We start from the raw sequence: 71293 nt of genomic DNA, 5'->3' as shown, positions 1-71293 counted from the left end.
GGAAAGAAGAAGGAGAAGAAGAAAAAAAGAGAGGATGGGTCTGGTACACGCACGGCATGGAGAGAATGAAAAGGAAATTGAACAAGAAATGAATAAATAGTAATGGATATAAGCCAAAATTATTAAAGAGCTAATGAACAAAGAAAGTGCACTAATTCTTTAGAGAAATTACCTGCAGAGTTTTCTCTGATAAGAGCTTCTTAGCTGAACTAAAGTATGATGTTCAGAAAAAAATAACTCAACCCTTATAAACTGATGACCGGTAGAAATTGATTGGTGAAGAAGAAACCACTTACGTGAAGAATACGCAGTTCAACCCCATCCATAAAAAAAAAGAAGCTACAAACTTGCCACGTAGCCCTTTAATCAGCTAGAATTTTAATATTTTAATATTTCTTTTAGTTATTATTACTGATTCGATTTTATCACTTTTTTTTTTTTTTTGCAACTAATTATCAAATCTTAAAATATTTTAATAATTATTATTATTATTAGGGTGTAGAAATTTCAATTTATTAAAAAAAAAAAATCCTTATAATTTAATACAATAGAGAATATAAAATAGGAAAATATTTGGTAATTGGGTTACTATAACCTTTTAGTATAATTTTCTTACAAAATGCCCATAAAAGTGGTACATTTTGAAAAATTAAGCAATAAAGTTTGATATATGTTAATTGTTTAGTGGGTGACGATGTTAGTGTGTGACATGAATTATCGCATAAGTTTATAAAGAATTTAGGGTTAAATATTCCGTTGATTTTTGAATTTTAAGCGTTTTTAAATTTAATGCTTGAATTTTCATTTGTATCATAGGTAGTACCTGATTTATGGGTAAAAACCCATTTGATACCTCTGTTAAATTTTTTGTCTAAAATTTAACGGCTTGTCACGTGTCAACCGCTGAGGTTGACATATGGCATTATATATATATATATATATATATATATATATATAATCTTTAAAAAATAATAAAAATAATATTGAAAACGAAAAAAACAAAATGTATATATATATATATGTGAGTTTTGGCCCTAGGGGGTGGTTCGGCTACTCCCAAGGGCCAAAACCCATAAAATAAATTTGAAGGTTTGTCCATAGGGGTGGTTCGGCCACCCCCAAGGGCTAAAATCCATCAAAAAAAATTTGAGGGTTTGCCTATGAGGTGGCCGAACCACCCCCAAGGGACAAAACACATCAATTTTTTATTTTTATTTTTTTTCAATATTTTTTTTTTATTATTTTTATATAGTGTCACATGTCAACCTCAACGGTTAACACGTGATGAACCGTTAAAATTTGGACAAAATATCTAACAGAGGTACCAAATGAGTTTTTACCCCTAACTCATGTACCACCTATGATACAAATGAAAACTCAAATACTAAATTTAAAAATGCTTAAAACTCAGGTACTAATGGAATATTTAACCCAATAATTTATAGTAAAAGTTGCAATACACCATAATAATACTCTAATAAAAATGAGAAAAAAAATTAAAAAATAGTTTTATAGGATTTGTGGTATTAAGACTGACAATTTTTGACACGACTCACGATCTCGACACAAAATTAGTGGGTTAGGGTTGATGAGTCTGACCCGTATAATTAAATGAGTTGGGTTATGATTGACCTATATAGTTTTTGACACAAATTTCCAACAAACTGGTTTGTTGAAAATTCATACAAATCAGCATCTAAAAGCAACATGTGTTCTTTAAGTTATTAAAAAAACATGTGAGAAGCACATTTAATTAAAAAAAAAAAATGTATGAAATTGTAGAAAACCAATTAATAGGAAATTTCTGTCGGTTTGTTTTAAACTCATACATTAACACGACCTGAACACGACGTACAACATAAGGGCTAGCAATTTTAGATAGAACTCGTAAACCCAATACAAAATTAGCAGGTTATAATTGATTGCTCTGTCCTGTTTATTTAAAATGAATCAAATTAAAGTTAATCTATATAATCTTATATCTATGTCTTGATATAATCAAAACTCAACTCAAGAACACAAATTACGCCTACGTGACACTACCATCACAAGAATGACACGTTTGTTATGTCCCCACCTCTCTTAGTAATGGAACATAAATTTTAAAAATAAAAAAAAAAGTAATGGAACAGAAAATATTTATTATTGAATTACTATTTAGGAGAAATTGTACAATTGGTCTTAGTAATTGGCATAAATTACAAATTGCTCCATATGGTATCAAAGTTAATTTAAAGATTCATATGGTTAGCTTAATTTACAAATCACTTCCTAGAGTCAAATTCTATTAAATTTTTGACAGATTCCGTTAAACATCTCGTCAGCACCAATAGGATAACAAAACGTGTCAATCTTAATAATATATATATATATATATATATATATATATATATATATATATATATATATATATATATATATATATATATATATATATATATATATATATATAAAACTTATTTATTTATATTTTTTTAAAGTTTTATATTGTTGGGAAAATTATCATTCCAGAGCCCAAGTGGGCTCAGCTAGTTAGATTGACCCAGCCAAGTCAGCTCGGTCATTATCAACTTGGGTACTTATTATAGTGTCATGTGGCAAAAGGACCTCAGATTAAAGTCGTCTCGGAGTACAAGTGTCTCGGGCTTAAAACTCTTTAGAGTGCAAAACACTTCGGGTTCTCCACACCTCGGAGGAAAACCATCTTGCCACCCTCCCTTGGACATACTGTCAAAACATATTAAATCGACTCAGAGATATATCCTCGTACTCTACAGGAAGATGTTTGAAGGCATTCAGGAGACCACGTTCGGGATTCATGGGCTAAATTCTCAATCCATGACTCTCAATTATCATCAAAAGACTCCTATTCCAAATATTTCGTGATAAACTCTTATCTCATAAATCATGGGATGAGACGCCTATTAGCGTGAAATCAGTTGAAGAGTTGGTGTTCTACCTAAAATGTACTCTATGAAGACAAGTCTAAAGCTTGTGCAATTTAGGACTCCGACTCCTAATCTAACTGCACTTAATCACTTCAGTAATCTCAGAATTGTGTGCCTATAAATAAGTTGATATCCCAGGTATAAATTTACACTATAATATTTGAGTTTAGGTTGCTCTCGATACTCTAAAAATTGTCCATCAAAACTGATTTAGCCATCAGAGTGGGGATGGTTTGCACCCCCGATGAGCTGCAGATCTTGAAGCAGGATACGAGTAACAAGGCAACAACGAGAGAACTGTACCAACATATATATGTTTTTATTAAGATCAACACATATCACCATTTTATTAGCACTGACGTGAGATTTAACAGAATCTGTCATATTTTTTAATAGAATTTAACTTAAGAGAATGATTTGTAAATTAAGACAATTACAAGAATATTTGAATTAATTTTGACATCATATAAAATAATTTGTAATTTAAGCTAATCATTATAACTAATGATGCAATTATTCTCACTATTTAACAATAAACTATTAGCAGAGAGAGAGAGAACCATTTGACAGCCATAAAAATTTGTCCGTTAATATTTTGGGGGCTTTTTTTTTGTTCCCTCAGAACGCCAGGGTTTAGCCTCTTCATCTCTCAGACTCCCTCCGTCTCTCTCTGTCTCATGGCGACACTCTGCTCTGCTTCACTCACGGACCCACCAGTCCCATACCCAAAATAGAGAGCCCTCAAGCCCTCGGCGTATTCACAGGTTTACCACCAAGGGCACCAAGACGGCACCTTGTTGTATAAGCAGCTGCGGAAGCAAGCTGGGCAGAGTTGGGAGAGTGATGTCTCTGGGTTTGTCTACCCAAACCGGTCCCCTGAGACCGTCTCGCCCCTCCTATCCCTTCTTTTCCCGGTCTTGTTCCCGCCCTTCTTCTTGGTCCCTCTTGGCTTCCTCTAAAGCCCTGGACAGGTACAGTTTCAATCTCGCTCATAGTGTGCTTTTCCTATCATGTTATCTGACGTTTGTTGTTTTCGCTTTGTGGGTTTTTAGTTTCTGTCACCCATTTATTTATTTTTGATTGTTTTTGTTGTTTCTTAGTTGTATGTTTGTGAGAGGTTCTTGGGTTTTGGTTAAAACTTAAAACCCCCGAGTTATTTTTTGGATAGGCAGGATGTTGGATTCTTGGGTTGTATGGGGTTCATTTTTTTCCTGCTTGTTTATTTCTTTTTGTTACATTGTGATGTTTCCTGGGTTATGTTCTTCTTGATGCCTCGGGGAATTTTCAGTTGCTTTGGTCATAAGAACCCCGGGATGTTGGTTTTGAATATGTAAGTTCAATAGACATTTTTCAATATTTGCAAGAGAGACGGAAGGAGGGAGTAAAAGCTAGGACTAGGAATGAGGCCTTGGCTTTATGTTGGTGAGAGAGAGTCTCGCATTTCTATTTCTATTTTTATTTTTATCAATACTTGTGATAGATAAATTTGTGTGAGTCTGGGTATGGCTTAGGTTCTTCATGACGGTCACCCATGTGGGTCACTGATAAATGGTTAAAAAGAAAAGAAAAAATAAAAAACAAAGATTTGTGTGTTTCTTAAAATGTAAATGACATAAAATAAGCTGTTGAATACTTGGTTTTGTCGTTTTGGAAATTAAAGTTCCGATGAGTTCTCAAATTGCAGCTCGTGGTTGGATTTAGTGCTAATAGGTAATCAGATTAGAATTGTTATAGCAATATAAGTACAGGCTGGAGTGTCTTTATTAATACTTCATTTGCTCCAAAACAGGCATATAATTTGAAATTATATTCAAGAATAACGTCAAAAGTTTTCCACAAATTATAAAGAAGCCCTCTCTGGGTCCTTTAGGCTTTGTGATTGTTATTGAAGTTCAGATATTTGCAAGCCTCCTTATTGCTGTTGCTGTACTTTACTTATAAAAAAATGCTCTATCTATTTGATAGAACCTTTGAGCTGACACATCACTAGAAATAAAGAACTTGGCAGATCAGGGGGGATTCCAATTGCATTTTATGACATTCAAGCTGATTTATTTTATTTAACGTACTGTTAGCCAGTTGGTTGTTTTGGCCATGCATGATATGCTATGATCTTGACTCTGTTCTAGGTGTATGTATCAATTCTGCTCATACTTAACAAGCCATAATATTTAGAGTATTTCAGTTTATTATTGTTCCAATATCCTTGATATTGTAGCATTCAATAATTGCAGTCGAGGAGGGTGGACAATCCAGAATAACAAGAATTACCGGACGATGTCTCATTGTTGGAGGCTTATGTGTCTTACAAATTCAGCTAAGATGGTATCTTACCCCAGAGATCAGGATTATTCTAATGGAAGTATCTTAGAACAACCAATTATTTACTCTCGAAGTGTAGATAAAGAAGGGGCAAAGGTTTCAAGAAATTTTAGTGTACCACAAGTTCAGGAGTTTGGGGGTAGTAATCCTAAAGGACCTAGTGCTTTTGTTTCATCTTGTGAATGTACAGAGCCTAGTGGCATTGGGGAATGGAAAGAAGCAATGAAAATTATCAGGGAAGCTGTGAAAAAAGGTAGTAATCCACCACGTAGAACTAGTAGTCGAGCAAGTTCTACAGATGTTGGATGGCAGTCTACTGATCATGCTGCACCTGTTTCAGCTTCAAAACCAGCTTCTGCTACACCTTATGGCCCAGCTTCCACTGAACTAAACTGTAGAGGAGACAGAAATATAGCTGTGAAAGATGTAAATGGTAGGCAAGGTATATATTCAACAGACAATGTAAGAATAGTTTCCCAGCCCAGTGTGTCCACATCAAGGAAATTGGAGGAAATAAAAGAAACAAGTTTTGAAGTTAATGTGAATGGTCTCAACCTTGATCAGTCAAGGCCAGGTCTATGTTCAACAGACAATTCACAAAAGGTTGCCCAGCCCAGTGTGTCGACCGATGGTTTAGTCAAAACCTCCACTAGTAATGAGGCATCTTGCCAGCCAGATCTTCATGAGAGGCTTAATAGCATCTATGACAGTGTTCTTGTTGTTGATAATGTCACCATAGCAAAGGAGGTTGTCCAGATGCTTACAAATAAGTACAGACATCTTGTCCATGCATGCGACACTGAGGTATTATTCTAGTGAAGTTGTCTTTATCATATTATTTACTAGTTATTATGTGGTTGTTTATGCAATTGAGAAGTACATATTCTGTGGTAGTTTCATATCTATGTCTATGTATTTTAATGACGTGGATTGATTAACTATTTGAAAATCTTACTTCTGCACGCTACATTTTTCTTTGTGACTATTACATATTTACAGGTTGCAAAGATAGATGTGAAGCAAGAAACGCCTGTTGATCATGGGGAAATTATATGCTTCAGTATATATTCTGGACCAGAAGCAGATCTTGGAAATGGGAAGTCCTGTGTGTGGGTTGATGTTCTTGATGGTGGTGGCAGGGATCTTTTGGATGAATTTGCTCCATTCTTTGAAGACCCATCCATCAAAAAGGTAATTTTTTTTTTTCTTCTTCTTCAGTTTCTTTTTTAAATATCTCTGTGGTCCTCTTGATTTGCAGCACCTTTTGGTAAGTATGATTGCTAATTAAGTAATAATTGAAGCACAAGTATTGAGAAATAGCCCATCACCCCTGCCTTTTTTATTTTTATTTTTTATTTTTCTAATACAAAAGAAATTATTTTGGGTAAAGTCCATATAACCCCCTCAAACTACCATTCAATTGACAATGTCCCCCCCAAACTACCAAAAATTGTCAATGCTTCCCCTAATGACGAAAATACCCTTAATAAAATAAAATAAAAAATACTAAATATTTTAAAAAAAAACTAAAACTAAAAAATAAAAAAGAAATACATAAAAATCAGGGGTGACCAAATTTAAAAATTAAAAGAAAAATTAAAAAGCTTTTTTTTTTTTTTAAATTAAAATTTTGGTTTGTTTTTTCAAAGAAATTAAAATTTTTTGTTTTTTATTTTTGGTTGCAAAGAAATTAAAAATTTTCGTTTTTCAAAAAATAAAAAATTTTCGTTTTTTTTTTTTTTTTGAATTTTTTGAATTCATAGAGGTATTTTTGTCTTATTGAAAAAATTGTAGGGTCATTTTTGTCTCTTTGGGGGGGGGGGGGAAGAGTGGACATTGATAACTTTTTGATAGTTTTGGGGGGGGGGGGGGGGGGGAGGATTGTCAATTGGGTGGTAGTTTGATGGAAGTATGCCGACTTTTCCCAGTTATTTTAATCTGACATGGCATTGACTGACGTTACTAAATTGGACGAAAACACATCGAAGGACCCAGATTAAAATCGCAAAAAACTTATGGCATGTTTGGGTGTTCGATTTTTTGAAATCTAAATTTAACTGTAATTTACTACACGAATTTCGAGGCAAAATAAAGTTGAAAAAGATGTTTGGACAGTTTGACTTCCTGAGACAAAATTAGAAAAAGTTGGATAAAATCTGATTTGTTTTTGAAAAATTACGAATACCAATAGAATTTGTTTTTGAAAAACAATGCACCCAAACATCCCATTAAGGTTTTAAAAAGAGGAAAAAAAACCCAGGGAGTTATTGGTTAAGGTGCGTTTACTCAAGGATTTATTTTATATTTACCCTTTAATCTTAGAAGAGTTTCCTGTTCTGTGCGTGTTGTTGTGGTACTTTGACTGTTCTCTGTTCTCTTATCATTTGTCCCCCCACCTGCGCGCCTGTTTGTAAATTTTTGGGTGGATTAGTTTGTATGGAACATATGTCATGTCTAAAAAAGTACTAGTTATATCAGCGCAATATCCCAAAAGGATTTGTCATTATATAGCTTAGATGGACCTAGTACATGCCTGATGTGGAACTCAGCACGAGCTCACACTTTAAATTCACAATCGACAGATATCCAACAATTGTGTACTTGAGGTTTTTCTCTTTTTAATAAAATCTTTATGCTTAGCAAATACACACAGACACGCATCCACACACTGCCCACACACACATTGTTTTTCTCTTAAGAATCTAACAAAGTGCAAGATTGCTGAGACACCCAAGATCACCATAGCCTTCTGCACTAATGAGCTGAAGAGACGTTTCCTTTCGTAGTCTTAAGAAGAATTCAAATATTGACCCTTCTTCTCCCTGATAAGATCTCCTGTTTTTCTAACTGAACCAAGCTCATAGTAATAACATTGACATTTATCACTTCTTATTTTTTAAGTTTTTAGAAGAATGGTCCTATCGATTGTATTGAACAATTTCTGACTATCCCACTCTTTAACATTTTATTTTTACTGTGAGAAGCTAGTGCATGCCCATAATTTTGAAGCAGATGTGAAAATGACATTTCGCTTGTCCTTTCTGTAGGTTTGGCACAACTATAGCTTTGATAACCATGTTATTGAGAACTATGGGCTTAGGCTTTCCGGTTTTCATGCTGACACAATGCATATGGCACGGTTGTGGGATTCATCGAGAAGAACCGAGGGTGGGTATTCTCTTGAAGCACTTACTGGCAATAAAAGGGTTATGGATTGCCCTGAAGCAGAGTTGTTTGGTAAAGTCTCAATGAAAACCATCTTTGGTAGGAGAAAAATTAAAAAAGATGGATCTGCAGGCAAAATGATCACCATTTCTCCGGTTGAAGAGCTACAAAGAGAAGAGCGGAAATCATGGATTTGTTATTCTGTCTTAGATGCAAAAAGCACACTAAAGCTTTATGAGAGCTTGAAATGCAAACTATTGAATATGCCATGGGTACTTGATAGGAAACAAGTTTCTGGAAAATCCATGTTTGATTTCTACGAGGAGTACTGGCGACCATTTGGTGAGCTTTTGGTTAAAATGGAAACTGAGGGAATGCTAGTTGATCGGGCATATCTCGCTGAGGTGGAGAAGGTAGCCAAAGCAGAGCAAGTGGTTGCTGCCAATAGATTTCGCAACTGGGCGTCTAGCTATTGCCCTGGTGCCAAGGACATGAATGTGGGAAGTGATACACAACTACGCCAGCTCTTTTTTGGTGGCATAGCGAACAGGTAGACTTTATTTATAATTTATGTAGGTGTATTTGTTTTTATGTTTCTTTGTTTGTGGCGGGGGCCGGTGGGGAAGTGCAGTTGCCATCGATGAACTCATACGGCTTTATGTTAGAGATGCTCAGCATCTTTAAGAACTCCAAGATTTAGTTTACTCTAGAATATTATAAAGATAGTTAAGATATCAGTTTCCATTGCAATGTGTGCAACAATTTTAAAATTTTCCTAAATTTTGGGATCTCTGAAAATAAAATGCATTGTGTTGTACTCTGTTGAGTACTAAAAGTTTTGCCTCAGCTTTGATGGGTATCATACTTATTCATATGGTGCAGCTGGAAAATTAAAATTTCCATGTGCACCATGGAAATTATGATCATGGTATCTTAATTTTTGATATCATTAAATATCCTTGAGAATTCTATTAGTAGCTTGACTGTTGGGTGGGTGTGTTGCAGGGTTCTGCATGCAAATGGGTTCCCAAGAAATCTCTGTGCCCTTTAACCATTTAAACCATTTGATTTTCTGTTACAGAAAGGATCCCAATGAGTTTCTTCCAGATGAGCGGATTTTCAAAGTTCCTAATGTTGATAAAGTGATTGAAGATGGCAAGAAGACTCCCACCAAATTTCGCGATATTAAGCTGCATAGGATCCCTGATGCTCCCCTGCCAATTGACACGTTCACAGCAACTGGTTGGCCTTCAGTTAGTGGTGATGCTTTGAAGACGCTGGCTGGAAAGGTTTCTGCAGAATATGATTTTATGGATGGCGCTTCTGACCAGCAATTAGATGACAATGTTGAAAATGCTTCTGAAAATGAAGTTTCAGAAAAACAAAAATCAACTGGTGATGTCGACAAATCTGTTTATGGAACAGCTTTTCAGGCTTTTAAAGAAGAAGAGAAGGGGAGGGAGGCTTGTCATGCCATTGCTGCTTTATGTGAAGTTTGCTCCATCGACTCCTTGATATCCAACTTCATTCTCCCCTTGCAGGTGATCGCTTCTAACATGTCTTTCTGGTATGGGCAATCATTGATAAATTTCGTAGCCAGTGTAGTAATTGCCTACTGCATTATGGAAGTAGTCAAGGATATAATGGTCCAAATTTCTACCAAACTATGAGAGTTGTGTGGATTATGTCTTGTTATGATCCTTATAATGTTAAATAATGTTAATGGGGATTGCGATGAGAATTGGCTCCATGTTTAATTATTAGATTCAACGAATGCACATGCACAGATATGAGTTTGTTTATGTTTTTTAAATTCATTTCTTGGAACCTGATGGTGCTACAACTAGTATGATTGGCGAAGGCCAAAGTTATGCTCCTTTTGAATCTTTTGACAGCGCCAGTTTGATACAGGAGTTATTCTCCCATGGCATCTGCATTGTGAGGGTGTGTGTATTTTAACAGATGTAGCTACACCCTCTATTTAACTATACTCAGTTGATCGCAGGGGTGTCTTTCACATTACACTTTGCGAGGGGGTGGTGAGCACCTTGATGTTTTCTTGATATAGATATTTTTTGTTCTAAAAGACTCATCCTAATTGAATTATGGGATAAACCCTGATGTGGCGGTTGTAGATACTGTTTTAGAGTCAAGACAATACCGAAGAGTACCTGATTTCAGACAAACACGTGCGGTGGCAGTTTCCAAACACCCTGTAAGAGGTTACAAAAAAGTGGCTTAGATACCATTTAGAAATTTATATAAAATAAAGTAAGACAGCGGAAGCAAGAGAGAGACAAGATTTAGGGTGGTTCAGTCTCAGAGGCACCATTAGGAAGTGTTCGATAAGGCTACATCTTTATTGAATGACTTGTTTATTGTAATTGTGTTGCGGGGTCTTTTAATAGGGAAAATATGATAGGTAAGGTAAGCTAGGAAAGGTAAGGATTTGATTACAGACCGGAAACTATGGTAAACACTAACAAGGAAAAATGCTAATATAGAAAATATCGTGTATATTTTTAATAGATGCTATGTAGTTTCTCCATCTTTTCCCTTTTGTTTGTGCAGTTTGCACTCTAGGTTTATTTTGTAGATATTTATCATGAATTACAGAGCTTCCATATGTGCACATTATGGTTTTACTGAAAGCAATACCCTACTAATAATAGAGTTTTACATGTGGTATTGGGTAAAGATAAATCCCCAGAATTTACCAGTCGGCACAGACAACTGTTTTAAAGCTAGCATTTCTCCTTCTTGCTTCAGTTTTTAAGCTTACAATGTGTGAACTAGCTGAAGATATTGGTTTCTTTCTACCTCAGGGAAGTAATATATCGGGCAGTAATGGGCGTATTCATTGTTCATTAAATATCAACACAGAAACTGGGCGCTTATCAGCTAGGAGACCAAATTTACAGGTTCTTTTATATTTTGTCAATGTTATTATAATTGATTTACAAATAAAAGGGCTCATGTTTTGACCATAGTGTGTTATACTATCCCATGTTTCTTGGAATGTGACAACTAAAATAAAAATACAAATTGGCAAGAGATGGATTTTGTGTAGTCATGTTATTGAACAAATAATAACTTTAATGGCTAACCACATACTTGCAACTAAGCTCTGATAATTCTTGAATACCTGAGTGCTGAATCTCATGTGTGAACCATCCCAGTTTCAACCCACATTATGTTTTCTTCTCGGATTTTATTCTTTGATGTACCATATTTCTAATATGCCACAAACCTTAGCATGGGATTAGATTGCAATCTAAATTGTCTCTTATTGGTATTTGGTCGGTATTTTTTGGCATTTGGCACTGTCCTTTGCAGGCAGACAATACGATAAAAAAGAAAGATATCTTGTGACTTCATATTTTCAAAATGTTTAGAGACTTTTTTTTTTTCCCCTTGAGCACATGTAATAGACTTACAAGTACAATGCTGTTACTTTCTGTAAATCAGAATCAACCTGCCTTAGAGAAGGACCGGTATAAGATCCGTCAGGCATTCATAGCTGCACCTGGGAATTCCCTTATTGTTGCAGATTACGGGCAAGTAAGTGGTTGTATTACCTACCTACCTACCTAAAGCGGTTGAACTGAATTGCTTGTGTTGATTGAGTTGTGTATTCATATTACAGCTGGAACTTCGGATTCTTGCGCATCTTGCGAGTTGTAAGAGCATGCTAGATGCCTTTAGAGCTGGTGGAGATTTCCATTCAAGGACTGCAATGAACATGTACCCATACATTCGTGAAGCAATTGACAAAAAGGAAGTGCTTCTTGAGTGGTATCCTCAACCTGGTGAAGAGAAACCCCCAGTTCCGCTATTAAAGGTAAGCTGTAAAGTTCCACAGTAACAGATGAATCATTTCTCCTATTCCCAGTTCTGAAATAAAACATTTACTACCAGAGAAGATGGGACATATGCTTGATGCCTTCCTTAAATGAAATAAAACAAACATTTAAAGCATGTAATAGCAGATATAAAAGTAACATCGAAACATAAAACCAGTTTAGTGTGAGAAGGGACTAAGGAGAGAGAGTTCTTTGCATGTCTTCTCTCACTTAAAGTGGAGAGGGAGGGGGAGGGTGGGGTCTTTATCTTCCTTAGATTACATTATAAAAAATAATAAAGCAAGTTGAAGTGCACTTGAACTGCAACATATGGTTGACACATAAATTTAAGGACAAGTGAGTTGCTGGTGTTTGTTTTATTACGTCCCAAAGAATTTGGACTTCTTATAGGTGGGACCTACCTACAACATATGATAGGCAAGGGTCAGAATGATTTTGAGGTTGTCACAAGCAATTTAGGGTTGAAGGGGTTTTAATTTAAGTTGACGGTTTAATTCATCGAAAAAGAAAAAAATTTAAGTCATTGTTTTAAGAGTTATAGGTTCTTTAGTGCAGAATGGTAGAACTGGGGATTCTTACAACTCATGCCGACTATTGAAGGCGACTATATATCTGGGGTATTTGCATAAATAGGTTTGGTCTTGAGTTTAGTAGTTTCTAAGGTTCCGAGGAGTGTGTTCTTATGCTGGCCTATCTGGTGTTTATTGAGTACTTTTAATAATGTTCAAAATTAAGTCCTATATCTGGTTACCATGCGCATAAGTCTTCTTTTCAGAAAGATTTTTTTAGTGATAAGGTTAACTCCATCTCAAAGACTCAAGACTCAACAACTAAAGATAAACATCCAAGGGAACACGGCAGCTTAACTAATGATAAAGATACAGTTTGTAAATCTAATACTCTAGACTTACACTTGAACTCAATCACTTGAGATAAATCTAATGCACTTGAGATAAGTCCTATTGAAGTCGACTATCTCTTGTTAGCTATATAAGTCTAAATTATAGTCTATCATCACCGACTATCTTCTGCTACATGATGCAGAAGTTGTATTTCATTATGTATGTAACTCTTCTCCTATATATACGAACAAGCCTATGCTCTATTCTAGCAAGGCAAACAAACTGTAAATTCAGATCTTCTATAGATTTTAACCATCTCACATAAAGTGGGAGAAAGAGTGTGAATATTCTGATTATCTGCAGACTTTTGAGTATCTATGTTTTTATACACGCATGCATACTGCATAGTTTTTTGGTAAAAGGATATAAACTGCAGTTGTTACATAAGTGTGCTCTCCATTGGTTTGAATAATGTTCAGATAAGTGGCCATATTCATGTAACATTATAATGTCAACCGAATACGTCATGAGTCAAGATCATAATGGAGAGTAAAATTTTATTTTAATGATAAATATACTCGTAACTACAAATAAAAGTTCCCAAGTTAAGACTTGAGGAAAATTTTTGAAAGAGGAATGATAGTTATTTAAGTGAGTGCTGTTTAGTGAAGTATTTTCGTCGTCTTCTTTGGGCTGGGGTGGGTTCTTCTGGATCCAAATGGTGGCCTAGGTTCTTGGTTGGGTTGGTCGACTTGTCTATTGGTTTTTGGGAAGCTTGCGTCACTTTGGATAGCGGCCATGTGAGCGGCACATGGCTGTTGCGATCCCTTTCTGGGGTTGTCGACTTGTCATGTGCGGCTGGGGATGGAGAGCCGATTCTTTGTGGAGGCTAAATCTTTCCTCTTCTTGGTAGTGAAAGGGTCTGTTGAGTTGAGGGTGGTGGAAAAGGGCCGCTTCTCAGGGGTGGTTTTGCTGGGCTCACGATGCGTTGCTTGGTTGCTGTTGGTGGTGGTAGAGGTGTTGCGAAATCTTGGATCTGAGGATTTTGTTAACTCCTTCAGGGATGGCTCGAAGGTGACCATCATACAGAGAGGTGGGAATAGTTCTAGCCAGTTCTTGTAGGTGGCAGTTTATGCTGTGGGTGGCCAAAGAGGGATGATTTTGTTTCCTGAAGGCCGTGACGGGCGGGGTTGGGGCCATGTTTTTGGGGAGCTGAGCAAAGCTTAGGCCTCTTTTGAAGCCACAATGGTGTCTTCGTCTTCTGGTGGTGCTCAAGTGGGGAAGAGATTGGGAAAGGTAGCGGGTTTTCGTGAAGGTGGTGCGCTCGCCGGCTACTATCAAAGATGGTGGGCCTCTGGTTCAGATGACGATGGTGATCTAGTGCGAGGTGTAGAAGATCATTCTGTTGGGTCGGGAGCATGAGACGGTCCAACAGGCGGTGGATTGCTTCGCAATGTAGAGGTCTTCTTCTGGTCCTCTGGGTAAAGACCTTCATGCTGATGGCTCCAGGCTTTGAGATTTCAGAGGGTGATCCAAGAAAAGGGTTGCAAAGGGTGACATCGAGCTTGAAGTGCATGAAGAGTTTGGGGTATACATGAAGCTTCTTGATATTTTTGACGCGTGGCTAGTTTGGGCTTGCGGGTGTAGGGCGAGATTGGTCTTGTATTCCTCTTTTGGGCTAAAGCAAATATTGGGCAATAATGGGTTGGGTTGGGTGATAAAGAGTTGTTGTGGTTGGGTTGGGTGATAAAGAGTTGTTGTGGTTGGGTCGGCAGCCCAGTAGGGTGGGCTTTAGGCCCTATTTGAAGAAGACCAAAAAGTCGGCTCTTGATCCGATTCATGGATTCGATGCATTTTCAATGGGTTTGGGCTTAGGTCCGAGTGCAACTTCAGTCTCGGTGTCTTCGGCAGACACCATTGGTTTTTCTCCAGTGTCGGAAGCTTTGGGCTGTTTGTCAGTTGATATTCCAGTGTCTTCTGTGCACGCCTCTTCTTCTCCACTAGAGGTTTCATCTCCGACAGCCATCTTGGAGCAGCGTTATAGTAGGAAGCTGTGGGTTGCTTTGATGTCTTCTGTGCATTATTTTGATGCTCCGACGTTTTCTGCAGTTTAGCTCCTCTCTCTGTTGCCGGTAGACTTGAGTTTCTCAATATGGCGCTCATCAGGTGTTGGTTCGGTGCCTTTTGTGCGCTGGAACTCCTTCCACTCCCTGGAGGAGTTGTCTTTGACGTCCTTGGCTGCTTCTCTTAGGTCTTAGGGGTTTTCTCCGGAGCCAGTAGGCACAATTGGTGGGTTTGATTCTTTTAGAGCCACTTTTTCAAGGGCGACTGCTTTAAGTGAAAGCTTCACTTGTTTTCTTTGGTGATGTAGGAGTGCGGGGCACCCATCTACCTGTCGGATTCCAAGCAGATGCAAAGATATTACCAGAAAACGAAGAAATGAAGAGTAGCACAAGTGGACGTTTCTTTGATTGCTGAGGCTGTGGCGGCGATTAGTGTTCTGATGACGTAGTCTTTGGGTGTTCCTTCTCAGCCCTCAGTCGGGGCCGTGGTCCAACCCACGAAGGCACCAAGTGGGGGAGGGGTTTCGGTTGCCCAGCCATCATCTGGTGGTGTTGGGCCTTCTTTTTCATATCAGTGGGTTTTGTTACCGCCTAGGCCGTTCTCCTCGATGAATGGGTGTTCACCTTAGTTTTCACTTGTCTTGGAGGGACCAGTGGTCTTCTTGGGTCTTCGAGGTGGGCGAATCTTTGAAGAGGGATGATCATGGGGGAGGGGTTATTGGATACCCTAGGGCTATGCAAGTTGCTAGGTCATGTTATCACACGATGGGGGTTTCTTTCGGGGGGGATTGAGAAGGGTTTTTTGGATTTCTTGACTTTAGTTGATGACTGATGAGGGGCAGCGCTCTGTCTCTGCTCCTAAGCAAAAAGTAAAAAGAGAGCTCAAGAATCTAGAATGCTCGTTCCATTTCTAGGCTAAGGGAGTAAGGGTGTTGGTTCTAGCCGAGTTAAAGGCAAGAGGGCCCTTGGTGTTGCGTAAAGTAGCCCAGGTTTCTTTTTGTGCTCTTGGTTTATGTGGTAGGGTTGGGGGTTTCTTCTGTCTTTTGGGTTTTTTTGGGTGTTCTTCCTTTATTTTGGTGTCTCCCTTGTATGCTTATGGGCGCCTGACGCTTTTTTAGTGTTATTTCTTTGCTTACCTATAAAAAGAAAAAGTTATTTAAGTGAACACTTTCCTTATTTTGTGAAGACAAGGGATTTATTTTTTATTTTTTCAGTTAGTGTTGCCGTAAGTTTGGCTTGGCTAAACCTACAAGTTGCCTTGTCTATTCTTTTTTCCAATTGGTGTGTAACTTATTTAATTTTCTTTTTAATTTGCTATATATTCTTTGTGTTGAAATTGGGATAAAAGCTAATCTCTTATCCCTTTCAAACATTGCATGTTCCAAGACAGAATCGTAGGCTTCATAAAGAATCAGTAGGTCCCCTCCCCTTACCTTTGCCTCTACTAGACTAACCTCCCTCTAGGTTGTAATTAATAGAACAAGCTAACCTCTTTAATTCACGGTGCCTTCTGTTCGTTGATTTGGAAAGAGACATGTTTTTTCTCTCTTTTGATTGGAAGTTCAGTTTCCTGATGTTTCTCAGAGGAGTTTCTTAGACTTTTCTCAAATCATTTTCTGTTTTTGCTTGATTTTGGTGTTGCTGTAAGAAGCAGAGGGTATTTTAAGTTTGGGAATGTGTTTAAAATTAAGGGTTTTGTGGAAAAGATGAAATAGTGGTGGATTACTATATGATAGATCCTTATATGATGTTGAAAAGGTGAGAAAGTCTGAAATTTCTAATGTTCTGGAGAGGACGTCTCTTTTGGAAGAAGTGTGTTAGAGACAGAAATCGAGGGCACTTTGGTTGGGAGAGGGAGACAAGAATACAAATTTTTTTTTTCCCCACTAAGTGTTTAATTCGAACAAAAGAAATATCACTTTTGAATTCGTAGTTGTCAATCATGCTGCTTCTTTGGACTGTACTGAAATAAAGGAACATATTCTGCAGTTTTGCACGTCTTTATTATGAATTGGCGGCCTAAGTTGGATTGTCTTCATTTTGGCTCTATCGGTGATGAGGAGGCTTTGTGGACGGAAAGCGATTTCTAGGAGAGTGAGGCATATGAGTTGGTGAAGGCTATGGATGGTTATAAGACCCTGGATCCATAGAGTTTTTCTTTGGCCTTTCAGTCTTGTTGGGAGGTTCTAAAAGAAGATCTCATGAATGTTTTGATGAGTTTCATGCTCGAGGTAAGTTTGAGAAAAGCCTCAATGTCACTTTATTGCCCTTATTCCGAAGAAAGCCGGGGCGATATATTAAGGAGTTTCACCCTATTAGCTTGGTGTGTGGTGTCTATAAAATTATTTCTGAAGTTTTAGCTAACAAACTGAAATTGGTGTTGGAGAAGATCATCTCTAGGTCTCAAAATGCTTTTATCAAGGGGAGATGGATTGTAGACTCAATCCTTATTATCTCAGCATTGAAAGTTAACGTGGCCAAATCAGAGTTAGTCCCAGTTGGTGCCATTGAAGATGTTGGAGGTTTGGCTAGTATTCTTGGTTGCAGGGTGTTCTCTTTGCCTGTGAGTACCTGTGTCTTCTGTTGGGAGCTTCGTATAAGGCAAGATCAATATGAGATGGCACTATTGATAAGATGGAATGTCGTTTGGCGGATTGGAAGAGGCTTTATTTATCTAAGGGCGGTAGGATCACTTTGATTGAAAGTACTCTACCCAACTTACCTACTTATTTTTTGTCCCTCTTCCCCATCCTGGTTGGAGTTGCTAACTGTATCGAGAAAGTTCAGTGGGATTTTTGGTGGGGTGGAGTCGAAGATGAGTTCAAATGCCTTCTTGTCAACTGGTTGAAGATTTGTACTTCGATCCTCTCCGGCGGCTTGGGGGTTAGAAACTTGCTTTTATCTAATTGAGCTCTCTTGGGAAATTGGTTATGACACGATGCCACAGAGAGGCATGGTGTAGTGATCAGACCTTGAAGGCAGCTTTCCTGGTGTTGTTTAGTATTGCTCGCTTGAAGGAAGCCTTGTTGGCAGATCATTTCAAACGACACATTACAGTGGAGTATAATTTTTATTAGATCAGTGCATGATTGGTAGGTGGAGGTGGTTTCGTTATTCTTTAATTTATTAGTTTCTCTTAAGTTGCGACAATGTGGCGGGGATAAGATTTGTTGGATCCACTCCAAAAGGTGGACCTTTGAAGTTAGATCATTTTATCATGCGATGAGCCCTAACGTGGGCCCTCCCTTTCCTTTGAAGAGCATTTGGAGAAATAAGGCTCCCTCGAGGGTGGTATTTTTTGTTTAGATAGTAGCTTATGCAGAAATTGATGGAGTTAGAGTACATCACCAATTAATGGCTAGCTTAACTACCAGCTGTTAGGTAAGTTAACAAGCCTAGTCAGCATGATCGAATTTCTCATTGTTGAAGTTGGAGTTCTTTTGTTATGAGAAGTCTGATGTTTTCCTATGACACATCTGTTGCTAATAGGAGTGTTACGTATCATTTTTTTGTTGTTGTTTTATTAAGTATTCCAAGTCTGTATCCTATTTCTATTTTTTATCTTTACTTAATTGCTTGTTGTTGGTCACGACTCCTCTGCTCGTGATTACGGTTAAGTTTAGATTATGCTTATGTTTATCTAATAAAGTTGGTAGATTATATAAGGTGGTGTATTGTAACAAAAGGAATGAATGAAGTATTTTTATTAAAGCTCTAAGCTATTGAGATGAGATTTCTCTTTTTGAGGTGTGACTGTTCTTCCTACTTATCAAAAAAAAAAAAAAGGTGTGACTGTTCTTCCCTTTCCGTGGTGAGACTACCAAATAACCAAACCCCTCTCTGTAAAACATGGATTTATTTTTATTTTATGTTCTTTATTTTGTTTTGCATCAATTTAGTATCAGAGACATTGTGATTGTTTTCTACAACAATTGCAAGATCCTTCTTTCCGCCCATAGAACAACCCGCCCGCAATAGCGAGACTCTGTTGTGGTCACAGTAAGAAGATTGTGAGACTCAATCTGTCTATTGTGTTTTATGAGTTTTGTTTGGTTTGAAAAAAAGAATGTTCTTCAGCTCATGCATTTTTCACATTCCAAATCTCGAGGCCGAGTTTCTTCGAAGGAGGGAATGATGTAGAAATTGACGGAGTTAGAGTACATCTCCTTTAATGGCTAGCTCAACTACCAACTGTTGAATAAGTTAACAAGCATAGTCAGCATGATTGAATTTCTCAATGTTGAAGTTGGAGTTCTTGTGCTATGAGAAGTCTGCTGTTGAAGTTGGAGTTCTTTTGCTATGAAAAGTTTGATGTCTTACTATGAGACTGTCTGTTGCCAATAGGAGTGCTACGTATCAAGTGTTTTCCTTTATTTAGTATTCCAAGTCTGTTTCCTATTTCTAATTCTTATTTTTACCTAATTGCTCTGTTGTTGGTGATGACTCCTCTGCTCGTGATTATGGTTAAGTTTAGATTAGGTTTATGTTTATCTAATAAAGTTGGTAGATTGTATAAGGTGGTGTATTGTAAATGAAAGGAATGAATGAAGTATATTTATTAAAGCTCTAAGCTATTTAGATGAGATTTCTCTTTTTGAGGTGCGACTCCTCTTCTCTTCAGTGGTGAGACTCTACCAAACTCATTTAATGGTCAATGAGACTCTGTACAGTATGGTTGTATCTTTATTTTATGTTCTTTCTTTTGTCCTGCACCAGTAGCGTGCATTAGGGAAGATTTTGACATTGGATAACTTGAGAAAGAGGCACGCCACAGTGGTGGATTGGTGTTGAATATGCGAGAAGAGTGAAAAATCCATTGATCATCTTCAGTTCTACTGCGAAGTGGCTAGAGATAATAGATATGTGGGTTTTGGTCTTTCTTCTTCTTGGGATAGAGTGGGTTATGCCCCAACAGGTGGAGCTGTTGACTAGTTAGAGAGATCAGTTTGGTAGCCATCACAATATAGAAGTTTGGAGGGCGGTCCCCCTGTGCTTAATGTGGTGTAGTCGGAGAGAATGCAATGTCTGAAATTTTGAAGATTGCGAGAGAACGATGATAGAATTGAAGGCTATCATGTTCAAGTGTGTTTATGTTTTGATGGCTACCCACAATCATTCTGTCTTTTCTAATTTTCTAGATTTTTTAGATTTGTGTTCTTTTACCTATTGAGTGCCTCTATTGTATACTCTGTATGTTCTCTTGGATTGCGCCCATCTGCGCTTCTAATAAAAATTGAATTACCTATAAAAAAGAGTGAATTATATTTTACCCCCTCAACTACCACTTAAGTACACATTGCCCTCACGAATTACCACTTGTCACACTCAACAACCTTAAACTATTATTTCTCGGTAAAAAAAGCCCTTCCGTTAGGCCAACTTGTTAAATCAGACGGAATTTCAGTACCGTGCCAAACACATGCATTTTTTAGACCTGATCTGCCTCTTTTGCCCTCGTTCTTATGCCCCAGCTCATCCACCTGAAGGGACATATTTCATACCAAACTCCTAAATTTGAATCAGACCAGATCCGATCATTAACACCCTTGGAAGCAGTGAACCTAGACAACTGAAAGTGGAAGTCCATCATGTAAACAAATAGGTGCCGACTTTCATAAGCTCACTCATTGTTGGGTCACTGATGGTTGAGTGTGACAGATGGTAGTTCATGGGGGCAATGTGTAAATTAGTGATAGTTGAGGGAGGTTAAGTGTAATTAACCCAAATTTTTTTATCCTACCTTGGTAATCATATACGTGTAAACCTGCTAAAGAACATGAAATTTGTGAAACCAGATCTTAGCAGAAACATTATCATCTGTTCCAAAAATGGTCAGAAAAATATGTATTCTTCCAACCTCAATTTCTTTTCTTTTTCACTTTTAAATGGTTTCAGGATGCCTTTGCTTCTGAAAGAAGGAAAGCTAAAATGCTCAACTTTTCCATTGCATATGGAAAAACTCCAATGGGGCTTGCCCGGGATTGGAAGGTACATTGAGTATGAACCTACAATTATGAGGAGGTGCTTGCATTCTTAATGATTTGATTGCCTAGGCATGATTATTCATCTTCTTTCTCAGGTTTCTGTTGAGGAAGCAAAGGAAACAGTTGATCTGTGGTACAGTGATAGGAAAGAGGTGCTGACCTGGCAAAAAAGGCGTAAAAAAGAGGCCCGTGAAAAACAGTTTGTGCGCACATTGCTAGGGCGTGCCCGCCGGTTCCCTTCGGTGGCCAATGTTTCCACCTATCAGAAAGGTCACATTGAGCGAGCTGCTATCAACACCCCAGTGCAGGTTCTTCCCGTCTTCCTCACAAAGTTTCATGCTCTCTCTCTCTCTCTCTCTCTCTCTCTCTCTCTCTCTCTCTCTTCATTTGCAGTTTAATAAGCTCCCCTCCCCTTCCCTGTAGTCCACCCAAAAGAAAAGAAGGCAAGGAAAAAGATTTTGACTAGTCCTTTGTAGTACCTATACACCATTTCTTCATTTAGAACTCAAACGATACCAACACAAACTCCTGATCCGGAAATATATATATATATGAGAGACCCATGCTTTTAGCAGATGCTTATAGCTATAATTTCACTGTTTAACAATTCAGAAATAACATGAACTCTTGTCCTCTAACTATTTACCACATTGCTTAAAAACATCAGTTTAGGGATTTGGTGATGTATATTTATAACATATTATTGCTAATAGATAGTCAGATATGAGATCTCCCTTTCCTTTCCCCGTTCCCCACACACACCTCGAAATCCTGATCGGCCGCCTCCTTAGTGGTTTCTAATTTAGGTGATTGGAACAGGGTAGCGCTGCTGATGTTGCCATGTGTGCCATGTTAGAAATATCAAAAAATGTACGGTTGAAGGAGCTTGGGTGGAAGCTACTTTTACAGGTTAATATATCATGCCTTGGATCTTTACCTCCAGTTTTTTCTCCCTGCTTTGCTTCCTTGAAGAATTCATTACAAGAGCTTCATGTCCATATTGATTGAGGCTTTCCAAAGTTAGCTTCGACTTATGTTGCATTTGACCCCATCTCTTAATTTTCCTATCTCTTAATACAATGATGTTTTGCTGAAAACATATGGATACGACACTGGAAAACAGGTTCATGATGAAGTAATCTTGGAAGGACCAACAGAGACAGCTGAAGTTGCGAAGGCCATAGTTGTCGACTGTATGGCTAAACCCTTCAATGGCAAGAACTTCCTTCAAGTTGACCTGTCAGTTGATGCCAAGTGTGCTCAAAACTGGTATTCTGCCAAGTAGCCTATTGCAACGATGATGGTGGATTTTGGTTCAAAATTCTGTAGTGACAGTACTTTTGCCCATCGAGGATGGAGTTCTGTGCTAGCAACGTGAACATTATCTTTGCCAGTGATACATTTGCAACCAGCTTGAAAGGTTTTTATTTATTTATTTATTTTTATTTTCCCTTGGAAGTCAGGCTTCATCATATTGGGCAGATGCAAAATTTTCTGACATCTTTGATGTTGCGGTGTTCCTGGTTCAGCCGGGGGTTGAGGATGTAAGGAAGACGTAACTTCGGCCGCCCCGTGATTCTTGTGAGGTAGGGCACTAGTGAGAAATGTGCTCTGTCGCTGTATATAGGAATTCTTACTTTTTTTAGTCGGTCGTTTCCTTGTAACTGTTTAGGTGTTGGCAGATTCAATGTTTCTGCACAGAAATCAAAGCCTAACTCCATGTTCCAAGCTTTTTTGTTTTTATTTATTTATTTTGTTTTTGTTTTAAGAGCTCTAATTGTTCTCCATTATCAGCTTGGATGCCCCAATTGAACTCCTTTGACTCCCATTTTCTGAAAGCGCTGCATATATTGTACTCACTGATTCATCAACCCAACATGTAAGATCTATAAAAAATGATAAAGAGACCCGAAGAGGCAGCAAACCACTCAGCCAGTGATCTTTCACAAGGCCATACTACAAAGAAGAACCATAATAATTCCAGCTTCATTTACTTACTCTATTGATGCATATGTCTCATTTGTTCATTCACAATTTCATTCAACTTTGTATAAAATACATGATATCAACTGAATCACCCAATGAAAAGATGTGTGCATATGGAGTACAGAATCCCATTACCAATAGGCTATTAGCTGGGAACTACTTCTCATGCTGTCGCATATCAATTCCCCACGCTGATGCCAACTGCAACAAGAGTTGGTCAGGCATCACGCCTTCCCAGTCCTCAGGAGGATCCAATGTTGAAGAAGCTTCATGTAAATTCAACAAAACCAACTTCTTCACTTCCATGGGAATGCTCAAAACATGAGGTCCATTTTCCAACACTACTTCAACCAACTGAGCATAATGAAATGAAATCAAATGGTAAGATACCGAACAACTTTAGGCATTTTTAGCCACACAAGGATAGAAATAAACAATTTTTTTTTTTTTTTTAAATTTTATTTTAAGTAATAAGTTGGTCTTATTAAAAGCGTAAGGCGCCACTAAGTACAACATAAATATACAAGAGAAAACACTTAACTAGAAAGCAAAAAACGAATAAGAAAATCGCTAAAACTAAGCAACAAAGGAGACACAAAAGCCACCGTCCAAAGATACAAAGCTAGTAAGGCATTTCAATGCTGGGAAAGAAACAGTTAACAAGAAGTATTAAGCAGCTGCACTATACAACTAGACGACCTGTACAGTTGAAGTTCCATGGTGAGGATGGTGCTCGAGAGACTTAAGGATTGAAAATTGGCATTTTTTAACATAAGAACTATATCATACTATTAGAGCAACTTTTTTTTGTATTTTATGTAGGAACAAAACTTATACTAGAACTCAAAAACAAGATGTATTCACTTTTCTCTCAAAGGGTTCTTAATTACAATGCTATAATTTGCACTTCAAACTAGGTCTTAAAAGCTAGTTAACCATGGGGCAAATTTTTCTTGGCCAGATGTTAACATTTGCTGGAGCAAGGTGGAGGGTAAGCTTGTGGGTTCAAGTCCCACCGGGATCGTGTAACTTACAAATAAAAAAAAAAAACAATTTTTTCAAATTAATCTTTTCAGAATATTTTGTTTCTTAAGCCTAAAGTAGCAAAATGTTAGCATCGATTATATGGTGCATGACTAAAATTACAGTAACGGAAACCAGGCAAGTCAAGATATACAAATCATAAAGAGAAATTGCTTGCATTGGCAGCTTGAAGAAAATGTGAAAATCACAAAAAAGTAAAAAAAGAAAAAAAAAAAAAGCCATACCTGTTGAATCCAAGACAAACACAAGTCAAAAAGGTTACGCTCTACTAGAAATTGTCCAACAGCATGCAAGAGCTCACTTGCTACATCATTTGAGAGTTGGTCAACCACAGGGCCTGATCTGTCCATTAGCTTTACAAGCAAGTGATCATCCCCTGTAGACAAAACCTCAGCATAGGCGGAATCCATATCACCCACTTGAAGGGCATCCATAGCGTTGCTCCAAGAAGTCCACACTGGGTCCCGGTCATGGCCAACATAATCATCTCCCAAAGCTTCTGCAGTCAATTCAGGAATAGCTACTGTGGCTGTGTGAGAAGTTCCACTGTCCTCCCCAGCCACCCGAATTGCTTCCAAAGTAGCTTCATCCTTTGAAGCTTGCCAGACACTTCTTGCAGAAGGCCCCTCACCAAGCCTAACAGGTCCGGCTCCTTTATTCCAAGCTCTCCTGCTGCCTCCTTGATCACTCTCATTTTCTGATCTCGGCGACCTACCATCCATACTACCACCACCTAGAGCTCTCCTTGAGCCAATCTGTCCATTTCTGGAAGCACCAGATACTGGAAAATCCCAAGCTTCAGACATGTCAGATCTCCAAGAAGGGCCCCTTCCTCTCATGCCCAAAGCAATTCCATCAGACTGGGCAATTCTTTCTCCGAAAGGAATCCGCCCATCACCACCCCTTCCAAATTTGGCATTCGAGTAATCAGGGAAACCATTATACTTGCCTAAAGGCCTATTGGAAGATCCCTCAAACCCCATCGCAAAACTACCACCTCTCCTGCCTGAGGATATAGACAAGTCTCGTGCCATGTCTTCAACAACTCTCTCAAGACCCCTTACTCTATTCTCTAAAGTTACCATGCTATCATGAGAGCCACCCATGAAATCCTACAACATAAGAAGTCACCACTAAGAAAAGCATATATAAGAACTGTTTAATTGATTGATGCCTATATTGAGTATACCTGCAGCATGTTCATCAGATGAGCTTGTTGTCTCTCCAGCTGCAACAACTGCCTCTGAATTGCCAACCAATTTCCTTTGTTATTGATGAACGATCCTTCAGATTGACCATCAGTTTTGGAGGACCCAACACGATTACTGGATGACTCCCTCTGGTTTATATCAATCCTATCATCACCATCAAATGCTCTCATTCTTGAGTCTTTTCCATTAATCCTCTCTTCAGGCCATTTATCCCGTGCAAGGTCATCGTGATCTCGCTGTTTAGAATATACAGCAGCAGCTCCTCTCTCCACATTATGATATTTACTGTTGAGAGATCCATGAGAATCATCAGACTGGATATTTCCAATGCGATTTGACCTTCCCCTTGATTCTGTGTCATTTGGCTCCGATTCTTCCACATTGTTTGAGTTTGAAGAACCGAGACACCTACGAGGAACAACTACTTCCACTGGCAAATCATCAGAACCCCTTGTTTCAAGATTATGGAAGAATTCTGGGTTTAGCTCTTTGTCAGTAAAGGCAGGAGCTTTCTTCTTCAACATTACAACTGCTTTTTCGAAAATGCCACCACTTTTGGCTTTGGAAGCAGGATCTGAAGTAGGGGAAGAACCATTAGATGAAGTCTTAGCTGGTTGCTCTGACGTGCTATCACTGGGATTTGTATTTTTCTGACCATTTTTTTCAGATGAATCAGCTAGCACAGGAGCTTCCCCATCTGAAAACATTAAGTACAACAAAAACAATCTAGTGAGAGAAACAAATATATAACCTAAGGATATTTTGAAGAACAAAACATTAGTGACATGCTTACCATGAGTGGGTTTATTATCATCTGGAGACCCATCTCCTTTGCCTGCAATATTTTTCCATAATTGCAACGCCTCCGTGATGCTATCTCTAACGGGCTTTATCTGTAAAACCAATTAATCATGATTACCTTTACTAACTAATCATGATTATGTTTATTTTCAAACCAATGTAAGTTTTGGTTTCAGAACTTCAGCATTCCTTCCATATGGACAAACATTGACTGCGAATTTCCAAGAAGATAGTTATCTTCTAACAAACAAAGAATTAAGGAGAGGAATGACAATATGAAAATATGTCCTTAACTTTATAATATTTGAAACATGTGTTGCATGTCCAGACAAGGACAATCATAGCAATTTACTCCAACTTGATACTTGGTAAGAGAGTCTATACTCTCCTCTTCTATCCCCCATCCCTAATTTGCCAATAAAATTTCAATTGACAAAAAGTATCTCAATAAGAATATGTTAAGCATTGCAGGTACATTGTCTATCTGATATACAATGAAAGAAGCCCACTGAAGAAAGATTATCTAAATGCCACAGGCGAAAATATGTTGATCTTCCTCTAAAAATGAGATGTTAGACCTAGTGACCTCCAAAAGAAAAGACAGAAATAAGACAACTACAGATTACAGAAACCAAGAACAGGTGCAAGTCTAAATATGAATGGAAAAGCTACCTTGTCAAAACGGCATGCCTCGAGCACTGTCAATGTGGAAGCAGCTTTATCCGAAATCAAATCACTTGGATGCAATGCCAAGGCACTTAATGCATCAGCTGCTGCTTTACGTGTTGCCCAATCCGTACTGCCAAGGCATTCATGGATACTTTGCAACAAATGCTCCAAGCTTTGAGGTGCAATTGCTCCCACCTGGAACAAACTCACAACACTTGAGAATTCCTAACCTTGCTCCTTCATTAACATACAAAAAGCCTCTCGCTAATTAATATTCTCTTTGGTATGTAAGTACTTAAATTTCAAAGATATTTTTTTTTGATAGGTAAGCAAAGAAATATATTGAAAAAGCGTAAGGCGCCCCTAAGCATACAGGAAGTATACAAAGGAAACTAAACATGAAGCAGTGATAACTGCCTTGTAAAACTCACACACATGCACAAATAATGCAAGACAAATGGAAAAACTGAGAAAAGGGAAAGTAAAATGAGAAACATACCACCCTCTGCGTAGTTGGTAAAAAGGGGAGGCAAATTAAAAATAGAACAAAATTTGAATATTTTTCTTGGCATTGATTAAGTTTTGGATAGAGCTCTTATTCAATCCAATATTTATATTTTGGCTCGTAGTCAAATATTTTGTCATCTTGGGTTAAAAATAATAGAAAATCTAAAAATGGATATAGCATAGATATAAAACAGTTGTTTATATTATCTATAAGCTAATTACTCTAATACACACAAATAACCAGCCATGCAGTACTCTCCAGGTAAAGCAGATCATGTGTGGTGGTGTTAGTTTCTCGACAAATTATCCAAATTTTGGTCAACTAGCTGTAATCGGTCTCTCAAAACTAAGAAGCTGCTTCAAGTACATGCAATCAGTCGCTTCTTACTCTAGTCAACTACATACTGCCTTACAAAATTTTCGAAAAAAAAATAAAGGAAAAATAAAGCCTAAAGATATGGTAGTAGTACCTCTACTACATTGTTCAATATATTTACAAAACCGTAGAATACTCAACCAAATAAAAAAATGAAGTCCCAAAATCATCTTCTCATTTCCTACATTTCCGCAAATGAAACATGCAAAGTTCAATTTCAACCACATTCACCCAATAATCATATCTTTCAACTAAAATCCCCAAAGGTACCCCAATTCAATTCAAGAAAGCAAATTCTCTGTACTTTCCCTATAGATTACCATAATGCATATAGTAATCAAAACATATCCGGCAACAAAAATTCAATTACATGTATATACTAAATTCCAACCCCATTTCCAACTAGAATCACCAAATGTTCCACAATTCAATCCAACATTCCCAAATTCTCTCCATATTCCTGCGTATTACCACAATGTGTATATCAATTAACACGAATCCAACGAAGAGAGAACGAGAAAACGAGGTGTGAAAGCAAAGCAAAAGCAAAAACCTGAGACAAGCTGGAGACGACGGCCAAGAGCGAGGCCTTGGCCAAGAAGTTGGGGTTGTTAAGCAACCGGTAGATCCTCGGGCACAGCTTCTGGAACGCCGAGACAGGTGGCGGCTCGGCGGCGCACTCCACCATCTTCGCCATGCACATCGCCGCACCGGATTGCACTCCCTTGTTCTGCTCCCCCATCGCCTCGAATAAGGGCCTCACGAACAGCCCCACCACGCTCTCATTGCCATTACCATTACCAGTACCAGAGTTCTTAAGGTACAGCCCCGAGAGAGAGCCAATGGCGTCGCGACACGCGTCCCGGACTCCGGAGTCGTTGTCCTTGAGGCGCTTGGTGATGTGGGAGATGATCTTGGTGAGGTGGGCGGATGCGGGGTCGGGGTGGGCGGCGCAGGTGATGGCGAGGAGGCGGAGAGAGTCCTTGCGAGCGGAGGGTTTGGGGTCGGAGGAGACGGCGTCGTAGAGGGAGTTGAGGAGCATGGGGAGGGCGTCCGAGGAGAGGGAGTGGACGGTCGCCTGGAGGTCGTCCATGGCGATCTGGTGGGTGTCGCGGTCCGAGAGCTTGGCGAGGGAGGTCAGGATCTTCTGCTTGAGCTCCACCATTGCCAGGTGGGAGGACACGGAGGAGGATCTCGAGGACTGGGTCGAGGGCTTTGCGGCCTTTAAGGACGATTTCGGCTCCTGGGAACTCATTGCGCTTCGTGGGTATGAATGCGCTGAAACTGTTTGTGAATTTGTCTTATAGAGTGAAATGGGAGCTACAGCCTACATGAGAGAGATCTGGGAGTCGACTGAGTGAGCGACTGAGTGAGGGAAGGGAAGCACAGTGGACGTGTTTTTCAAAAAAATTGAGATCTGGGTTTTGTGTGAATAGGTGGACCCATGGGCTAATCCCAATCGAGTGATCTTGACCCTTCATTTTTGGGGATGGAGAATGTGATGTGGGGCTGTGGAGGCCTGATAATTATAAGAGAGAGAGAGAGAAGTCACATCAGATCCGATGGTTGGAAATTGAGAAGTTTGCAAAATCAGCCAGGTGGTGGGTACGGGTGGATTTTTAAGGTGGGTGTAGTTGGGAGACGAGGATCCCTCAATTAAATTAATTTAAGAGGAGATTTAATTTCAATTTATTTTATGAGAAAACGAGTTGAAAAAATTACGCTTCTATTTCTTTTTACATCGCCTGAGCGCCTAAACGGCTAAACTAAATCAAATTGGGTGAGCTCTACGACTCCTATCTCTTGAGCGGTTCAAATTTTAGTGAATTTTAAAATAACCTAGTTTTGAGGGAATTTAAATAACACAAAATATTTATCTTTTCTCATTTTACCTTTCATTGGAAACTTCATTGAAATTTTATAAATTATGTAAGGGTAGGTATGAAATTTGTATTTCGTAAATAAATATTATTTTAATGGTATAAGAAAAAAAATGATAAAATAAGCTATTTTTTAGCGTATTTGAATATGAAAATAAAAATTAATTTTGTGCCATACATATATATTTCTTTTTTTAAAAAAATCTGTTGTGAAGATATAGCTTGAACTATAAGATGGAAAGGAAAGGATTTCAGAATGGAGCAAATTGCTGCATTTGCTTATCATTATCATTGTGATTTTAGGAGATTAAAGAAAAAAGCTCTCTAGACCAATTTTTTTTATTTTTTATTTTTATTATTATTTTAAAAAAAAAATTCTAAAAATATTTTGACTCTAAGATATAAACTTTTGAGAAAGTCAGATGACTTTATTTGAAGCATAAATACTAGTGAATTTATTTCACTTTCTATCATATATCATCGACCAACATTTGCTAACTTTGCATAAATGAAACGTCTGAGAAAATTTTATTTTATTTTTTTAGGCAAATTACTCTAATTTTTCAGTAGTATTATATTTAAACATCTTAAATGAGGTGGCAATATATATACAGGTGTACTCAAGAATAGCTTCGAAGATATGGATATTCCTAGCCCAAAGTTAGCCTTAGCAGGCCTATTCCGAATGAATCCTATGGACTGACTAAACCCGGCTAAGTTTAGATGGACAGGCGTACAAGCATCAAAGTGTATTTCAACCTATGCCACATGGACCCCTAAAGTCTCATTAGTTTTGGAGGCTAAGGGACGTTCGCATAACAAAGTGAGGGTCACTGAATCAAATCAGTTATCCAACCCCCTAACCAACTAAGCACATGAAAACATTACATAGAGAAGAGAATGAGCTCACCCACGAGGTACACATCATTCTAGGGCTGAGCAACTCAACAAGAAACACCATAAAACATAAAATAAAAGGAAATGCATTAAATGAATGACGCGACCTATTAATTATTAGTACAACCACTAAGAAACGAGACCGTCAATAAAGACGGTAAAACAAGGTGTATATATGAGTATGACTATTGCGAGACCCTTCAACTCTACCTGAACTCTTAGTGCAAAGGGACTTAGATAGAGACATGACCCTCGAGATACCTTTCAACCATACCTAAACAACTACAATAAACATTAATAAACACCAGTAAGAAACAAAAGAAAATACCAAACAAATAAATAAAAAAACAACATAATAACAACAAAGAGTCCAAAAGAAATGAGGATAAGGATCCTCTCTCGTTCAAAAGAATTAGATAGGAGCTGGTTAGTTTAGGTGGAGGGATAAACTTGTCATTTCACATTTTTTTTAAACAAATTTGCTCATCCATTTTAACTAACTGGCTCCTCTCTAATTCAAATGATCCAAATGCCAAAAAAAACTCTAATACAACTGAACAAGACCACTGCAGGTCTACAACATACCGGCAACATAAGAGACTAATAATGTCTTATATCATCATAAAATTAATGTCACATGTCTAATGGTAATTAATTACGTCAATTTGGAGAGGATTAAAAAAATATGATGGTCCTTTAATGGGATGTGTTTGTTAAGCAACCTAAATACATCATTTTTATACGACCTCAATATGTCTTGGATCGAGTAAGAATCGTGTAAAAATCATTTTCCGTATGCTTACAGCATTCCTCGTCCAACCATGGCAAAACAATCGCAAGATTACAAACTAATGATTGATTACAAACCGTATTAACATAAAAGAAAGGCACACCCACCAACTAGTCGTACAACCATGCAATGATGAGTGCCAGATCAACTGGTTTGGGGCGTGCGTTGACTGGTCTGCAACGCTCCAAATAAGACATTCAACAGTTTGTGGGAACTGGGAAGTAAGATTTAGATGCCCTTCTTGAAGGTGATTTTGTCATACATGTCCAAATTTAGCACCGACACTAGCAAGATCTCCATCTTCCAAGCACTCGGAACTCAAACTTTATGACCTTTTGCTTTGGGGGTAATCCTTAAATCTCACGCTTTATGATCTGCAAAGTGTTTCATTGTTAGCTGTGGATACTGATAGTTGGTGGGGTTCTTTTAATTTATGAGATTTGTTGATGAAAATCTTGAAATTTATGTTGTTTGTTTAAGATTTAAATCCAACTTGTAAATTTATTGTCTTTCAAGAACTGTAGTGGGAGTAATTTTTTTTTTTTTTGAAGTTTAAATGTATTATTTTGGTTTAATATCAATAATTCCGCTGCGTTCACTGCCATTTCGTTGTTGAAGTAGGTGGAAGTGTTCCTACTTTCACATTGACCCAGATTTTGATGGGTTTTGCTAGCAATTATTAACTTCTGTTATGAATCCTCATGCTCTAAACCTTTTCCTTAATTTGGTTTGATTAGGAAGATTCAGTATGGATTTACCTTTTCAGATCAGTCAGATTCATGCCTTACCCATCTGTAGCTATCACAATTGAGGAATACTTTATTGGGGCTCAAGCCACCATTGATTTCCATCACTTGGGATACATGTGTCTTTGGTTGCTGAATCTACCAGCAGTAGTATTTGGGCATGTTTGTTATGTGTTCTTTGTTTGTGCGAGTATGATTGCCTTAAGTTTGCAGCTTTGTTGGTCGAATTGTTTATCTGCCTGTTCTTCTCTATCTACTTGCTACCTGACTGTAAATTATATTGGGAAAATGACTACAACACAGAAATTAAGCTTTATTTCATACCATTGACATCTAGATGTGGTGGATAACAGACTGTTAGCTGCTTTCATTGCAACTACATCCGGCAAGCTCTGGAGGTTTAGAACTTCCCTGCTGGAAGATATCTCTATTTAGACTTGGAGACTAAAATAAACATGGTTCAGACACTAGAAGCTATCAAGGGTGGGGGAGGATCCATCAGAGTTGGAGCCACAGGGACAATAAGTTCTCTGATGACAAGGGAATTGGATTCCATCAAATCTTCACCTCGGAGGCCTGTATCTTTCAGAAGTAAACCTGGAGCAGTACCTCTTTCAGATCCCTGTGCTGCTTCAGCTCCTAAAAGAGTACAACCAAGAAAGTCATCTGATGAGGCAAGCAGCAGCTGCATTGATCAAAGAAGCCCTGAGATTACCAGGAAAACAAAAAGCTACACTAGAAATACCCATCGAATACCAATGCTCGGCTCTGATAGTATTGCTCTAGATAGGACTCCTATTAGGGAGAAAACTGACAAGAAAGGAAGTAACATAGTTGAAATTGTGGACATAAAGTGTGGGAACCAGGATAGAGCATGGGCTAGCCCTATAACAAACCGTCTCAAGAAGCTGGGTTTCTCGAAGCTGTCGGAGAGCATTATCTAAGCCTGCAACTTCTTCAGATCGGATTTAAGGTTCCTGTAACTGAAACCAGAAGTCCCAGTTGGCCTATTGTTGTCTGCAACTTCCACCATAGAACATATACTTGGTAGGAGCCTGCTGCCTTTCTTTTTCTTCTTTTGGCTTGCTATCACAGATTCAAAGGTGGGTCTAGAATGAGTACTTGAGGAAGCCATGTCTGTAATATGGAATTGAGGCTTCTGTGAGCTACCTTGGCAGCTTAATTCAAGCTGGTTGAAGTACTTGATTTCTTTCATTATAAGGGATCCAACGGTGCCTTTAGTACCTATTTCTACAGGACTATGTGCAGCTATTTCTTCAGGGATTTTTGTGGCTATGGTGCTGGATTTATACATGTTTTGTTTGGTTGGTGTCAAGAAGGAGGCTTGTGGCTGAAGGGAGGTGGATTTGCGTCTTGTCTTGATAGGGAAGTTGCTCTGAGTCTGGGTCATTTGGCTTTGCTTTGTACCTGGTGTTTCACTTGAATTCTTTACCTTTGGTCCTTTTATTAAAAGTGAAGAGCGTTGGCCTGGTTGGAGGATTGGGTGGTGATTCTGTCATTGCATTCATGTGCTTGCAGTTAAAGCACTTAACTTGCAACTACTGTACCTTTTTCTAACTACTTGGGCCTTCATTTCAATGTTTCCTATACACTCTGCTCTTGAACTTGGATATCATCAGCATTTGACAATTATATTGAATTGTTATACAACAGGTCTATTATTTCTATTATTTATCCTATGGTGGTGTGTGACTCAAAAGGAAAGATAAATCCTTTCTTGTCCATTTTAGGTCTTCTGTTATTTTCTTTTCATGTCTTCAATGCCAAGGGAAGAGAAGAGGATGGTATTTGGTTTGCTGTAGCAACTCGAGTGCTTTTCTGGTATAAAGAAAGCCGGTGAACGGATTAAATTGACGTATGTTTTTAGAGTATGTTAATCATATTAAAAATGCATGTGTTTTAAGGACATATATTAATTTAATAAACTACGAAACCTTTTTCCATTTCTTTTGCTTTGTGTCTCACTTTGTTGCAGTTTCAAAATTGTCATAGGAAATATGTGTGATTGAAGTTCATTCAACATATCATGTGAGCTTCTTTTTTTTTTTTTTTTTTTTTTTTTTGGGGGGGGAGCATTCAAGTTCTTGCTTCTCATTAAACTTGCTTGGCAAAAAGAGTAAATGAAAATAAAGAAACTGCCCCCATATATTTATGGCAGCCGGTGGATAAGTTCATATATCATAACTACGAAACAGATGAATAAAGATGAGGTTGACTTTAGATCATGCAAGATTTCTTTTTCTCTTTTTCTCCTCATGACCATTTGAGTTTTGCCCCATGATGCAAAATTAAAATTTTCAAAACCTTAGCCTACAGCCACGCCACATATGCCTAAGAGTGCCTTTGGCATTGCGATTTTAAACTAAAAGAGAAATATGACAAAATTACTTGTGCATGCGGCAGAAGCTTCCAAAGTAGCGGTAGCCATGGGTTACATCCTGGCAAAGGTTTTTGTTTTTGTTTTTGTTTTAAATATAAGGGCATAACATTTTAAAAAATTCTATGGGAGTGTAATGGACATTTTATGTCATATGCGGGTCACACTTGCTGTTTAAGTTAACTGAAAATTTGAATGATGGGAGACATTACAAATTGAATGATAAATTGGTAAGTATATTACAAAAGTTTAAAGTTTAAAATAAATATTGTAAATTAAGCAGTAGTTTAAGAGGGTAAGCATGGTTTTTCTTAAGAGTAATGCTAAAAATTAAGAGTAATGCTAGATACTATATATTTTTATTTTGTCTAACAATGTTGACGTGACACTCTAAATTAGCCTTTGAATTTTTTTTTTTTTTTTTTTTATTATTTTTCTAAATTTAACCAGCTCTGATTAATCCAAAGATTAATTAAAAGTATCATACCAACATTTTTAGATGAATATTTGACATACTTATAGTATCTAGAATTTCTCTTTTCTTAATTCTCTAAAACTTATAAGCGTATCACTAAGGCCTCGTTTGGTTTGCGGATTAGACCCATGGAAAGGAATAGCTATTCCTACGGAATAGCTATTCTTTTGTTTGGTTGTATATTATTTAAGGGAATAGTTATTCCCACGGAATAGCTATTCCCTTACGAAGAGGAATAGGTATTCCACTCAAAAAGGAGTGGAATACCTATTCCTTTCCTGTGGGAATAAATAAAATTCGTTTTTTGCCCAAAAACTCCAACCCTCTCAACACCCAAGTCTCTTATCCCTCTCTCTCTCTGTTTCTCAACTCATGGTGTGTTTGGATACGAAATTTTGACAATAAAATATAATTCTGATTCTACTTTTTTTAAAAAAAAATCATATTTTATTCAACTTTTTAAAAAAACAAATTATATTTTATTCAACTTTTTATAAACAAATCATATTTTATTTAATTTTTTCTAAAAAATCAAATCTCAAAATTCGCAAATAGAATAAGAATTTAATTCTGATTTCAAAAATTCATCACTCAAATGCACCATCAGTATCTCTCTCCATCTCTGCAATTATATTCTCATCCTCCTCTCTCTGTTTCTCAACCAACTTAATTTGTTGTGGGGTAGTCTTTTTTTTTTTTTTTCCTCCTCCTATGATTTAGCTTACAGAATGCACTTAGACGTAGCAAAATGAGTACCTCTTAATATTGGGGGGACTCCAATTGTCTTGTGAAGGTTTGAGAAAAACTTTGTAAGTAAAGAACGAATGTTTATTGCTGAAAAACAAATAAAAAAAATAAAATAAAAAGGGCTTTGTAGATGATTTATTTTTTATTTTTATGATGATTATGTTTTTTTTTTTTTTTCTTATAAATCATTTTACTTTGTAAGCAAAGAATGAATGTTTGTTGCTGGAAAACAAATAAAAAAGAATAAAATAAAAAAGGGCTTTGCAGATGATCTATTTTATTTTATTTTTTTTATGATGGTGATATGATGATTATGTCTGTGTGTGTGTGTGTGTGTTTTTTTTTTTTTTCCCTTATAAATCATTTTGTAGCGTAATTGTATATGAAAAAAAAAAAAAAAAGCCATGAACTCTATGAAATTAAAAAAAAAACAAAAAAAAAAACAAAAAAAAAGGTCATAGTATGATTGTTTATGTTTCTTAAATAAAGAAAAAAAAATGTCCTTAAGAATATAAATTATATTTGTATTATAAGGGCGTTTTAGGAAATTTGATTATAATATGATTCCATTCACCAATGTATTGTACTGTACCAAACAAAAAAATACATATGCAATGTTCTATTCCACCGTTACAACCAAACAAAAGAATAGGAATAGTTATTCCATTCCACCTTCATCTATTCCCATGAATAGTTATTCCTTTTCCTAATGGAATAGACATTCCGCAAACCAAACGAGGCCTAATAAACATCAATATAAGTCGATAAAATTTGAACAGCCAGAAAAATTGATCAAAATGTCTACTAATTGGACGGCAAATATCAAATCTGCATGACAACAGAAAGTAATAGAACACACCGTATCATTTCTTCCTCCACCAGCATGAGTGGATAGAAGAGCTGAGAGAGAGAGTGAAAAAGCAGAACCGTGATAGTTCAGTTTTCAGTTTCTCTGAAACTCAGCCATGGCCTCAATCCCATGTACTACCCACTTACCCTTTACCTTCAAATCCTCCCCTTCTCCTTGTTCTTTGTCCAAATTCAACATCCAGTTTCTGGGTATGCAAAATAGGCTGGGGTGGGTCAGACCCTCTAGACTTGGACCCTCCAATGGCTCTAGAGCCAAGTGCTGGTTCAAGTTTGGTAAAAATGGCGTTGATGCTGAAGGTGCCGGCATTTATGGCAGCCAATCCCGTGACGACTTCGATAGAGATGATGTTGAACAGGTTCTTCTTTCTCTCTGAACTTTCTCTGTTTACCTATATATCTTTGGGATTGGGATTTCTCAAATTCTGTAATTTTGACTGTATCTAGACATCGAAACGCTTGAAAAATGCCACCTATTAAGAAGGTAGCTTCTTAAATTTGAGAATTTAGTATATTTTCATCGGGTTCTTGCTATTTACCTTGTAAAAAAGTTTTGAGCCAAATTTTGAGAGGAAGAAACCTCCCTGCAAAAGTAAAGATGCAGCCTTTTAAGTATATACTATTGAGACAGAGGTTTTCCTCCTGCAGAAATATATAAGAAAATATAAAATGTAAGAGAAAACAATGGAAGCAGTGAGATAAAAAGAACGCAGGAATTTTGGAATGGTTAGGCTTTAGAGGTCTATGTCCACCCCTAGGAAGTGCCGTTTAGGCCTTTAGGGCTACATCTTGATCTTAGTTTCTTGATTATAGGGAGCTGAGAAAGGTAGCAATTTGATTACAGAACATCTATGGTAAACAAACAAGGACAATGACATCAACACAAATTGAAAAAAATCCTATATTCTAACACCTCCATTGACCTCTAATGGAATCATCAAAAAGTTTTGTCACTGTTGCATGACAGCTTTGGGTTAGGGTTGCTAGGTAGCCCGAGATTCTTTTTTTTGATAAGTAATTGCAACTCAAATCATTGAAAGCGTAGATGGGCGTAACTCTTATACACGGAAAGTATACAAGAGAGCCCGAGATTCTTTATGTTCTTAAGCAGTGGCGGAGTCATGATTTTGGTTGGGGGGTCAAGAATTTTTTTTTCGTTTTGATAAATGTTGAGGGGGGTCAAGATTCTTTATTATGTTCTTAAGGTTTCTCAAAATCAAACAATGACCTTATGTGTTCTGATAGCCGAAGCTATATGTTGATTAACCATAATTCTGTTTTAGTTAACAAGAATTATCTCAAACACAACCACAGGGGGAAACTTACTGCTGACATTGTTCTGCTTTACAGTATTTTAATTACATGGGAATGCTTGCAGTGGAGGGTTCATATGATAAGATGAATGCTCTTTTAAGCCAAAACATCCACCCTGTGGACATCTTATTGATCATGGCTGCCTCAGAAGGTGACAAGCCGAAAATTGAAGAATTGCTGAGAGCTGGCGCTAGTTACACTCCCAAGGATGTGGATGGACGGACTGCCATTGATAGGGCTGCTAGTGATGAAATCAAGGACTTCATTCTTAGTTTTTCAGTTCAGAAGGCATGAATTAGATTATATTTCTACATTTTCTTGTTCCTCCGATTTTTATCACTACTATCTTGTGGTAAGTTTGACTGTTCAAGTTATTATGACTTGAAGTGAAAATTTCAATGACTTTCATCTCACATACATTTTCATTTTATAGCATAATTGATTTTAGACCATGCAGAAGAATGCAATTGATTAATTTTGTTTTCAATGAGACTTGACATGTAAGAGTGAAAATTGACTGCTTACAATAATTATGAGGGGTTAAATACCTTACACCCTTAGTGGTTTAAAGCCTTTATTTTTTGCCTCCTTAAGTTTTCTTTTTTTCATAGATTGTATTTTTTAACTACTATACTACATGGACTTTGGTTAAACATTTAATAGATTCATTCTATTGGTGTTGATGTGGCACACTAATGGAATCCATTAAGTGTTTTGACAGAATTTTTTTGCAGAGACTAAATTGTTATTTGGCCTATTTCAAGCACCTCTGAATTATTTTTTACATCAGAATAAGTGAATTGTAATTTAGGCCAACTACACAGACTGATTTTGCATTTATCCTTTTTTTTTTTTTTTAAAAAAAAAAAAAATAAAAAAAATAGTTTAGTTTAGTTTTTAAGAGAATAAAGGTATTATAAGAATATAATAAAAATGTGGCATTTTTGACACACCTTGGTAGTTGATATATCACTTTAGCACACTTGTCACTTCTCGAGGCTATTTTAAAAATGACTATTTGTTTATAAGGCTTTTTAATATATATATATATATATATATATATATATATATATATATATATATATATATATATATATATATATATATATATATATATATTTCCTTAAAATAACTGGCATGATTCATGGAACCTTCATAAAACATCATAAGAATCATTAGTTAGTAGCCATGGTAACAAGCAATATTTAGCCCTGTTTGTTTCGACGTAAAATGTTTTTCGTTGAAAAATATTTTCAGTGAAATCATTTTTTAAGAAAATGTTTTCTGCTGACAACATTTTTTTGGTATTTAGCGTGTATGAAAAATCACATATATTTTTAATATTTTCATTCAATCATATTAACCTATAAAAATCCATTATAATTCACAACTGAAAACTATTACTATAAAATAAATTTTTTTAAGAGAAAATTAACCTATTTCAGTGAAGTTTCGGCAGAGGTCTGGCTGTGTTCCGGCAGAGTTTTGGCAGATTGAGAATGAGAAAATCAAAAAAACTCAAAAAATGATTTACGGTTTTAAAAAATGGAAACCATTTTACGAAAATTAAATAATATTTTTTGGTCAGACCAAAAATGTTTTTCGGTTGACCATTATTTTTTGTTGCACCAAAAAATACGAAAAATATTTTTCAGAAATCATTTTACCCCCCCCAAAAAAAAGGGGCCTTAATTGCGCCGAATCTCTTATTTAAATTATGTATTTCCTATTGGATTTTGTAGATAGTGATGAAAGGGTTTAAACAACCCACAGTTTTGATCCCAAACATGCAACATAATAAAATAATACAATAGTTTTTTTTTTTTGACATGTTCACACAAGAGGGGGAGAAGAGATTTGAACTAGTGACCTTCGCTTTATGAGGTGTGGTTCCCAACTGATTGAACTATCTCTCGGGGATAATAACACAAATAAATAGGGTTAAAGACTTTTTTAGTATATGTGGTTTGAAAACTTTATTTTTTGGTATATCAATTTCAATTTGTATCGCAAATGGTATCTGAGTTTTGAAAAAAGAAGGATATGGTACCTCCATTTATTTTTCCGTCTAAAATTTAATGGGTTGTGACGTGTTTACTCTCAAGTGCTGACACATGTAATTAAACTCACCACCATCGCATCCTTTTCTTTAGATCCAAAGGTGTCACTTCGCATCAAGTACAAACTATTCCTAGAGTTGCATTTGTTTAATATATACAACATTTGAAAGGGTTGTCTATTCATGGTTAACATACATCTCCCATGGGAAACCTATCAATATGGGAGGTTATGGTATGTGAGGGTGCACACTATTATGGTGTGATCACAAATTATATCCCTTCATTTCCCTCATTTAAATATCAAATATTTTACATGTAATTTCAGCAGGTTAATATAGTTTCTAGTAGTTAAACTGCTTTGAATTTGTCTTCCCTCAAGTGACAAAGCAATATTTTTCAAAACAGAAAGGAAAATAATTGAACAAAGGAAAGTGTAATGGAAATGTTTTCTTTTTGGAATTTTTGTAGATGTATTTGTGATGGAAAATTAGAAATGGATAGAGAAAGAAATGAAATTGTACTGTACTATTGAACGTAAGGCTGATTCGAGTTCAGCAGGACTCCATTATAGGGAGATTCGAGCTCTTCCTCAGCTCCAAAAAACAGTTCCAAAACTCTTCATACAACCGATAACTCTTCTTTCCTATCCATTGGGCTTTTATATCTCTCCAAACTACTAACTACTTAACAAACTAAGCCCAAATGAATACCCACTTCACAACCCACATTTACAACGTGTCTATTACCCAAAAGCCCAACTACAATCAATTATGAGAATATTATATCCCTTACAGAAAGCTGATTTCATGATTTAGGAACTCGATCATTGCTTGTATTGTCCCAAGTGAAATGATATAAGAAAATGCTTAAGAGTCCTGAGGTGGACCTGTTGTCTGGGTTTGTGTGCTTGCCATATAACTCTAAAGTTTTAGGTAGAGTTTGTACTGCAAGTGTCAGGTTCTGCTGGACAGTTTTGGTCCGAGGAAGTTCATGCATTAATATGACCTTAATCTTCATGGTGGTGACCTCCACAGGTGAAGCCAAGAGCATGACATGATCATAAATCCATTCTCTCATCACTGTAGACGTCTCTATAATGTATTTGCCAATTAGCTATGGAAAAAAAAAATGCAATGTACAGTTGCCATTCATAAGCAAAATAATCTGGCATATTCTGTTGCTCTATATATGTAAGTAAGGAAACCACACCACAATCTATTGGACAATAACTACTTAAAATAAAGCTCTAAGAGCTTCTTCAAAGTATCAGATACACTTGAAAAGGGATTAATTTCGACAGGGGCCTTCAATTCTAGCTCAGGAAATTGGTTCGTTAGAGTCTGTTGCATTCCAGACAACATTGCAGCTAACCGATTATTTGGCATTACTTCACAGTCTTGTGGAGTATCTTTAATTTTGCTTGGATCATACCCAATGTTTGCCAGATAAGCTTTGTACTTCTCTATGAATTCAGGTCCTGGGTCAGGTGTCCTTGAGTAGATCTGAAAAGTATTAGTGCCAAAGAATATACCTTCAATCAAGAGATCTTACACATTCAATGCCAACAACAGTCATTAACAGATGGGTCATAAATATTATGAAATCACATTCCCTGGTCAATTGAGCATTAGTTTATTAACATTAGGATGATAAAAAAAAATAAAAGAGACATATTACCTATGGACAGTTGAGAAATAAATGGATTAACCATATCCATCAAAAACAACCTCAGAGAAAACGACATTAATGCAATGCTAATTCTAACATATATAATGTAATTCTAACATTTATTTTACCTGATTATATCTAGCATTATGATCAAGTTTACATGTTTGCTATTCAACGGTACTCTAAAACACAGTCCTCTGTGTAAAAGTCTATGTGTCTTACTCACTTTCAAAAGACGCATTGAGAGAAGAGGGGTGTCCATAGCTTATAAAGTCTACAAGACAAGGATCTCTTAGCAATGTAGGACACTTTAACATGCCTCCTCACGTGTGGCATCTTTTGGCCAAACACGTGTTCAACAACGGGAGGGAAAGACCCATCATTGTCAAAGGAACCTGCTCTAATACCATGTAAAAGTCTATGTGTCTTACTCACTCTCAAAAGACGCATTGAGAGAAAAATGGGTGTCCATAGCTTATAAAGTCTACAAGATAAGGATCTCTTAGTAATGTGGGACACTTTAACACTCTGAGAGCAGCAGCAGCAATAGTTGAAGTAGCTAGACATTATTATTTATTTGAATTCTTGCTACCACAACTTCACATTAACTACTGAATAAGCTTATAACCTTCATAACTAGCAAGAAAGCTCCTATTGAAGGGACAACAGTATGATACTTGACCAATGGACATGATAACCAGTTTTTGGAGTTGTCTTCTCCAATTGTATAATTACCTGAATAAAACTTCTGTCTTTTGCTCCTGAAACAAGAGAAAAATTGTCATAATCTGTAGCAATCACGTCATAAGGCTCCTTGGGGATAAACGGTAGTGTTGGAAATCGAAGATAACATTTCTCTTTTATCATCTCCTGCCTTTCTAGCTGACTCTCATTTTTCTCCAAATCTTCCTCTGAAAGGCATTGAACCTTTCCCCTAATGCCAGTCATATTTCCATTGGGGCCCCCGTGAACACAAAAGGTATCAACCTGGATAGAGGGTGTCTCCAAATCAAACGTATATACACCCTGCAATTTGATAAAGAAGTACGGTTAGCAGCCAGAAATTTGTGGGCATAAAGCATTAACTGAAATATACAATTGTTAGGTTTTTATTGTTAGCTAATTTGATGTCCAAAACACTTTGGAATAATATGTTTTCAATTAGACAAAAGTGTACTTAGGATTTTTAATCTAGTTCAAATTTGTGTTCTCGATTCGAACTGAGAATTTACCAGTTCGAACAAGGCATTGAGAGAAGCTATTTCAAGTCAGGCAGAACCTACTGTTCCAAGCTTCATCCTGAGTCAGTTTGAACTGATTGCACTCCAGAGGTTCCAATGCTTGCCGTTCTAAGTGCCATCCTAAGTGAAGTCTGAACTGAGGAGTTTGAAGTGTGGCAGAAGCTGGTGTCCTTGGTATCGTTCCAAGTTAGTTTGAACTACCCTTGTTAAGAAGACTGACAATCAAGCAGAAGCTGCCATTCTAAGTATTGTTCGAAAATAGTTAGAACTACTGGTCTTGAAGACCTTCCAGTGTCTATCGTTCCATTTGGCGTTCCAAGTTAGTTCAAACTAGGACTGGTTTTGAAGAAGATCAAGACATGCAGTGTTGTTCGTTCCAAGTGACGTCCTAAGCTAGTTCAAACTAGACCTATTTCAGAGAATTCAAACACTGGCAGAATGTAGTGTTCAAGTGGCATTCCAAGCTAGTTCGAATTGAAGACTTACAGAATGTGCCATTCCAAGTGTTGTCCCAAGTCAGTTTGAATGCACCGCCAAAGAAATCCTTGTTTTGGCCTATAACCCTAGCACAATTTGAACTGCAAAGTATACAATTCGAGCGCCGCCTTATATTTTGTAGAAAATAAGAATTAACATATTCTACTTGGAGACCAAGTTTTCTCAATTCTATATAAGGGTGTCTCATGCACGTCCATAGACATAATTCTAGGTTATTTTACCTTATGCTAAGAGAAGTCTCTTTGTTCTTAGAGCATTCATGTGTTGCCCCTCTTTGTCTAAAGGTTCTGGGAGAGCTACTGCGGTAGGGGGCAAGTGAGTCACTTGTCTATTACAAATGTGTTAATTGCTAAGGTTTTGTAAGTATGGACATCTTGTAATTTCTCATTTTTCTATAGTATATTGATTTCCTGAGTTTGGCTATCCTAGAGTGGTTTTACTTTCTTCAAAAGGTTTCTACTTCATCACCAAATACCTGTGTTGATTGATTTATTGCTTTCATAATATTTAGTGATTGTTTGTGTGGTGGTTAAATTTCTAAATTCCGCATTATTTTGTAAACACTTATTCAACCCTCTTCTAGGTGTTAGTTGGAGTCTTTGGGCTATATTTTCACCAATATATATATATATATATATATATATATATATATATATTTATTTATTTATTTATTTATTTTTTTGTTTCTAATAGAATTATTTTCTTGTATTATCCATATATGTGAAAATTAGCCCAGTGACTCCGAACAACAACTAGAAGGGGGGGTTGGATATATGTTTACAAAAGTAATGCGGAATTTAAAAATATTGACCACACAATTAATCACCAAATATTACGAAAGTAGTAAAATAATTAACACGTATTTGGTGACGAAGTGGAAATCTTTTGAAGAACTCTTTAAAAGTAAAACCACTCAAGAACAACCAAACTCATGAAACTCATCCACGATAGAAAATCCAATTACAAGTAAGACATACTTACAAAACCTTTGTAATGAATACCCCACTTGTGCCAAACAAACGACCCGTTTGTTTATACCGCAGTAGCTTTAGAATCTCTGGACAATTCTTCTATCAAACTTTCTCTTGCAATCCCAGAACTCCGGTGGCTGAAAGCTTTTGGTGATTAATAGGCTTGTGTGGTTTACTCAAACAAACTTTAAAAGAGGAGAAGCATGAATGCTCTAGAATAACACTCTCTTAGCACACGAAAAATTAGTCTCTTGGTCTTTAGAAAATCGTGCATGTGAAAGCATTTAAATAGACTTGAAGAAACTTGGCCTCCAAGATCTGAATCTAAAACTGATTTAATGCAGATTTTAAGACAGCATATGAACGAGCTTTAGGACTTGTTTGTACGAGCCTAGGTCAACTTCACTTTTGTAAGTGAAAATACGGATTACTGGTGCGGCATGTTCGTACTAGATTGCAAACGAGCTTGCAGACAATGCATTCTGTAAGAGCCTCATCGTACGAGCATTCAGACACTGTGAATGAGCAACACTGCTAGTCTCTGGAAGTCTTCAATCTCTAGCTTGTTTGTATCAGCTGCCGACAAGGTTACGAACGAGCAGTACTGCTAGTCTTCAATAAATATCTCGCTTGTACCAGTTGCAGACGATATTGCGAACAAGCCTTATTGCTTGACTGATTTAAAATTCATAAAGCATCTCATTTGTATGACTACAGACGAATTGTATTGCCAGTCTTCACTGTGTCCCTCGTTCGTACTAACTGCGGACGAGTTTGCAGGAGAGCAATATCAACATCCTTCAAAGTCTTCTGGTCTTGACTCGTTCGTACGAGTTGTACTTAACTTGTGAATCTTCTTAAAATGCAAGTACAACACTAGATTTAAGCATAAAACAAATTACATCAAGTATTTTGAGCATCGAATTAGCTAACCTAAAAACTAACAAATTCACCCTCTGGCAATTCTATGATAAAATACTTGTTTCCCCAAAGTAAAATCATAAACCAAAAAATCATCATAGCTAATCGACATAAGGGACATAAAGACTGAAGTCCAAAGGTACAAAGTATGGAAGAAAGATGATAGAATATCCTCCTAATGTCTCTCCCTCCATAGAGTCCAAAATAGGCAAATGGGCACAAATTTTCACACAGTGGCACTTATCGGCCTTCCAGAGGACCACTAACACACAAACAAGTCGATAACCCGTCTAGGCATAACCCGTGACATCCCAAAACGGATAAAGAGAGCACTCCACAAAGCAGAAGCCACATCACAATGAAGAAGATGGTCCACAAACTCCACATCTCTCTTACACATGCAACATTTGTCCATGACAATAATAGGCCATTTCCTGAGATTATCCAAAGTAAGGATTTTGCCTAAAGTCGTAGACCACGCAAAAAATGCCGCTCTCGAAGGAGCCTGAGTCCGCCACACACTCTTCTAAAGGAATCGACTACCTTCAGAACAAGCCAATGAGCAAAAGAAAGACTTAACCTTGAACAGATCTCTTTTGGAGGAGACCCACCACAACTTATCTTCAATATCTCTTCTCACAGTAATTGAATGCAACACTTGGAGAAAATAAGCAAAGACACCCGCCTCCCAATCATGCGCCTCTCTACTAAAGCTCACGTTCTACTGATTAGAACCGTCTAAGGGCTCCAAATTAGCCAGAGGCGTCCTTCGCCCGAGCAATACCAAATAGAACTAGAAAAGCAACCTTCAGAACCGTATCCCCACACCATAGATCATGCTAAAACCTAATCCTAGTCCCCTCCCCCACCACAAGTCTAGTAAAGCTTGAGAATGACTCACAACCTTTTCTGATGGTCTTCCACAACCCTACCCCAAAGAATATGTTGGTGACAAGAATATGTTACAAGGGTATATTGGTCTTTGTATTGAATGTTACAATATAAATATATGCATTATGAGGGGAGGGAGGCTACGTGAAACACATAACCTCTTCTTCCTCTAGTTTCTTCCCATGCAAACCCTACAACAACGAACAAGTGGTTGCCACTTGAATTAGCTGCAATTCAAGACCTTTGATGAACAACAAGGAAGCTTGGAATTGTTTCACGTGTCTTCTAGGCTTTCATATGACAGTAAATTTGAATATGATGGGCCAATGTGTGGGCCTGCATATGCATTATCCAATCCATCAACCCATCAAACTAAAAACACCCTGATGACATTGCGCAGAATCCCATCCCATACCACGTAAGTAACTGCCTTCATAATTCCCGACATGAGGCAAATAGGCATTAGAAGGGTCGTGGGACATGGAATATTCGCTACAGGGAAGGGCTCCAATGAAGACATGGCGCGTGGCAAACGGTTATGGAGAAACTCGTTATAAAAAGCTGCCAACATCAGGTAAAAGAGAACTTTTGTCTCCTTCCTCTAGCCTTAACCCTTTCTTTGCCATATTTGATCTCATTCAGCGCTTTGGTTGACTTAAGCATCAGATTTATCCCCTGTCAGCCTGCTTTGGCAAGCTCCTTTGCGAATTTCTCACATTTGTGGGCACTGATCGATTTGTATTTCAGCACGTGGAAAATTGTTCTAACACAATGTAAAATGCAGTATTAAGTGGGAAAGAAAACAGGTTCCTTTCGTTATGCAAACCACTCTCCCAATAGATAGATGTCTTCATTGCACATCAAAATCATACCTACCCTTAGCATACCTGAGTACAATGACAGTCTTCCTGACCTAGTCCAGCAAATCCACGTTTAAGTGAGGCAACTTCAAACCATCTTCCAGAATATTTAATGGGGTCAAAATCCTTGGCTGTCATAGCTCTCATCATCATTAGCTTCCCACTTCTTTCATCCGAACCCTCAGCAAGTGGAAAAGTTACTGTACCATCTGGGGCACTAGCAAGCTGGCATATATTGGGTTGATGAGATGGATTTGCAGCAATAACCTGCCCAAGAAATGAGTGGCTGATTTAGAAATAGCTTATGTTTAATCATACAGAGATATCTATTGCAATAATCTTCTATCCTCTGGCTCCTACAACTTCACTAAAACATATAATTTTGGATGAGATTCCCTATCATTGTGGAATCAACCCATGCTAGAGCGTGTTGAAATTGTAAGGTCTCTATGAAAACAGTGAGGAAAAATACCAGTACAAGCAGGGTTCTGTAAAGGAACGTAACTACCATTGTTGAGCTAGATCTTAAATATTTGGTATGGGAAAGAATAAAAATAATGTTACCAGGACTTTAGCCTATAATCCTGTAATAAGAATCCCATTATAATGATTGTTCTTACCTCTATGCCTATGTTGTAACTTACCACACACCGAGCAGTGACAGAAATCTTAGGTTTCTTTTAAAGTTGAGTGCTCTACATTAGAACTTACACCATTGAATGTTAGCACCTGCAGTAGCTAGAATACTGACCTGGTTTGGCTGAGAGAGAAATATTAAGGAAGCGGCAATCCCAGATATTACATGTTTGGTCACAAGCTTACTTGATATAGTGTGCTCAGAAGAGCACTTGAACATCATTTTTCCTCCCATTCCCCTGTATGGCAGCAAACAACTTGTCATTCTATAAATTTCATGGAATAGACAAAGAAACAACCAACTTGCTAAAAGAACAAATAATAGGAATAAGTGCTAAGCTTTATCATAATTGTTCATCAATCAGGAAGTGGAAAGACAATACATGTATTTGCATACTTAGAATTACATTATGATGGCAAAACATCATGGTTGGAGTTCTTCAGTGTCACATGAGAATTGTAATTAATAGCATGGAGTATGAATAGTGTTTGCGTGAAAATGTTGCTTTAAGGGCCTCACAGATGGTGCATTCGAAAGATTAGTTACACCTGACTTGTCACCATTGATTGTGTCCTATACCAGATATTAAAATAAAAAATAAAAAATCTAGTCTATCAAATGACAAGCACCTTTTCAACTTACTCCACATAGACACATCGAACATATAAAGTATTCACTGATCATCATTTTCCAAGCGCTTTGGTACTCAAGAATACTGCCATTAACGGTTTCCAACATAGAAACGCCTTAAAATCAATCAATACCCAGAAGGCGTTTCTCAGGTTAACTAAACCCGCTTTTCGAAACGATGTTTACCCATCGCACATATCACAATCCTCAATCAATAAGAGTGTAGAATTTACAACATTCAACTTCATGTGTCAGCATTAACTCTTTTATTTATTTTTTAAAATAAATTCTCCCATTTCTTAATTTCCTCATCAAATGTTACAACATCTCCAACATTACAATACACAGTGAACAGGCAATCCAACCTCAAACTTTCTACAACCAATCCAATCCAATCCAACTTAGCAACCAAAAGAGTATTAGAGTAACTCAACAAAATACATTAAAAAAAGAGAAAGCGTTTAGCAAAAGGATCAGTTTTCTGTTAATAATTGCGAAAAATAAATGGAACCCATTAACAATTATGTCAAAAAAACATAGGTCAACCTGGGATTGGGAGGAGAAGAGGAATAACATTGAAGGAGCACTGGTGATGCTTGAAGAACCGGTACCATTTTTTTTGCCGTCTTTTCAAAGCTTCAGTCTTTCTTTTCTTTCTGTTTTGTTTTCGGGTTAGTTCAACGCTTCAGCGTTATCCACTAGCTGAACTCTCTCTCTCTCTCTCTCTCTCTCTCTCTCTCCCTAGTGAAAAAAATCCAATCCTCTCCGGTTTGTACGTTTTCTAGATGGAAATTTTGGTTTTGTTTCATAAATCTTTTTAGACATTACATTATTCGGTCATGTTTCTTACAACTCGTACATAATTTTTGTACAATTTTAATAACATTTTTTTAAGATCAATCATTAAATATTTATGGTCCACGTATAAGAAAAGTTGTATAATAGTTATGCAAGAAACATTGCTTTTATTATTATTATTATATATAAAAGCGAAGTTCTTCCTTAGAATGAGGTAGAATTGTGACACGTAGCATGAATCCATGCTTTTTAGTGACTAAACCCATCATTTAAATACTGAACCGGTCTATTTAGGGTCCGTTTGGGTTTGTGATTTTAAAAAGTGCGATTTAAAATAATGATTTTAAAATGTACTATTTGAAAAAAATGATTTTTAAAAACGCAGTTAAGAGTTTGACAAAATCGCAGTTTAGCCTTTAAAATTGCGAATTTTCCTTTAAAATTCTGCGTTTTCAAAAAAATACCATCTTATCTGCGATTTGAAAAAGCAGATTTTTTACGTTTTCAAATCTCAATTTTTAAAAACGTAGTTCCTAAACGATTTATGTTCTGCGATTTGGTTTAAAATCGCACTTATTGTCTACGAAATCGCAATCCCAAACGCACTCTTAATACACGTCTCTTTCTCTCTCTCTCTCTCCATTAATGCCTTAAACTATAAAAGCGTTTCAGATTCCTATTATTAATCATACTATTAATGCTTTGATAATTAAAATCGGATCCGGCTTCCATGCGGTAGTCTAAACTACTGCATGGATGCTGTGGTGTAATACTACGTCGTTTTTGTTTAATTTCTGAAATCCCAGTAATATTTGCTCTGTCCGAAGAGAAAAAAGAAAAAGAAGGTTAAAGAGAACACTTTAATTTCTCTTGTCTTCCTTCTTTGTCTCTGCAACTGCAAATTCTGCAAAAGCCTTCGCAAACCGTGGCCTGAAGGTCACCCTCATCACCACCCCGTCAAATGCTTCATTTATCTTTTCGAAAACCTCCAACTCCAAGCACCCAAATATCTCTTTGTCAATAATCCCTTTTCTGAGAGTTCAAGAGTTGCCCCAAGGATGCAAGAACGGTACTGACCTTCCTTCAATGGCTCTACTGGCTCCTTTCATCAAAGCCACCAAAAAAAATGAAACAACCTTTCGAGGGAGTCCTCCAAGACATGATTGACGATGGGCGTTGGCATGTCGCCCCATTTGCATAATCTGTGACTTCTTCCTAGGCTTTCCGGGGCAGTCGATTCTGCTACCCCAGTACAAGTACTTCTCGTAGCCCGTGTAGGTTCTCTCGCGGGGTTCCAGCTACTGGAGTTGAAGACGATTCCCAGGGTTCTTGAGGGAGACGGTAAGAGTTGAGAACCCATTTGTGGAAATGAGGGAAGAGAAGATCGAGGAACAAGAGGGCAATGGCGGCTATGGCCAGTGAGAGCAAGAGGATTAGGGATTTTGGTTTTGGTTTAGGCTTTGTGGGTATGTGGAATGGCATTGCAGAATTTGCAATTGCAGAGATAAAGAAAGAAGATGAGAGAACTAAAAGTGTTATCTTTAAAGCCGGATCCATTAAAATTTAGGTTTTTCTCTTGTTTTTTTTTTTTTTTTTTTCTTTACACTTATTTTCATTTTAAATTACACACGAGAATATTTTAAATGTTTTAGTCTATATGGATTAAAAATAAAATTATGATTCTTTTGATAGTAAAATTTTATGTGATTTATATATTCATGCAATGTTCTTTGTGCAATAGAGACGTCGAGTTCAAACTTTCTTTAGAATGACATAGAATGGTGACACGTGACTTGAATCCATACTTTTTAGTGACTAAATCTGTCTATTAAGTACTGAACTGATATTTTAAATAAAATTGAATCGGTCTATTTAATACATATCTCTCTCTCTCTCTCCATTAAAGCCTTAAACTATAGAAGTGTGTTTTAGATTCCTACTATTAATCTTACTATTAATGCTTTGATAATCAAAATCTAGGCTTTCTCTTACATTTTTTTTTTTTTTTTTTTTCATTTTAAACTACACATATGATAATATTTTAAATGTTTTAATTTATATGGATTAAAACTACAATTATGGTTCTTTTGATAGTAAAATTTTATGTGATTTATATATTCATGCAATGTTAATCTCTATGCAATGGAAACGTCGAGTTCCAACTTAGAATTGGCATATTATTACAAGTGACGTGAACCTATAATTTTTAAATACTGAACTGATTTTTTAAGTAAAAATAAATAAATTTATTGTGCTTTAATGAAACAGATCATATGTGTTAATCTTCATGAAACCAAAACAATGATTTTTTTTTTTTTTTTTTTTTTTTCGCATTATATCATTAAGTGTCATTATAACCACATTAAGTTGTGAGATTTTTTAAAAATAAAATAAAATAAAAAACATACTACATTCACTACCATATTCGACCAAATAGGTATTGCATGTATTAATTCAAAGTGGTTGAATTTTTTTTTTTTCTCATTTCAAAAATTTTCCTTATATGAATTTCATTAAGTTCAAAATTTTAATGTACAATATTATGATTTCAGAATTTATTACTTTCCAAAATTATAGAAAGACAAAATTTAAAATAAAGAACAAACTACATTAACTACCCATAATTATCCATATAGGTATTGCATGTATTAATTCTAAAGAAACCATACAAGAAAGCTAAAAAGTCTTATTACTATGTGTTCTTCTTGATATTTGTGTTTGTTTGTATCTTTGTGTTTTATGCATTTTTATAGGGATAAATATATTTTAGCCTCCCAAACTACCACCCTTTCTCCGGATGGCCCCCAAAACTATCAATGCTTAGATTCTGGCCCCCCAAACTACCACTTTTTGATTTTTTAGCCCCATCCGTCCATTTATGCCGTCAATTCTAAACAGAAATCTGAAAATACCCCTCCTACACTTTGAAATTCCCACGGTTAAGGGAAGGGTATTTTTGAGTTTTTGGCCAATTTATGTTAGAATTGACGGCATAAATAAACGGTTGGGGCCAAAAAAATCAGAAAGTAGTAGTTTGAGGGGCTAAAATATATTTAACCCATTTTTATAATAAGAATCTAGATACTCTTCTTGTTATTGTTTTTCTTCATACTTTCCATTTTTAGCCATGTTTATTTATGGGAATAAATTTTCATAAAAAATGTTTATTTTTCTCTGTATTTTTTTTTCTTCTAATGTTTAGAATTATTTCCGTTTTATTTATATTGAAATATAATAGGTACCACATAGAGATTCTTACTAATTTTGTATTGATACTTTGATATTTAGATTAGACTATGTATTCTTGATATTTTTTCTTTCTTTATACTTTTAATTTTAAACCATGTATACCGATGGGAACAAAGTATTTACTCCATTTTCAACAATTTTTTTTGCAAGTGTTTTTATGCTTGTGAAAACAAAACAAAGCAAAAATTTATTTGATTGTTGTATATAAAAGGAATATAAATACTTTTGAAGCACCAAAAAGATATTAAGCATTTCTCATTAAGCATTGAACATGATGTGTGGATTTATTTGATTGCTTTAAATGTTTAATGAAAGATTTTGTTTTATTTTGTATTTAAAAAAAAGTATTTTGTTTAGTTTGTTCAATATTTTTTTAAGGGAAATGTTTATAATTACTTGGGTTTTATTTATATTTAATATAATAGGTATCACATTAATAATATCATAAATTTCTGCTAATTTTTTATTAATGCTTTGATAATTTGATTAAACCATGTTTTCTTCTTTTTTTTTTTTTTTTTTTTTTTTTTTTTTTCTTTATACTTCTTTTTCGTTATAAACTATATATTCATATAGGCACAACATTTTTAACATGTTGTAATTTATATGGATTAAAATAAAATTAAGTGTCTTATTTTTTAGTTCATTTGAATGTTTTATGAAATATTTTTGTTTTCATTTGTATGATTTACTTTATTTTCAACAATTTTTTTTTAAAGATATATTTTTTTAAAAGTAAAACAAGGTAAAAATTTATTTGATTGTTGGGCATAAAATGAATATAAATATTTTCAAAAAAGAGATATTAAGCATTGAACCTAATATAAGGTTTATTTGTTTTATTTTGTATTCATAAAAAAAAATTTTGTTTAGTTTGTTATGTATTTTGTTAGAATGTTCAAAATTATATGGGTTTTATTTATATCGAAATGTAATATGTATTAAACCAATAATATTAGAGACTCATGCTAATTTTTTTTATTAATACTTTGATAATCATAATCTACAGGTTTTCTTCTTACCTTTATTTTTTTTTTTTTATTGTTTTTTCTTTTATACTTATTTTCATTTAAACTACTAATATGAGAACAAAGATTTTAATATGTTTTAATTTATATGGATAAAAATAAAATTAAGGGTCTTATTTTTTAATACATTTGAATGTTTAATGGTTTTTTTTTTTTTTTTTGGTATGGTTCACTCAAATTTTTTTTAAAGTGTTTTTTCTGCTTTTAAAAGCAAAATAAGACAAAAAATTATTTGATTAAGCATTGAACGTAATGTGAGAAAATTTATTTAATTCCATTAAATGTTAAGTGAAATTTTTTGTTTATTTTGTAGGATTTGGCTTAAGTGTTGTAAAAAAAATTACAGGACCATTGAAAAAACTATTGCATCTATGTTGTAATATTTGGAATTTAGATTTTCTTCTTCCTATTTTTTTTTTTTCATACTTCTATTCATTATAAACTACACTTATGTGAACAAATATTTTAAAAAGTTTTACTTTTTATGGGTTAAAATAAAATTAAGGGTTTTAATTAATCTGTAATGTCTTTTTATTGAAAGATGTGTGATAATTTTTTTTTAACACGCATTTTTTAACCTATAATAAAAAGTACAACGAAGATGTATTTAAATTTTGAAATTAAATTATAATGAAGAATCCCGCGTATAGCGTGGGTTATGAGCTAGTTATTATTATTATTGAGGAGGTGTCTTACAAGTAGTTGAAGTTTAAGTAATTAAATAATATTTAATTTAATATTAATATTATATTTTTATTAATAATATTTTTATTAATATTATATTTTATTTATTAAATAATATTTAATATTAATATTATATTTTTAGAATGCAAAATTACTTATTAACATCTTTATCTAAATAGCTTATCTAGTCTAAATAAAAGTACTAATTTGAATAAGAGTCTTATCTCTTCTAGTGAGAGAAAACGAGTAATAGTAGTTGTTTTAATTTAAAGTTCTATTTGAATAGCAATAGGTTATCTAGCTGAATGTATGAGATAAATCTATCTAGAATAAAGTTACACTCCTGTGGGGAGTTTGCTAGCTTTATATTGTACGTATTTAAATGAATGATTATGGAATATATGTTATGTTGAATTTTGTTAAGTAAAATACAGTCTCATTGTGTTTTTTGGGAGTTCCTGACTCACTCGAAACAACCAACCTATCCATTCCTGTGTTTTGTATTAATTGGTTCACATCAATTGGTATCAGAGCCATGCGTTTTCCTCTTGAATAGCAAGAAGTGTTTACCCAAGAGGACCGGTTTCTCTCAAAAGAAACCAGATATTAGACAACATAAGAAGATCAAAGAATAAGAGTTATTCGATCAACACTATCACCATGTCTTTCCAATTTTTCTGGAATGAAGAGGACCAAGCAAAGATAGAAAAGATGCGATCAGAATTTCTTGTGTGGAAGGAAAAAGCCAACAAAAAGATGGAGGAGCATATGAGAAAAATTGAAAGTTTTTCTCCACCATGCCCTGCTCCAGCAAGCTAATCATTGCTCATAACGCCTACCCCATCGGCTGCCACCATCACAAAAAAGAGGAAGAAAAGAGTTGCTAAAGCAACAAAGATCCATCCAAGTCGATGTTCAACCAAACCACTGTCAACCAATCGCAGATCCACCCACCCCAGTTGCAAATCCAGATGTCACCGGAACCAACGCCGACAACACTACAGGGGTCCGCATTGCAACAATCTCCTTAGCCCATGCAGCGAACATATCAAAAAGCAGCGCCATAAGCTCATGTTGCCATCTCTGTAGCCCGTACTATCAACAAATAAAACAAAAGCATCACCCTCAGACGAAGATTTGCACTATTTCGTTATTGGGTTTATTTTATACTTTGGTGCAAGTGAGTTAAAGCAACGACGAGTTTTTGTGTGGCTTAGAAAAAGGAAAAAAAAAATATGGACACAATTTCCTTGTTTTTCCCTTGAGGACAAGGGAAATGTTAGTGGGAGGGAATGAAGTAATCCTAATCTATAAGGATTACATCTTTATCTAAATAGCTTATCTAGTCTAAATAGTAGTAGTTTGAATAAGAATCTTATCGTGGATGAGTTGGCACAAGTTGGGTTGGTCAAAGTCAAAAGGGGGAATGGGGTTCCGAAATATTGAAGCTTTTAATAAAGCTCTCTTGGCCAAGCAGGGTTGGCGTATTCTACAGTCCCCGAATTCCTTGATGGGGAGGATTTTGAAAGAGAAATACTTCCCTAATGTTTCTTTTTTGCAGGCCCAATTAGGAAACCATCCTTCTTATGCATGGAGAAGCTTGTTCAACTGTAGGGAAGTTCTTGAAAGAGGTTTAATCTGGAGGGTGGGCAATGGAGACAACATCCAGATCTGGTAGGACAAATGGATTCCACACCCTACAACTTACAAAATCCAATCTCCAAATGGGGGAATGGATCCGCTTGCTCGGGTTAGCTCTCTTATGGACCCAGCAACGGGGTGGTGGAACTACACTATGATTCGGGCTATATTCTCCAAGGAAGAGGCTGAGACCATCTGTTGTATGCCCCTTAGCCCTCTCAAAGCACCGGATAAGCTAGTGTGGTTGGGTACCAAATCGGGTTTCTTCACAGTGCGAAGTGCATATCACTTGGAGATGCAAAGGAAAAGGAGTGAAGGAGGTGAGTGTTCTTTATCTAGTGAACGTGAAGCAACTTGGAAATTGATTTGGAATATGCGAGCTCCACCAGTTTTAAAGCATTTTACGTGGAAAATCTGTCATGGTATTCTGCCAACGAAGGAAAATCTCCATAGCAAGCGCTTTCTTTCAGACCCTTCTTGTCCTCTTTTTAGTAGCGCATCTGAATCAATTTTCCATGCTTTGTGGAGCTGCTCCGCCGCTGTTGCAGTGTAGCAAGAGGCTAGAAGGAAGTTTCAAAAAATGGTGCTTTGGGAGAGTGATGGTGCAGGTTTTCTGGAGCAATTAGTTGAAAAGTTGGATGGTGAAGATTTGGTTGAAGCTCTTATTCTGGCCAGGTATATATGGTTAAGACGTAATTCTGTGGTTTTCAATAACGTTTTCACCTCACCAGCAAATGTGGCCCAGCAAGCAAGGGAAGCAATGGAAGGTTTTAACCATGCACAACAAGTAGCGGAGGCCAGGGGAGGGTCAATCTGCATGTCCCTGTCTTACAACAATGGAAAAAACCTCCTATGGGTGTTCTAAAACTTAATTGGGATGTGGCAATTGATAGGGCCCGAGGAATTACAGGGGTGGGGCTGATTGTGCGGGACTCACATGGGAAGGTGGTGGTAGCATCTATAAAGCAATTTCCATTCCCTGCTGAGCCGTCGGTTGGAGAAGCTTTGGGTGCTTGGTGTGGAGTGTGGCTTTGCCGTGAATGGGGTTTCCAGTGTATGATTTTTGAGGGTGATTCACTGCAGGTAGTCTCAGCCTTAGTAAAACCTGATTCGGATTGGAGCTCTAAGGGTCCTTGATAGATGACACGAAAGCTTTGCTTCCTCGCTTCAGGCTTGCTGAGGTTAGACATGTAAGGAGAATGGCCAATCGAGGGGCTCATTTGTTAGCTAAATATGCTTTATGCTGTACTGAACAATGGGTATGGACGGGGGTTTGCCCCCCACCAATCCTGTCTGTTATTTATTTATTTATTTATTTTTGAACAAACACCTTCTTCATTACTGGAGCAAAACGCCCGGAAACCACCCAAAAGGGTTGCAATGATCAGAACATACACAAATCACAGAAAAGAAGGCATTACAAATGCCCGTAGGTGAAGCTGAAACAAGGCCGGCGGCCGAAGGAAGTGAGTAGAGGTAAAGAACCTCTAATCACAAAGCAAGGGAAAACCCTAGCTTAAAGCAGCTACCGAAGGCCGGTAGACTGTGAAACAGGGAAAGAATTTACAAACAAAGCAAGAAAAGCTCTGGAATACAAGCACAGGAAAACAAACAGCCGGAGAATCCAAGCGCGTGCGGAACACACGGCTACTCCGAGAACCCCCCAACAATGGACGACCTCCAGAAAGTCTAGATCGGCACCTTGCGAAGCCGGAAAAGCAAGCCATAACCCACACGCGCGGGGGCAGGAAGGGAGACCCCCGGCGTGTGCTGATCACGCGCCGACTAGGAGAGAGCTACACGACCCGCCAGGAAGCCAACGAGACCGGAGAGGGCCGAGGACCGCAACAGGAAGGTTCATGTCGAAAAAGAGCCAACCGAGGTTAACAGATCTGACTTTGAACACCATCTCCGCCGGCCATTCTCCAACACCTGTCTATCTCCTCGAACCAGAAACCAAAAGCCTCTGCTTGCTCCAAACAAAGACAAAGAAAACAAAAGAAAGAAAGACAAAAACAAAACAACCTCCACCAGTGCAACACTGGGAGGAAAGAAACTCCAACAGCCCTAATGGCTTGGAGACAAAACCCTGGCCCTAACGGCCAAGGGAAAACAGAGCCAAAAAACAAAGCCGGGAGGAGGAGGCGTGAGGCCTCCCCCCCCGGAAGACAGGCTTCCCTTGCTAAAGACTCGCTCTCTAGAAGACTCTCGGACTTTCTCTCTCTACACGAGAGAGAAGACTGAACAATCCTGTCTGTTATTGTTGAAGAACAAGTTTAGCTCTTGTTTGTCAGGAAATTCAATATTATTATTATTCTTCATAAAAAAAAAAGAATAAGAGTCTTATCTCTTCTAGTGAGAGAAGAGATAAGACGAGTAATAGTAGTTGTTTTCATTTAAAGTTCTATTTGAATAGTAATAGGTTATCTGGCTGAATGTATGAGATAATTCTATCTAGAATAGAGTTACAATCCTATGGAGAGTTTGCTAGCTTTATTGTGTATTTAAAGGAATGATTATGGAATATATGTTATGTTGAATTTTGTTAAGTAAAATACAGTCTTACTATATTTTTTGGGAGTTCTTAGCTCACTTGAAACTGCCAACCTATCAATTCTTGTGTTTTGTGTTATGGTTCACATCAAGCACCATCTCCTGCTAACCTCTCTCTCTCTCTCTCTCTCTCTCTCTCTCTCTCTCTCTCTCTCTCTCTCTCTCTCTCTCTCTCTCTCTCTCTCTCTCTCTCTCTCTCTCTCTCTCGCCCACGAACACAAACCCTAAAGGAATCAATAATTAACCATTACCCTGGATGAGTTGCTAAGATCTCTTTGCTTGGACTACTTCAACCTTATTTTTGCTGCTACAGTTCCTGTACAGTGGCCAAGTCACTATTGTGCCTTAGAAGCATGAGCCGAGACCTAATTGTGGGGAGAAAGCGTGCTGGCACACGGATTGCACCTCAACCGTTGATCTTGCCCTTGACACTCTTACTGCCGCTGGATCCTTTGGTTTTGAATAGCTCACATTGCTCACTCAGGTTTCTGTCTAATTATGTTCGAGTCATGGATCGGGTCAGTCAGGTCGTGTCAACCAGGCACGACCTGTCAGTTAAACGGATCAGTCGTGTCGGGTTACCCGGCAAATAAACATGTCGTGTTCGAGTTTAGGGAGTCAACCCGTTTAGCTAATTGTATCGGGTTCAAGTTGACCTTAACCGGTTGGCGGGGTCAACTCGAATCCTATATGCTAACTTGTTTTACCAGCTCATTGCACGACACGTGAAAGTATCTCCGTTAAGATTTAACAGGAAATCGACAGACATTACAAAATGGGTGATAATTCAGAGGGCAAGTAAAGTTTTCTCAAAGAATAGTAAAGTAATAAAAAGGGACAATTTCCAATGTAATGAAATGGACAATTCCCTGGGACGATTCCCAATGTAATGAAAGGGATGATTCCATAGATAATAAAGAACGGAGAATAAGCAATTGCACTGCATAAGATTTCTATGATTTATTGATATTTTTGATTTCCTTCTGACCTTCTCGCTTTAGACGTATATGTATGCATATGTCTCACAGTATGGGGTGTGGAACATATGTATGTATCTGCTAAGGTTGCTTTATGATTATTTTTTTATTTTATATGTACTTGTACACATACGTTTTATGGTATAAGATGTGAAACGTAAATATACATTTACAGCTAAGGTTATATGTAGTAATTAAAAGACAGCCAAGAAAGGGAAAAAAAAAAAAGGAAGAAGAAGAAGAGGAAACTTAGAAATTCTGGTATGTTTTATTGACAATTTATACAGGAGATTCCGTTGCATTATATAATGCAGTAGTAGTAATGTCTCAGAATTTTTTTTTTAATGGGAAAACTTCACAAAATTCCCCTGAACTTTTGCTTGTTTTGAAATTACCTCCCTAAAATTAAAAAACTCTCAATTTCAATCATCAAACTTTTAATTTGATGCAATGTCTCCCATTTCATTAGGGTTTGACGTTAAATCCTAATTGATGCCTTGAAAATAATGAAAGTACCCTTAATTTTTTTTTGATTTAATAAAAAAATGAGGCTATAGCTCTCTGACACATGGGTCACCTGTGACTTGCGTTGGGTTATAGCATGACCTACGACGGAGTCACCACCAAACCCGCAGTGGGTCACTCATGACCCGTGCTGGCTCACACGCAACATGACCCAACTAGGGGTTGCCAAACCCTAATAAAGGGGGACATGGAATTAAATTAGAAATTCGATGATTGAAATTGAGAGTTTTTGAATTTTAGAAGCTACTTTCAAAACAAGTAAAAGTTTATGTAATTTTGTGAAGTTTCTCACAAAAAAAAAAAAAGAAAAAAAAAAAAAAAGAAAAAAAAAAAAGAAAAAAGAAGAAGAAAAAAGTTGGGAGCGTTAAATATTATTTATTGACTTGGAAGAAACTGGGCGCACCATGGTGCCTTAAGGAAACCAATGAAAGCCAATACGGAACTCACCAAATTCCAGAGCCCGTCTCCACAAATCAAAGCAGAAGCAACAATGGGCGCAAATGCATCAGCCTGATTCTTATTCTTCCACCTCCATAGAAAAACGATCAAACTCCCAACACATAAAGTAACACCACTGTGACCTGCCACATAGAATGATATAGCTAGTGCTGTTGGATTAGGGACATATCTTGCCACCTTGTTTGGCAAAACCTCTTTGATCACGTTGATGAGGACGCCCATAATGAACAAGGCAGACCAAAACTGAAGGTAGTGCTTAGGGAAGCCTGAAAATCCTTGAACACCATATATAGCAGTTTGTCTAAAATTTTCACCAATATATGCAGTATAATATGCCTGGTCGGTCCCAACTTTACTATCATGTTTTTCAAAGTACCAGAATGTCATGGAAGAGATGAAGCAGCCCGACACAGTTCCAATGACTTTGTAAACGAAAATAGACTTCGGGGAAGCCATGGTTAAGTAGCTAGTTCTCAGGTCTGTCATTAGGTCGTAGGCGACGGAGATAAAGTTGGTTATGATCGCGCAAGCAACCAGACCGACAATAACACCGCCGTGAGCCATCCCCGCCCATGCTCCGAAGATGAACACAAATCGTATATCTAAAGATGTAACGTTGAGAATAACGTCACAAAGCCCGACCACATGTGCTTGGATGAAAGCTATAACAAAACTTATTATGTACACGGCCACGACGTAGTACCATTTGAACGGACGGAAGATTAGAGGAAGTAGTATTGCGGAAATGCCCACAAGTGCGGCGCAGGCGATGGTTGCTAGCTTGGTCGGGATTGGGTCATTGAGGAAGTGTTGGGTCCTTATCTGTTCGTCCTTACCGGAAGGTGAGGTTTCAGGAGGGGATTGAAGATGATCAGCAGTGTCTTTGTTGCGGAGTTTGTGGAACAATGCAACCCCAACAATTCTCAAGACGTTGTAGATGCTGTCACCAAGCATCATTGCCAAACCACCGAAGTCCTACGTACACATATGCATGCATGGTTAAAAAAAGGAGGTTTTTGTGGAGATCGAGAGATATATAGGATGATGACATTACGTACTTGGTAACCATACATCCCACGGTAGTCCTCCGGGAGGAGTGTTTCATCATACCAAACTCCAGCTTTGCGTCGAAGATAGGGTAACACGATGCCAGAACAGAAAATTGTTGCAATCAATATCGATATGCATGTGTTGTATGTGCACAGCATGCCCACCCCAACATTTGCACCAACGAAATCAAAATAGAAGCTGATTTTGGAATAAAACCAATAACATACATTAGCCATGAACAAACATTTTAATTAATTGCATATATATACACAATTGTATGAAATTTAGGCACAATAATTATATATAGTTCTTGATCGAGGAATTTATGAGATTATATGAATATTTATAGAAATAAATTTCGGAGATGGATTTTTGGGGTTTTCTTTGGGTGTATCGGTCTATTGAGGCGTTTGATTCTAGCTAGTTGAAATTCTTAGTGTTTTGGGTTTGTTGAATCAATGAGTTTTCTGAGGGGATGATATTGTTGAATGTGTTTCTATCATAACTAGGGGTAAGTTATGTCTACATTTTGGAAATTGTATTTGTTGTTGGTATGGAAAAGAATATATATATATATATATATAAGACTGCTAAAACTAAATGGTCATTGCATAGCATCCGCTTGTATTTATGATTATATAACTCTTATAAATATAAAATACTACAATAAACCAGTAACTTTTATATTATTGAATGATCAGTTGACTCACTTGTTTACATGTTTGCATGTGTAAATGTTGTAACCTCATAATTACGTAGACATTGTTGTTGTACTTGCAGGTTTAGATGATTGATGTAATCTCGTGGGCATGCTAAGAGATTTTAACCTTGTGGAGTACTTCTGACTTTAGTTTAGTCAGTTGGGTACGTAGATTTGTATTAATGCATTGTATGGCCTACTTTGACATTTTTGTATAAACAATACTACTTAAGTTGTAAAGATCGACTTTATGTAATGAAATAGAAGATCTATAGTATATTCTTTTGGTGTTTACTATTTACTATTTTGGGAATAGATGCAAAAGTTGATCCCTGTTTTTCCGATACGAGATTTATATCTATGACATCGTAATGTCGCATATGAGAAATGGAAGATTTTCACTTATGGCTCTGTTATACAAAGCCGGGGTGTCACACATAAAACAAGAAACATGCTTTGTAACGACTCAAGGAAAAGCGCTAGCCACATCTGCGCTATCACCCCAAAAGGACTAGTCAATTTGAAGCTTTTCCAAGAATCCATTATAAAGCCTAGTTTCACCTAGTAACTAGGCAATGTGGGAAACTAGGTAATGTGAGACTTAACACCCATGAGTATCTTTATAAACTACTCACTCTGTGAACTATTCATCTCTTCCCAATATGGGACCGGGGTGTTACAAACTCCCCCCCTTAAACCCCTGACGTCCCCGTCAGGGTCATGTCATGTAGTGCTCTAGTGCCACATGACCTGACGTTACTAGGTGGCTCTGATACCATTTGTAACGACCCAAGGAAAACGCTAACCACATCTGCGTTATCACCCCAAAAGGACTAGTCAATTTGAAACTTTTCCAAGAATCCATTATAAAGCCTAGTTTCACCTAGTAACTAGGCAATGTGAGACTTAACACCCATGAGTATCTTTATAAATTACTCACTCTGTGAACTATTCATCTCTTCCCAATATGGGACCGGGGTGTTACATGCTCTACTTCCCAATTTTATTTAGGGGTAATTACCTTTTCCCCCCATCAACTACTAGTCATTGTCAACATGCCCCTATGAACTGACACCTCGACCAAAAGAGAGCATTCAACTACCATCGTTACTCACTTTGCCCCTATCCGTCAGTCTAATTCACACAAAGACCAAAATGCCCTCTACAGTAATTAATAAAAAAATATTTAAATTAATATTTAAAAAAAAAAAAAACTGAAAAAGGGCGCCACCCTTAGATTAATTTTTGTTTTTTTTTTTTTTAAAACAAAAAAATATATTAATTTTAATATTTTTTTTATTAATTACTGTAGAGGGCATTTTGGTCTTTAAACAAAAATTAACGCCAAAAAATGGAATATTTCATCCAAGTTAACGGAATCTTCTGACGGATGGGGGCAAAGTGGGTAACGATGGTAGTTGGATGCTCTCTTTTGGTCGATGTGTCAGTTCATGGGGGCATGTTGACAATGGCTGGTAGTTGATAGAGGGAAAATGTAATTACCCCTTTTATTTATTTATTTATTTATTTTTCAAAAGTGGTTCCTAAATTATGTATCACCATCCTATGTGATGATGACATTTTATAAAATAGTAGATTTCATCTATGATTAATACTTCATTTAGAAATGAACTTTAGAAAAAAAAATTTGGTAAGTTTAGCCCTTCTCAAATTGGTTTAATCATGAATGATGTCATAGAACAACCAATTAATGAAGACATCACTAATGGCATGCCAACAACTTTTAATGAAGTACCCATTTTTAAGAGCGATCGAACCCAGTAGAGGTATTCCTTGAAAGCCACAACCAATACCACCGGTAAAGAGCCACTGAAAACCACTCCAAAAAAAGCTGAAGGAGAAGAACTTGGCAAGTGTAGTAAATTGTTTCCTATATAGTTCACATAGCAAACAAACAATTAGAATTTCAGAATGAAGAAATGTTCGAGGTACTAAATCATTTAGTAAGATATATATGAGTATTAAGATGATGTAGTGATGATCAAAACAATTAATAAAAAGAAATGCTACGTGTACCAATGAATAAACTCCACATTATTTTAGTACCCATCTCTTAATAAAAGATTTAGTACCTCTAGCATTTATCTTCAAAATGCAGAGAGAGAGAGAGAGAGAGATCGACCTGGCGAACTTGGTTGTAAAAGGAGCGTTGATGCAGTTAGTAAGGTGACCAATTGCTTGCCCAGTAGGATACACCAATTTAAGGTTTATGAGCATAAACTGAAGACAAAGAGCACATACAAAATTGAAATCTTAGAAATGCTGAGAGTTGCGGATTCCCCCATTGAAGATAAGGTTTTATTATATATGTATCAACCAAAGACACATTATGGTTAGATTTAGAAAGTAAGGAAGTTTACGAAGAAAAATAGAGAGAGAATAGACAAGACAAAAGAAAATTAAAGTTGAAGAGGAAGAGGAATATACATTTAATTAACCCCTCAAACTTGTAAGAGAATATATTGATACTGTATATTATGGTATTCTCCATATATTGAAGGATTTGATTTAATCTTCATTAATTGTAATTGATTATAATCAAATCAAATTTGATTATATTCTCTCTACATACCATTTTGTATTCTCTCTATATCTCTATAAATATAGATCATTTGTATTGTAAATAATCAAGGAATTAATAAGAGCAACAATGTAGCCCTTTGGGCTTTACCATATGGAGGTAAGTTATAGATCGAATCATTGTAAAATCTCTTCTCTTTTTTATAGATCGAACCATCGTAAAATCTCTTCTCTTTTTTATTATTCCGCTTTATTTTATTTTATCTTTATGTTTTTTTTCATGGTATCAGAGCTATAGGCTAACGCCAATGTTCGATTCAATGGTCCTGTGATTTATTTCTGTTGTTTTTCGTTTTCTTGTATTTCATTTTTCTTGATAGTCAACGCTTTGCAAATCTCATCCCCATATATATTGCATTGTATCTGACGAAAAAAAAAAAATGTTGTTCTCAAGTTCGTTGATGTGAAAAAGAAGAAGAAGGAATTAAGGAAATTTTGTTACGGGGAGATTTCGTACTGTTCTTGAGAAAAAGAAGGAAAAAAAAAATTGTATTTCGTTATGGGGAGATTTCGTATTGTTCCTGAAAGAAAAAAAAAAAAAATCTGCATACTGGTCACATTTGACCAGATGCAAAAAAAAATAAAAATTCTTTCCGTGTGTTTTCACAGTGGGTGTTTGTAGATTGGCTCTTTGTCGATCCTAGTTGGCATGTCATCGACAAGTTCTCATCTGCTCCGGCAGTTTCAAATTGTTTGAGATGGCGTCTAGTTGTCTCCGTCGAGTATCCGGCGGTTTTGTTGTGTTCACCGGCGACGTTTGACCATTAATGGTGGTTTCCATGGTTGTTAGTGGCTTTTGTGGTATTTTTCGATAACTTTTGAGTTGTCTGATGACGTTCCAGGCGATTTGTGGTGTTCTTTGGCGAGATTTAGTCGTGTCGGCAGGTTTCCGGCAGGGTTCAGGCGAGCTGTTGGAGACGAAGGTCTCCGTTTGGTTGCAGGTATTTTGTTTGGTTTTTCAAACCGTTTAGTTCACTGTTTTCTTGGTTAAAAAAAAAAAGAAAAGGAAATGTGTAGAGAAACTGAGAAAGGCTTGGTTATTTATGTGCATAACTTGAATGAGTGTAGCGTCGTGCAGATGTAATGAAAAAAAAAAATCAAAGAAAATTCAGTTAAAAAAAAAAAAAAAAAGAGGCCAAGTTGTCCATATTATTTTCAGTCTATAGTTGGCTCATTTTCTTTGGCCCATAGATGGCCTCACTTTTCTTTTGGCATTTGAGGTATTTTCTAAAATTCATGCCCATTTCAGTCCACAATTGGCTTATTTTCTTTGGCTTATAGATGGCCCCACATTTCTTTTGGCATTTGAGGTATTTTCTAAAGAGATACTAGACATTCCTCTTCTCTAAAACCTATGCCTATTTCAGCCTATAGTTAATTGGCTCATTTTCTTTGATCCATAGATGACCCCACTTTTCTTTCGGCATTTGATGTATTCTCTAAAACCTATGCACATTTCAACCCTAAGTTGGCTCATTTTCTTTGGTCTATAGATGATCCATTATGTGTTTAGCCTTTGAGGTACTACTCGAAACCTTGCTACCCATCCTCATTTAACCCACAGTTGGCTCGAAGAAGAAGAAGAAGACAGATGTTCTGCAAACTGGGTTATATCTGACCCAACATAAAAAAAAAAAGAAAAAAAAAAGAAAAAAGAAAAATCAAATTCAAGATTTCAGAATCTTCTACCTTGAGTTTACATGGAGATGTTAAAGAATATATTGATACTGTATATTACTGTACTCTCCATATATTGGAGGATTTGATTTAATCCTCATTAATTATAATTGATTATAATTAAATCAGATTTGAATACATTCAATTCTGATTTGATTATATTCTCTCTACATACTATTTTGTATTCTCTCTATATCCTTATAAATATGAATCATTTGTATTGTAAATAATCAAGGAATAAGAGCAATAATGTAGCCTTTTAGGCTTGGGATGGTGTTCCAATTCCTCTGGAGAGATGTATGGTTTGTCGTTGTTTCTATAAAGCTTTGATTCGTTTAAAAAAAAAAAAAAAAAAAGGAAGCTAATTTTACGATGTTACTGTACAAATGACGTTACATGATAATTTATTGTCGTTTTTCAAAAACAACGAAAAAACGAAACGACACCAAACATCGATATTTTTCTAGTGATATATTGGACTGAAACTGAAACTCCTAAACGCATATTGTAGTTTATTTTGGGCAAAATGTACTATACTTATAAATGTATTATAAAACACTATTAATTATATTTGTACAACATACGTACCTTTCTAAGTGGCACCATGGCGACGAGGCCGACGATGGATGTTACAAGTAAATATGGGATTATCCAGGCAATGTTGGGATCCTTAATGTTCAGGTTATCATTGCCTTCTGTAGTAGGCATTTGCTTTGCAAGATTACGGCTCATAGCGAAAATGTAGTTTGCAAGGCCTCCTGTGTGTTCAAACTCATTATAATTTATTATCAAACACAACCATAAGGTGGATCCAACAAGAAATGCAGTAATTAATGTACTCTTCAATCCAAAAAATAAATTGGTTAATTTTCTACAACATTAATGTTATGTTTTGCGAAAGAACATTGATCATCAACGACTTACCATTAAGAGCAACACGTGTGATTGCAAGTACACAAACTTGAATCATAGTGTTCTCTTGCCTGGTAAAAGGTTGGCCTAAAATCCCACACCTTTCGACGATGGTGATCCATATTTTGATGCAGGAGAACCCTACTAGCCCAGGATGCATAAATGCAGGAGTAAGGATTAATCCTGTAGTCAAACGTAACTTCAACAATAGCACAGTGAACAAAGTCCCCAACGCATGGCTCACAACAAGAGCTCTTACAGTCAACTGGTGCGTCCACGGCGGAATAGCCTTCTCCTTGTACACCATTTCCATAGACTGCACCTCATTGCTACCACTACAGGTAGTACTACTTTGGTTTTGGAGTCTTTTATACGGATGCTGTGCATTTTCCGGGGAGCCATTAATCTCAGGTGCCTGCTCTGTTTGATCGGTTATGGGCTTCATAGTGTGTGTGGTGGCCGGTATCAGGTATGGTTGTTCTATTTGATCAAGTTACGTACGTTGAATAGGAAACCATTTGAGCGATCCCTACAACCTTATATGTGTATAATGGCATGGTCTCCGCAATTGCCTAGCTAGGTGGTTTAAATTGTAGGGTTTGGAGACGTTATGTTATCAAGATTTTGCTAATTTTGCATGCTTAGAAATAGGCATGCAGATGTGTATTGACTGATCGTCATTGAAATATAGCAGGAATTCTTCTAGAAATAAGAAAAAATGTTTACACTCGGTGAGTGATGGTGGGAAAAATAAGACAATCTACTAGAATATATGCTCATCAATCCTATCCAATTAAGTAGACATCTCTATATATAGTATAACACTGATGCAACAAGGGGATCAGGATTGCGATAGACTACTTATGGAACTTACCTGATAGTTAGGATAAGCAGTTGGAAAGTTCAATTTTTATTTGGTTAGGTTGGTTTCATAAGTGGTTTATCATAATCACCTGCCCGAATTCTTTCAAATTCAGACAAATAACCATAGAGGATCCTAAACTAAACAATTCATGATTAACGACTCTTCCCAAAACCAATAACGTACAAAATGAAGAAAAGACAAAATAAAAGAAAACTCTCTCCCTCTCTTGTGCGCCTCTTCCGCCTCATTGAGCTCGTCTCCATGTCCTGTGCATTCACTTTTTTGCCTTTTTTCCTAAAATACCATTTTCTTTACTTAAGAACCAAAATAAAAATCAATAAAAGAAAAAGAACAAATAAAAAAATCAGAATTACAAAAAAAAGAAAAAACCCTAAAATTCAACAATCAAAAGAAAAGAAAAGAAATTAAGAAAGAAAAACAAAAAAGAAAAACAAAAAAGACAACCAAAAGAGAGGTGGTTTGCCCGCCCTAAAAAATAGGGGTGTTAAATGAGGTAAGCTGTTCGTAAACTCGGCTCGAATATTTAGGTTGCTCATATATATATAGACATACGCACATACGCCCAATCATATGTAAATATAAGATTGTAAAATTATAGTATATAAGTATTAACATATATACCAAATAGTAAATACTAACGTACTATAGTTAAGTGTTAACTAATTATAACTAGTTATAACCTATTTAACTATATGCATTTATCTGCTGATAATCATTGTGTTAGTATATATTAACTATAGTTATAACTATGGTATATAAATATAAAATATTATGACATGATTAAGTTGTTAATTAACATATTTAATAGCTAGTAACATAAGTATATATTAACATATATACATAAACACAAAATATATGACACATCACACATGGTTAACTATAATTATTTACTACATTTGTACTATAGTTAATTAATTACATCTCATTTCAATCCCTACCATTTCTCCTAACAAGAGAACACACACAAGGGGACTGAGGAGTGCCCATAACAAAAGGGGTTAAGGAACACATTTAAGACGTTAGATCCAAATGGAGTAAATTCACCCTGATACCAATTAAAAAAACCCGGTCAAGGAACGGTTATAACCCCAAATTCACAACATATTCAATAATTATCATAAGGTTAAATTATTGAAACATAAAGCACATAAACATCACAACTACAAGATCAATCACACATCCACAGCACAATATTTTGTTGACAAAGAGAAAAACACTTTGAACACAACAAAGGGAAAAATCACTTTGGAATAGCCGTACTCGAAAAATTATTATCATAAAGAATATTCGAATACAAACATAGATATATATTGATAACCCCATTGTAAATCTAAAACTCTTTATAATAATAAGTTACACGCTTGCCTCCGAGCTAGCTAATCTTCTTTGTGGATGAAGGATGTGTATGAATTAGTTTGACACCATGTATTACAACTTGATGAATAAAAAAGAAAGACAAAGGGGTGTGTGTGTGTGTTTAGGTGTGAGTTTGTGTTTAGGCGTCACAGCATACAATGCTTGTGTGAGATAGATGTGAAACATGAAGATAAGCAGTACTACAATGTTTAGTAGAAGGTTGAAGGTTGAAGGTTGAAGCTTAAGGTTGAATTAAGATTGTAGACATAGAGACGTGTGAAGGAAGTTTGTGTGGGATAGATGAAGTTTGTGTGAGATAGATGTGCAAACATGAAGATAGAAGTTTGTGTGAAATGGAGTTGTTAGTTTGTGCGAAATGGCCGGCGTTAATTGGAAGATGGAAATATTTTGTGGTGGGATCCAGGTGGCCGAAGATAAAGGAAGGAGATGTGACATGGCGAGATCTTAGTAAGGGAAATGAAAAGCGTGTTTGGAGATAACTCTTAATAAATTAGTGTTCCTTGCATAGATATCACGCGAATTTTATGACGTTATTATACAAAGGACGAGAAATATTTTTAAATTAGCATATTTTGTATGCAATTATACAAATCATGATACTAATTTTATGGCTTCGTCCCTGTACAAATGACGAGAAAATATTTTTAAAGTAGTGTCCTTCACTTACAAACGAAGCTAATTTTATGACGTAACTGTACAAATGAGAAGAAATATTTTAAAATTTGCGTATCCTATGTTTAGGTGTTGCAGTCTATATCTGGAAACAGAGAAATGCCATTCTACATAGTAGTAATATACTCGCTGAGGAAGCAAATATTTTGCCAATTATGTGGGAGGTTAAAGCTCGAATGTTGGTAAAAGGGAATTTCAAGAAGACTATGGCAAATATACAGCTTAATCAGAGATGGAATCTGGTTTAATCTGGGTGACTATTTGTTTTGCTAGTCGCTAAGTTGGGTTGGTTTGTTCTTGCTATTAGGTGTAACGTAGCCGTTGCTAGATACTGAGTTGCAGAATGTAGTTTGCAGTATGCAGAATGCATAATGGCTTGTTTTGCAGGATGCAGGTTGCAGATTGGCTTATTTTGCAGAATGCAGGATGGCTTGTAGGGTTTAGGGTTCTGTACGTGGTTATGCAGAATGCAGGATTCTATTTGTTGGGGCTTGGTTTGTGTTTTGCCTTGAAGAAGGCTTGTTGGTTTAGGCATGTATTTGCCCTGTTTTGGTTTTTGTTTCTGTTGGTAGGGCTTAGTGAGTTATTTGTTCTCCTTTGCCCAATGTGTAGTTTGCACCATTTTTGGTGGGATATTGTTTTTGGTGTGTGATTCTATAAAGTTTTTACGACGTTAATTTTACAAGAAACGATGTTACATGAGAATTTAGCGTTGTTTTTCAAAAAGGACAATGTTAGGGAAGTTATCAATCCCGAAGCTCAAGTGAGCTCATGACTGAAGTCTGGGCTCAGTCGGTCATCAAGGTCTCAGATATTTATTACAGAAGCTTGTGAATATTCCTAGTTACCAGAATTGGGAATATTGTATTTCAGCTCGGAAATGTTTGCGCCTAGGGAATACAAGAATAACGTAAGGAATGCCCATATCCAGTTGGTCCCGGAAACGGATTTCTTAGAACAAACATGAGGTAATATGGACAAAACATGCAAGAATCTTTCTGATGTAGGACAGTCCGAGAATCCCGAGTAATCTTTCTGGGGTGCTACACTCCCCCCCCCCCTTAACAGAATTTCGTTATCAAAATTCGTAAATTATATTTCGCATAAAGTTTACACTAAAAGAAAACTTAACTTTTAAGTTTTTACTTAGTGACACAAATTTTAAGTATAGTCTCTAATTATAGAACATAGGCTATTCTAACCTTGATTAATAAAAATATCTTGAGAGAAAA

General features: G+C 36.5%; 6 protein-coding genes across 6 annotated transcripts; 3 read left to right on the top strand and 3 right to left on the bottom strand.

Annotated features, from left to right (window-relative positions):
- The first annotated feature begins 3522 nt into the window (after positions 1–3522).
- Positions 3523–22955, top strand: LOC133875614 (DNA polymerase I A, chloroplastic/mitochondrial). The gene is made up of 12 exons (XM_062313797.1): positions 3523–3919; positions 5183–6074; positions 6270–6461; positions 8318–8985; positions 9517–9976; positions 11261–11356; positions 11904–11996; positions 12082–12276; positions 21099–21191; positions 21283–21495; positions 22007–22096; positions 22311–22955. Exons 1-12 carry the CDS (start codon positions 3792–3794, stop codon positions 22470–22472), a joined length of 3282 nt encoding a protein of 1093 aa, XP_062169781.1. The 5' UTR covers positions 3523–3791; the 3' UTR covers positions 22473–22955.
- A 198-nt stretch (positions 22956–23153) lies between these two features.
- LOC133875615 (microtubule-associated protein TORTIFOLIA1-like) lies at positions 23154–29339 on the bottom strand. Its single transcript, XM_062313798.1, has 6 exons — positions 28335–29339; positions 26902–27093; positions 26222–26321; positions 25407–26125; positions 24442–25329; positions 23154–23527 (listed from the first exon to the last, which is right to left on the bottom strand). Exons 1-6 carry the CDS (start codon positions 29034–29036, stop codon positions 23330–23332), a joined length of 2799 nt encoding a protein of 932 aa, XP_062169782.1. The 5' UTR covers positions 29037–29339; the 3' UTR covers positions 23154–23329.
- Positions 29340–32549: 3210 nt separating this feature from the next.
- On the top strand, positions 32550–33595 carry LOC133875955 (uncharacterized). Its single transcript, XM_062314243.1, has one exon. The coding sequence runs from the start codon at positions 32550–32552 to the stop codon at positions 33036–33038; it is 489 nt and encodes a 162-aa protein (XP_062170227.1). The 3' UTR covers positions 33039–33595.
- Positions 33596–36585: 2990 nt separating this feature from the next.
- On the top strand, positions 36586–38308 carry LOC133875519 (protein LHCP TRANSLOCATION DEFECT). The gene is made up of 2 exons (XM_062313681.1): positions 36586–36940; positions 37932–38308. Exons 1-2 carry the CDS (start codon positions 36680–36682, stop codon positions 38187–38189), a joined length of 519 nt encoding a protein of 172 aa, XP_062169665.1. The 5' UTR covers positions 36586–36679; the 3' UTR covers positions 38190–38308.
- A 2701-nt stretch (positions 38309–41009) lies between these two features.
- On the bottom strand, positions 41010–49030 carry LOC133875686 (chloroplastic lipocalin). Its single transcript, XM_062313892.1, has 5 exons — positions 48819–49030; positions 47757–47880; positions 47033–47272; positions 42359–42649; positions 41010–41457 (listed from the first exon to the last, which is right to left on the bottom strand). Exons 1-5 carry the CDS (start codon positions 48884–48886, stop codon positions 41185–41187), a joined length of 996 nt encoding a protein of 331 aa, XP_062169876.1. The 5' UTR covers positions 48887–49030; the 3' UTR covers positions 41010–41184.
- An 11072-nt stretch (positions 49031–60102) lies between these two features.
- Positions 60103–67571, bottom strand: LOC133876316 (probable metal-nicotianamine transporter YSL7). The gene is made up of 5 exons (XM_062314591.1): positions 67139–67571; positions 66803–66972; positions 64080–64177; positions 61245–61434; positions 60103–61161 (listed from the first exon to the last, which is right to left on the bottom strand). Exons 1-5 carry the CDS (start codon positions 67569–67571, stop codon positions 60103–60105), a joined length of 1950 nt encoding a protein of 649 aa, XP_062170575.1.
- Between the last annotated feature and the right edge of the window lie 3722 nt (positions 67572–71293).

This window comes from Alnus glutinosa, chromosome 8 (assembly GCF_958979055.1).
Source record: "Alnus glutinosa chromosome 8, dhAlnGlut1.1, whole genome shotgun sequence".
NCBI classification, from domain to species: Eukaryota; Viridiplantae; Streptophyta; class Magnoliopsida; order Fagales; family Betulaceae; genus Alnus; species Alnus glutinosa.
The sequence above is the reverse complement of the archived record's forward strand: the minus strand, read 5'-3'. Positions and strand labels throughout refer to the sequence as shown.

Bases quoted from the DNA above. Each gene is read 5' to 3' on its own strand.
- LOC133875614 (XM_062313797.1), top strand. From the start codon at position 3,792: ATGTCTCTGGGTTTGTCTACCCAAACCGGTCCCCTGAGACCGTCTCGC. The intron at 6,462-8,317 runs GTAATTTTTTTT...TCCTTTCTGTAG, and splicing joins AAGACCCATCCATCAAAAAG to GTTTGGCACAACTATAGCTT. The intron at 22,097-22,310 runs GTTAATATATCA...ACTGGAAAACAG, and splicing joins GGTGGAAGCTACTTTTACAG to GTTCATGATGAAGTAATCTT.
- LOC133875615 (XM_062313798.1), bottom strand. From the start codon at position 29,036: ATGAGTTCCCAGGAGCCGAAATCGTCCTTAAAGGCCGCAAAGCCCTCG. The intron at 27,094-28,334 runs GTTTTTGCTTTT...AGTTTGTTCCAG, and splicing joins TCGTCTCCAGCTTGTCTCAG to GTGGGAGCAATTGCACCTCA. The intron at 26,126-26,221 runs GTAAGCATGTCA...TAATGTTTTCAG, and splicing joins TGATAATAAACCCACTCATG to ATGGGGAAGCTCCTGTGCTA.
- LOC133875955 (XM_062314243.1), top strand. From the start codon at position 32,550: ATGGTTCAGACACTAGAAGCTATCAAGGGTGGGGGAGGATCCATCAGA.
- LOC133875519 (XM_062313681.1), top strand. From the start codon at position 36,680: ATGGCCTCAATCCCATGTACTACCCACTTACCCTTTACCTTCAAATCC. The intron at 36,941-37,931 runs GTTCTTCTTTCT...TCTGCTTTACAG, and splicing joins ATAGAGATGATGTTGAACAG to TATTTTAATTACATGGGAAT.
- LOC133875686 (XM_062313892.1), bottom strand. From the start codon at position 48,886: ATGGTACCGGTTCTTCAAGCATCACCAGTGCTCCTTCAATGTTATTCC. The intron at 42,650-47,032 runs GTATGCTAAGGG...ATCAAATTGCAG, and splicing joins AAGACTGTCATTGTACTCAG to GGTGTATATACGTTTGATTT. The intron at 41,458-42,358 runs GTAATTATACAA...AATACTTTTCAG, and splicing joins AAGACAGAAGTTTTATTCAG to ATCTACTCAAGGACACCTGA.
- LOC133876316 (XM_062314591.1), bottom strand. From the start codon at position 67,571: ATGAAGCCCATAACCGATCAAACAGAGCAGGCACCTGAGATTAATGGC. The intron at 64,178-66,802 runs GTACGTATGTTG...CTTTGTCTTCAG, and splicing joins CCATGGTGCCACTTAGAAAG to TTTATGCTCATAAACCTTAA. The intron at 61,435-64,079 runs GTCGATCTCTCT...TTCCAAAATCAG, and splicing joins TTTACAACCAAGTTCGCCAG to CTTCTATTTTGATTTCGTTG.